Source organism: Nuphar pumila, chromosome 3, assembly GCF_984573655.1.
Source record: "Nuphar pumila chromosome 3, dmNupPumi1.hap1.1, whole genome shotgun sequence".
NCBI lineage: Eukaryota > Viridiplantae > Streptophyta > Magnoliopsida > Nymphaeales > Nymphaeaceae > Nuphar > Nuphar pumila.
This window is the reverse complement of record NC_143251.1, coordinates 12,110,515-12,182,603: the sequence shown is the minus strand read 5'-3', so window position 1 is coordinate 12,182,603 and position 72,089 is coordinate 12,110,515. Positions and strand designations below refer to the sequence as shown.

General features: G+C 36.9%; 1 protein-coding gene and 2 long non-coding RNA genes across 3 annotated transcripts; all 3 read left to right on the top strand.

Annotated features, from left to right (window-relative positions):
- Nucleotides 1-24,568: 24,568 nt before the first annotated feature.
- On the top strand, nt 24,569-59,326 carry LOC149841981 (uncharacterized). The gene is made up of 11 exons (XM_089998817.1): nt 24,569-24,843; nt 26,061-26,560; nt 27,102-27,293; nt 27,382-27,535; nt 27,671-27,780; nt 28,316-28,491; nt 28,722-28,785; nt 28,891-29,009; nt 41,608-41,697; nt 58,668-58,782; nt 58,857-59,326. Exons 1-11 carry the CDS (start codon nt 24,603-24,605, stop codon nt 59,028-59,030), a joined length of 1,935 nt encoding a protein of 644 aa, XP_089854943.1. The 5' UTR covers nt 24,569-24,602; the 3' UTR covers nt 59,031-59,326.
- Nucleotides 34,506-36,187, top strand: LOC149841983 (uncharacterized). Its single transcript, XR_016430747.1, has 2 exons — nt 34,506-34,549; nt 35,953-36,187. It is a non-coding gene; the product is annotated as an uncharacterized LOC149841983 (long non-coding RNA).
- Nucleotides 37,251-38,671, top strand: LOC149841982 (uncharacterized). Its single transcript, XR_016430746.1, has 2 exons — nt 37,251-38,264; nt 38,357-38,671. It is a non-coding gene; the product is annotated as an uncharacterized LOC149841982 (long non-coding RNA).
- Nucleotides 59,327-72,089: the final 12,763 nt, after the last annotated feature.

The following is a 72,089-nucleotide window of genomic DNA, read 5'->3' as shown; positions in this document are numbered from 1 at the left end:
CCATCCTTAGTTGGGACCAAAAAAATCAGGCAGAATAATGGCACTAAAAGACATGGGTTTTTACCAAGGGGGCTCCGCATGGTTGGTAGGGTCTGTCAGTGCACGTCTCCTTATGGTGGGACGTTGCAGGTTCAAACCCCTACGTTGAATGGTAACTGGTGGGGTGTCTGCCTAACCCCAGCTTGCCTTTAAAAAAAAAAAGACATGGGTTTTTGGCATTAAATAGACAATTATGTTTCTGGCACAATATGTTTCTCTTTTCGCGTCTTACGTCCAAAAGTTTTTCTAAGGAATTACCAAATCCTAATTTTTTGAGGAAAATCACCTTATGTTAAGTTTTTTTTCTAGATAACTGGGGAAAACCCTTACTCACAAACCCATTTGTGTGAAAAGCTCAATGTCCTTGTCGTCTCACTGCAAGGGACGCGCATTTGTGGCGACACATAATGGAGGGATAACCCCCATGAGATTCGAACCCAAGATCCCTCCATTATGATAGTGACACATAAGGATCCAGCTATCTCATTCGACAATTTGGATAGATCCAGTAGATTCTTCTATTGGGCATATTTTGAACAGATCCAAACACATTAGAACATCATCCAAGTTGGCAAGGCTAAGCTGGTCACATCTCAAATAGGTCTTCCCCCAATATTTTCACATTTGAGTCATATTCAGGTTGATTTATGATAGATGCATGTCCAGATTCACATCAAATTAATCTGGTCCATTTTGTATTTTTCACACGTAAAAAAACTTGTTCTATATCAGATTCAGATTCAGCCATATATGCATCATTGGATCTCATTGGGAGCTAGTCTTGGACTCATATTGCAATTTGGATTTGGGTTTCGATCAAGCATGATCTAGCCCGTATCTGATTTGTTTGCACTGAAAAAACATAATTTCTATGAAGTATCCTTGTCAGATAAATTGGATATGTGTATGGATTAAATATGCCCTAACTGGATTTTAGTAACAACACCTGGGTCCAATCTGTTCAGACCCAGCTAAGACAGATCTACATCTGGGTCAGTGCTTGCCTCACAAATCCAAGAAAAAACAGCGGTCTAGACCCACTTGCACCCAATCCACCCAGACTTCTTGCTTGACGCTTGTCACCTGGGAGTATTTGGATGCATCCACCTGTCCAGAGAAACTTGGTAAAGCAGGGATATCCCAACTTTTCCCAACATTCCTAGATAAGTGGGACCGCTCAAGCATATACTTATTTTGTCATTATCTAGGGTTGCAAACGGATCTGTTATGATAAGATATCTGACACAAATCTTTTTCCATGTTTAGATTCTTTAAGTTCAAATCTGAATGCACATTTAGATGAGATTCAGATCAGTACATTATGTAGAATATATAATGCCTCGAAAATTCAGAGACTTAAAATTTCACTAAATTTTTTTGCTTTTTAAAACACAACGAAAGTTGTTTTAAAACATAAACTTGATCTGATCTTAAGACCCGTTACAAGTAAAAGAAAAAAGACAACCATTATTTAAAAAATATTTTATTCTATTGAATGAATATCATAATTCATACAAGCCAAAAACACAAAAACTCATATACAATTTAAATTAACCTATTATATACCAAAATATCAATTCAGTCATCGTCTACTTTTGCATCTGTTCATTCATTTATGTGAACCTAAATTTTTTTAATTAAAATAAGGGAAACAATTTAATGTCAAAGTACATAATAGTAGACTTCTACCGAGTATCTAATATGTACAAAATCACATACAAAAATATACCACACCTCTTATATGTGACATCACATAATACACATCAACAAAGACACATCTCAATTATGTGTCATTTTATAATTGCAAAGAACTATGAATTCATTAATGCATATTCACATTTCACTTCACATAACCATCACCTAAACTGAATTGGATCTATAGGAACTGCATCTACATAATTTAATGTATCATATTATGTGTTTTCAATCATTCAATCACGAATGGATCTCTGAGCAATTTCGGAGTCTTGAGTTAGTGCCCATAGTTTAACCAAATCATGCAACACAAGATTTAACTTTTAAAAAATAAAATTTATTCATTTAAAATCAATTTGAGCTCTTTAAGCTCAAACATGACAAAATTTCTTATTTTGTCTCACTTTTTATGATTACAAAAATTTAAGAATAATTCATACTAATCATTCTAAGAATTTCTTTCACTATTTTGAGATTTTTTGAAATAACAGGCGGCATCTACCTCATTTTTGGGATGCCAAAAATTTGAGGTTTTCTAAAAGTTTGGTTAAAGCCTGTTCTTAATTCAAATTGATTTTTTCAGAAATTTTGGGATAGTACCTGCTTTATTTCTTAGCAGCAATGTCTATAAATCTTCTTCTGAATTTTAAATCTTCTGAATTTAAAATTTGAAATTTTAAATCATACATGTTCTGTATTAATTTGAAATTCTAATAATCATTTTGATAAAACTTTATCTATATAAATTTGAAATTTCAAGGATCTTTTTTTATAGTAATTCAAAAATCCAAAAATCCAAAAATCATTTTGACATAACTTCCTCTATATCAATTTGAAACTTCAGAAAACTTCATCTATATAAATTAAAAAATTTAAAGATCCTTATAAAATTTTTACTAGAGCCACCTCAGTGCCAGCTCGAAAGTCTAAGGATTTTTACAAATTTTTTTTATAGAACCTTCTCTGTGTTCTAAGAATCATTATAAAATTTTTGACAGATCTTCCTTTGTAACAACTCAAATATCCGAAAGGGGTTCTAAATTTTTTGACAAAACTCCCTCTATAGCAGCTCAAAATTATTAAAATATTTATAAAATTTTTGACAGAACCTCCACTATAGTAGTTCAAAAATAAAGAAATATTATAAAAATTTAAACAAAACCTCCCCTATAATAGTTCAAAATTCCAAAAATTGTTTGCTATAATTTTAACAAAACCTTCCATATACGGGAGCATAATGGGACCAAATTTTTTACATAATTGTTGAATGTAATGCGTAAAAGAGATCCTAAAGGTTCAAGAAAGAATTAGAAGGTCCTACAAGTGCATCAAGTACATATATGTTTTTGCAGAAATTTTGGTATCGCTTCCGCAGTGCTACCTCAAAATAGCTAATGAATTGAACAGAACTTCTGTTGGCTAAGCTTCAATTGGCAATTTTGAACTGCCAAAACTCCTAATTTTTCTGAAACCATAGATAGGTAGCAGAGGGAACCTAATAAGGTTTCTATGGTTTAGAACTAAAAATAATTAGGTCTAAATCTAAAACTTCTAGAGAGAGGATGAGGATTTTTAGAGAGAGAAAGGGGAAAATGAGAGAGGAGAGAGAAGAAGAGAGGGGCGAGTTAGGTGAGAGAGAAAAGAGGTCGGGGTATTTATAGGCCAAAGGAGAAATCGCCCTTTGGGTGCCTTCATTCTAGAAGGGGGAGAGGGTAACTCATCCTTTCCTCATTAAACTTATGTCCTTGCCAATGGTTTTTGGGACTTAGTTTTGTAAAATAACTAACAAAAAACTATTAAATTTTACTGTTTTTACAAAAATATGTAAGATTTTTTTATTTTTTTATTTATAATTTCTATTTATTTTTATTATTTTAACCCTTGTCAGTTTCATAAATAACCATTTTAATTAATATTGTAATGCCTTAATAAATTTACTACTTTACCCTCTTACAATTTAATTATTTCCAAAAATATGTCTTTGGGCCATAAAATTATCATATTGCCCTTAGACAATTTAATGAATTTCGATAATATACCTTTTAAGTTATGAAATTACTATTTTACCCCTGAACAATTTAAATATTTTTCAGCATATATCCTTGAAATATGAATTCAAGTTAAAAATATTCATTTGATTAATATTCAGATTCGTTAACAAGATCCATTTGGATAATATGCATATATACTTAAAAGATCTGGTCACTATTTGAGCATGGACCTAGATCAGTATCTAGGACCAACAAAGGATTCATGTCCTTATCTCACTTTGATCGAGCTTCTGGACCTCAAATCTTATTCAGATTCGACTTGAATTCGATGGACTTTATCTCACTTCAAAAATCACACATCAAAATAAAAGAATTTATTAGACCTTTAAAAAATTTAGGTATTAGAGAATCTAATCCAGATTTGGATTAAAATCTGGCCCAATTTCATTTTTTTACACATGAAAGCTTGTTTTAATCTTTTTCACCAGATAAAGTATTACTACATATATTTTGAATTCAAATTCAATCCAACCTCACCATATAGGCTCTCAGATTCAGACCTATTGTTTACATTTCAGACTCAAATGTGGATCTGTCATGATGCTGCCCATATCCGATCCGTTTGCACCCCCTAAGTTTTTACTTTATTAGGGATGTCAACATATTGGATTTTATTCAAATTTGATTATGTTGAGGTTGGGTTTGGGAGGAGGTATTTGAAGGGTTATGAATGGAGTTGAGGATTTGGTTTTGAAGGAAAATGTGGATTCTGTTTTTCTTTTAGAAGCATTAGAAACTAAATTAAGGGAGTTGGGGCATTTTGTGTTCATGTGGCACCTTTTTCATAAAGACACACCGAAACAATGCTGGAATCCTTTTTGAAGGAGTTGTAAATACCTCATCATGCAAAAAGGAGTTGAAACTAATGAAACCAGGGATTTGGGAGCTCCTGATTCCTAGCCAATTCTTATGACTTCATCAAATCCATTCTCCCAAATAGCAGGCAAATAAGTTGTGAATGCTTAATTGCTTCTTCTGACGCCCTCTCATTCCCTCTGATGTAGAGATGGCAGTGGACCGGGGGGCAACGGGGCCCCGCCCGCCCCGCCCCATTTGGACTGGGGATGAAGGGCATGAAACGTGGATGGAGGCGGGGATGAAGGTTAAAATCTATCCCCATGCGGGGATGGAGGCAGAAATGGACTTACGCTTTCCTCTGCCCTGCCCCGTCCCCGTCTCAATCCCTGCCCCGTCCCCAATCCTTCAAGGGATGACTATAGACCAAGGAGAAACGGGACCCCGCCCCGCCTTGCCCCTGTTTGGACCGGGGATAGAGGACATGAAACGGGGATGGAGGCGGGGGTGGAGATTAAAATCCATCCCCGTGCGGGGATGAAGGCAGGGATGGAGGTTCGAATTTTGAAACAGGGTGGGGGTGGAGACCTTGTCCCCCGCCCCCACCCCGGTACACGGCCATCCTGAGTCCGATGCCATCCTCCCAAACACAGCCTTAGTCGGATTCAAGAAGCCAAAACCATATCCAATTATAATCAGCCTCGGTCACAGTTTTGAATTTCACTACTGAATGCTTATCCATATCTGGTTAGATGTAAAATTTCTTATTCGGTATGACCTCTTCTCCATCCAAATCCGTATCCGACTCCGATTAGCCAATATCTAAGCTATTAACCCATATCCAACCCAACTCCGAACCATTTACATCCCTAAAGCCCAATGATTATTTGGCAAGTTTTTGTTCAAGTGTATGACACCCATATTTTCATTCTTGATGGATCATGGTGCAACAATCTTACTGCTGGAAGGTCTTCATTGCCTTTATGTGGGCATTTTGGAGCAAAGTATGGGATCCATTTGCCCATGTAGTACCGGCATGTGCACGCATGTGTCTGTGTAAATGAGAGGGAGCACATGAGACCACGATCTCGTGTCTCATTTACGTAGGGAAGGGAACCAACAATCAACACATAAATGTCTCAAACCCATCAGACCATTGGCATCATTCACTCGAATTTACTTGAATTCTAACAAGGACACAACATAACTTCTACATGAACTATTGTATTATGCTTTTCTTGACTAAGTATAAAAAAAAATCACTCTTTTTGCATGGTAGCTACAGACAATTTGAGGATTTGAAAGTCATATGCTAACATTAATATCTGTTTTTTTTTTCTTTGGAACTGAGTGATTTTATAGTGGTACAGTTGCTTTCGGCTCTTATTTGAAAACTATATATAGGTGGGGAGGTAGAGAACAAGGAATGCATCAATACCAACTTCCTCTTCTTCTTCAAAGACTTCTTGTTGTTCTCTTCTCTTCTTATTCTTCTTGTTCTGTTTGGTATGGCGGCGAGTGTACAACTCAAGTTTGAAATTTTCTTGGTAGCACTTTTGCTAATAAGTGCAACAACAATTCAAGGTGAGAAAGTAGTGGTTGTTCAGTTGTGAATTTTATATATAGTTTGAAATTGTGAAGTTTAGTAGATATGTATATATAATGATACAAATGAGTAACAGTTTTTGTGGTTTGCTGTAGGGATAAGAGTACCTCTGGCCCTGAATGAAGGCAAGGATGGGGAACAATGGGGTGAAAGAAAGGGGTTGGAGGAGTTGCGGACCAAAGAGGAAAAAGCAAAAGAAGACCACATAGAACCGGTTGACTTCACATCGATGGACTATTCCCCTGCAGCAAAAAATGCTCCAATTCATAACTAAAGTTTTTGTTCAACATATGTAATCATTAGGACTGCTTTGTGTAAACATAGTTTTTTTTTATGTGAATTAGAATGTCAAAAGAAATACCCACAAACTCTGTTCAACAGATGCAATAATTAGGCCTTGGCCTAGCTACTGTGTAAACTAGTCTTTTTATGTGAATTGGAATGTCAAAAGGAATACTCCCAAACTCCTTTGTTCAATAGCTGTAATCATTAGGACCACCTTGTGTAAACTTGGGTTTTATATGAATTAGAATGTCAAAAACAATACTCTCAAGCTCCTTTAAATTAAAAAAAGTCGTTGCATTGTTCTTGACATCTTGCTGTATGTGCTTTAGAGAGAGAGATATCAATGGTTTTTAGTAGAAGGTACCATGAAGCTAAGAGGGAGGGTGGGGAAACGCCTGTCGATTGCTGACTGGCTAAGTGCCTTTCAGGGTACTCAGTTCGATAACTAAATTTCATCTCCGAGGTGGTGGTGATAATAGTGATTGCTTGGTAAAATGGCTGCTTGGGGATTCTTTTAATTTCTTTCAAAGACAAATCTGAAGGCAGGTGAATGACAAACTTGGCTTAATGGATGGAGCACTCCTCGCTCTTACAGGGACGTGGAAAGGTTTCAACCCCGAGGAACATGTTCTTTGATTGTCAGGTTCAGATAAGCGCAAGATGACAGTTGCACAAGAGAATTTACCATTTTTTAATGCCAATATTACATCAGAGATCATTAACTGTCTTTTAGGATCACCAAGCAGCGAAAAATACAATTGCTAGTGTTTATTAAAATGTTAGCTGACGAAATTATCAGCCAGTACAACATAAGGACTCCTACAAAGTTTACTGTTTCACTGTATTTACATCAATACATTATTATCAATTGTATTTGTGCATGAGGCCTGGAAATATGCCAGGTCTAACTTGGTCCAATTAAACGAACAGGCCTCCTGAATTACAAAAGCTAATAAAAAGAATTATGGATACAACTAACTTGGACATTGCTCATCTTCGTAGACTCCTTATTTCAGTGTACTATCTTCTACATAGGCTTGTATATCGTGGACAATTTAATTAGAATTCAGATAACTTCTGTTAGCAGTTGTTTTTTTTATCTGCAACTTCAATCCAGTGTTAAAGAATGAAGATGACAAATTCTTTAATTTTGGTTTGTATATATGAAAGCTCTCTCTCTCTCTCTCTCAATAGTGGGAATGGTAAAATAGGCTGCTATTGAACAAGTGATTGTTCAAATTTACTTGATATCGTTTTCTCCGTTTATTACGTGTGGGAAACCGATATTGGTCATAAGACAAGACGCAGAGATGGTTAACCACATGGCACCTCCTACCGTGCCAATTTACTTGTATCATTCAACATTCAACCATGAACCTATTGATTTCTCATCGAAAAAAGACCTATATTGACTTGAGAATTTAGGTGAATCCCAATGTCGGACATGATATTTTGCCTTGTTTGTTTGTTTGTTACAGAGAGAGAGAGAGAGAGAGAGGTGCTTCTCCCCAACAACACAAAACTTGGTGATTGATGTGCCAAATTTGTTCTCATCGACAGAGTCCACCTGCTCCTGCTCTAGCAGTTTCTTCTAGAGCAGATCAGGTGATCCGTCAAATCACTTTAAGAAAATGTCTTCACCATCCATTCCGTCATCCCACCAGATCCCACGGCCTTTATGCAATTTTCGGACGGTGAGCACCTGATCTGCTCTTTTTTCTTCTGCCCAACACCTCAACATAACTTGGACCCTTGTCTAGCCTGATTGAATCATTGAACCGAATAGGTTAAGGATTAAGCAGACATGACAATGTGCAGTTGTGCACCCTGGTTCCTCTTGTCTACAAGTCCCTACTCGAGTGGGTTCGAGCCCACAAGGAGCCTCCATGATACAATGAACTCGGTTCATGTTGAATTTACTCACCAAAATCAAGCCTAGCGCATTAAAATCCAGGGGGGGGGGGCACAAGCATGTGAATTTTGGACCACCATGTTCCTCATTATAAAGAAACAAGAAAGGGATGTGAATGGAGGTGTTGGGTCACATAAGAGCAGTCGTGCTTGACATTGACCTCAACGCTTGATTCAGGGGACAAAGACCAATTTGAGTAAGTTAGGCAATGAATAGTTTCTGAGTTCCATGTGGTGGGAAAACTTCATATATCAAATCGTTGCTAGTTACTATGAGCTATTAAGGATGAACAGAACGTCCACGGCTTTGCATTTCCATTTGAAAGTAAACTTCAACTCGTGGCCAAGAAGGGTTCATGATATGATGCCAACATTAGAATGGGGAAGACCCTTTGGCGTAGTGGGATGGGGCCTAGACAGTCTAGGTTCAAATCCCATGGGAGTTGGGGTCTAAAGGTGGTAAGCCCTCGGAGTTTTACGTCGATATGGACTGTAACCATAAGTACAACAGGCTGAGCCAGCGCTGATATGTCTTTGCATCAAGCTTGGGCTGGTAAAGAAGCAAACAAGCTTGGGCTGTTTAGACTTGGCTCATTAAGTGTGAACCCTTGTTTGGGGTTGGCATAGGGGCTTGTCACGAGCTGATCCAATCTCTACAAGCTGATCAAGAAGTTTTCTTTAAAACACACACACACACACACACACACACACACACACACACACACACATATATATATATATATATATATATATATAGAGAGAGAGAGAGAGAGACCGTCCAAGCCAAGAAAGGTCCAAACCACTTTCAAAAATCAATTCTAAATGTGTTTTATTGCAAATCGGTATGCACCAAAGTGATCTACATGATCAAAATTCTAAGAATCAGCACTTGGATCAAATTTTTTTATGTGTAAATAGGATTTATATGTGCTAAAAATCAATGGTTGGAATTTTTGAACAAAAATTTAGAATATAGAAAATCTTATTTATGCAATAAAACAACTTGATTCAAGTGCTAGTTATGAGGTTTTTGACTATGTAGATCACATTCATGTACTTAGATTTGCAAAAACACACATCTATAATTGATTTTTGAAAGTGATTTGGACGGTTTGGACCTTTCTTGGCTTGGACACCCCCTCCCCACTCTCTCTCAATAAATAAATAGATTTTATATATATATATATATATAACACCCTTTGTTCGTGCTCAGTTCATATATACTTTATGAGCTGCTCATGGCTCAGCTCTCGGAGCTCACTTTACGAGTCCAAATGGGTTTTCGGTGAACCAACCGAGCCGAGCACACGGCAGCTTGTCTTGTCTGCCAGCCCTAGATTCAACTACTGGGTCCGCCAGGTGATCAAATCCAAGGCACCATAATCCATGTGTTCCATCAAATTTGCCTAAAGCAGCTGCATTCATAGCTACCAAAATGGGATCATTAATTCATTATCACGTTTCACTAATAGGGAAGAACCTGGCCCAAGGGATGTCTGGTTGCTGCAATCTTGGGTTACCAAACTGTGGGTTGTGGGCCCATTCCCACTAGCCGACCGAGCTCTTCTGGTGAGACACTAGTTATGGCTCCAAATAACCATTGATAGTGTTGTCAGAATGTTTTGTAATTAAAGATTTACACAATGTTGTCAGTATAGGTATTGGCCCTGAAATCAATAAAAAACGTGACACGTGTTAAATTTATTTAAATAATATTAAAAAATAATTATAAGCGTTTTTTATATTTATTAAAAAAATAACCTATTCAGGGGTGATGTGTATAAATTTTCTGCCCGATACGATACGATATGTATCGGCCCCATACATATCGATAAGCACTAGACTGACAACATTGGATTTATGAGCTACGGCCTATGGGTCTCCTCTCCCATATTGGGTACCTTACAAAGTTACAATGACAGTCAGGGTTCCCTTGCACCACAGCTTGGAAGAACAAGCACTCAAATTCTTAGAGCCTATGCCTCAAAAGAGGGTCTTGACCGACCTAACTTACATTGGAACCTCAACCTAGGCATGGGCTGGACTCACTCTGTCACAAAAAAATCAGGGATATTTTGAAAATACCACAATATTTCAACATGGTCCCATTCTTTTCCAGCATTTAAAATTGAGATTTAATTAAATAGTCCAGATAAAGTGTGGGTATTTTCAAAATACCACCCTTCTTTCGTAACATCATGATATTAACATATTTTTAAATTTTATATGATTATATATCTCATTTTTTTCAAATTTTATATATTCCAAGTTTTTTAATTTTTCTTTCTTAAAATTAAATTTAGCCCCTATTTTTCCTGAATATAATCTTGATAACAAGATTTGTGGCATATCAATTGGTCCAGTCTCAGGTTGGACCACAGAGGCGTAGGGAAATCAAGCTTAGGCTCAAATCTTAGGCCAAATTCAATGATATATTTGGCTGTGTATATCATGCAACATGGCTTGGTGCCCACCATACATAGAAGGTTCTAAGTCATGGTGGGGCGACCCACCTGGTGCATGGACTGCACAAGTGAAAGTCTATAGGGTTGATGGGCTTTGCTGTAAGTACACTAACTAGGGCTATCAACGGGTAGGGTACCGGACCCATCATGGTGTACTAGAACCCGCCAAAATATATAACAAAGTGTCGGGTTTGGGTTTCGTCCTGTCACCAAAATGAAATCTCAAACCCAGAACCATATAATTTCATAAGTTTACTTTTACTTAAAATACGTATAAAGCACTCGGGGTCAAGTCAGGTACCCCACCAAAAAATGGGGTCAGAACCGCACATTCCTCAAGTTGGGTTCAGGTTGACCCAAATATTATTTGGCTCAACAATTTTTATGCCCATACTTGGTAAATTTGGGTTTGGGTTGGATCAGATCCTTGATACAAACCCAACCCGTTGACAGCCCTAACACTAGCTCTACTTTGTAATTTAGTCTTTACTTTAATTTGTCATATTGCATTCAAATAAGATTTAGAACCTCATGCAAATGAGAGAATGGATCTCATTTTTGCAGCTAACCAAACATGTGATTTAGAATCTCATGCAAATGAGATTCACCAACATATGATTTGGAATCTTGTACAAGTAAGAATTGGAATGTGATTTTGAAATCACATGAGTGAATCTAGTGTTATTCCAAATCACATGGTGAAATATGTGATTTAAAATCATGTGATTTCAAATCACATTTGATTAAATTGTTGAACATTTCATATCAAGTTCAACCTTAAGTGTGACATGATTTGACACATGGCTTGGACATAAGTGAAGAATTAGTAGGGGAGGAAGGTGCGTGAATGTGAAGGATCCATGCACCTGAGTCAAACGCTTGTCTCATCCATAGCGTATACCGATATGTATTTTTACTTTTAAGTTCCGATTATGGTTTCTATGAACACATACATAAATCTCATATGACTTCAAATCACATGAGATGCAACCAAGACAATAAAAAATAAATATAACTCTAAGAAACTTGAACATGAGTAGATTCAACCATAGTGACAAATATCACGAGATTTATGAAAATCTCGCGATAATATTGTGAGAAATTGTTAGAAAGTTTAAAACAACAATTTCTCGCAAGATTTTCAAAATATAGTGAGATTTATGAAAAAACATAAATACCACAATTTAAATGTGATATTTATGTTTTAAATGCGATAATAATAAATTTTATTAATATTTTCTTATAAAATTTCATTTTTAGTTTTTAAATTTATTTTTTATTGCCGAGAATTTGCAGAAAAAATGTGAGATTTATGGATTTTTTCCAATTTCTCACGAGTTTTTGAAAAACGAGAAATTGCTGATAAAAACGTTTGTCACTATGGATTCAACCATTAATATATAGAGAAATTACTTCTCTTATGATGCAATGCATCGTTATACTGTTAACTGCACACTCCTAATATTGCTTGGTTAGTCTTCCCAAAAATACTGTCTATTTTGCATCTTAAACAAAATAAAAAATAAATTTTTTATTGGCAAAAAATATTTATTGAATATTTTTTACGACAGTATCTCAAATGTTATGAGAGTGCATGCAAAAACAGTACTATTTGCCACTGCTCTACGTGTGGCATGACTAAATTGTCTTGTCTTACACATTTATTGAGGCTTTTCCTTATAATTTCATCAATCTGAGGTATAACAGTACTGAAATAATAATGACTCTTTTGAAGCAACTTCCTACTTAATATTCACTTACTGAAATTTAATTATCATTTTTCATTTTTTTCTCAACTGTTCTTGAAGAGCACGTACCAACAGGTTCAAAGTTCCTTTCCCCTAGGATGTAAATGGGTCGGATCCAGAAAGAGGAATTTGTTAAATTTGGCTGTTTACGATCCAACTTCCCAATATATTTTGAGATCCAAAACCCGATCCGTCAAGTAGTTAGAGCATTCAAAATGTTGACAAAGGGAAAGTTGTCCTCCTTGATAACCAATAGTTTTTAGGGGTGGCAATCGGGCTGGGCTGATCTGAATAGTGCTTGACAGGCCCAACTTGAACCCAGGTCCAACATGAGCTCAACCCAACTATTATCAGGTTCGGACCGAGCTTAGGATGGGCTAGGGCTACCCAACTCATGCGGGCCAGGCCTGCTCATTTTTTGAATGGGCCGGGCCTGGTTAAAGACTCAATTACTAGTTGGGCCGGGTCTGCAAACTGCAGTCCGGCAGTGTACCTTGTTGCAAAATGGAGCACCCAGCCAGATGGCCATTCCTAGTTGCAGTTGTGCCATATATGGGGTCTAATTCAATATATATCCAGATCCAGTTTGATGCTAGACATATTGGTTTAAGAAAACTATGTAGGTGAATCCTGTAAAACAAACATTGACAGGAAGCGTACCTGAATTCGCCATAGTGCGTGTAGGAAATTTGGCGTTCTCCTCAGCCGATCGACGCCCACAATGAGCCCAGGCCTTAGGTCGACGGTAAGCAAGACCCTGTTCCGCTGTATCCGAATGCGGAACTGAATTTGGCAGGGTAAATGCTATGAATGTCTCATCATCCTCGTAGCCCTTAACCCCTTATATAATGGGAGATTAGACAGTTACGTGAATGTGGTTACTCCACATTCACGTAACTCCCACCCACTATCCCCATTACGTGGCCACTAACGTGACCCACTAATGGGTGTCAATCCGGGTCACACTGTGGGTTGGACCCATAACCCGTAATGTCCAACATTCTCTTACTTGACCTATTGACGCCAAAAGTGTACTAAATCGAGGTGTATACTGTTATCTCGATTTAATTCTTTATGTGGGTTCACATGCCACCATTTATCATAAGGATGAATCGTATGAGTCATGGATATGAACACCCCTTTATGAAATGTCATATTTTCATGTATTACGCTACAATTCACCTTCAGTGCTTAGGCATATAAAAATTATCTTTATGAATAGGTTGGTCTCTCACCTATTCTATTGGTCCTTTAATATTGTTATTCTGTTATTATCTCTAACCCATATGAGAGATTCTTTATGTAAAATTTACAATAACACAAAACCTTAGAGAATCAAAACATAAACACAATTGTGATCACATAATGTATTGTCATACATCAGAAGGAATAAAAAAAAGACACATCCCCTTTACATGTTGGGAATACGATCCTGGTGCTAGCCCTTTAGTAAGGGGATCCACAGTCATTTACTTCGTCCCAATTGTATCAATACATATCAGATGATTCTCAGTCATTTCTTTAACAACAAAATATTTTAACTTCATATGTCGACACAATGTTGAGCTCTTTTTGTTATTTGAAAAGGACACGGCTACTTCATTGTCACAAAAAAAATTTAGTGGTCTCTCAATAGAGTCCACTATACCAAGACCCATAATGAAGTTTCTTATCCAAATGGTCTGTGACGAAGTCTCGTATAGAACAATAAATTTTGCCTTCATGGTATGAGCAGCAGTGGTAGACTACTTTTCACTTCTCCATGAGACAACACCACCCGCTAGAAGGAAAATGTATCCATTAGTGGATTTTCTACTGTCAATACACTCTCCTAAGTTCGCATCAGATTATCCAATGACCTCTAGGTGGTCAGCTTTCCTATAGGTCAACATATAGTCTTTCGTTCCTTGTAAATAGTGCATGACCTTCTTTGTTGCCTTCCAGTACGCAATGTCTGAATTTGACTGATATCTACCAAGCATTCCCACAGCAAATGCTATATCAGGTCGAGTGCAGGTCTGCGCGTACTGTAAACTCTCAACTGCCGAAACATATGGGACAACATCCATCTGAGCCTTCACAATATCATCCTAAGGACAGTCCTTTAAACTTAATTTATCCCCTTTCACTATAGGTGCTGAACAAGGAGAACAATTCTCCATCCCATATCTTTTAAGAACCTTAAGGATATAGGATTTCTGAGATAGGCCAATGACACCCTTAGTTCTGTTACGACCGATCTCGATTCCAAGGACATAAGTGGCCTCACCCATGTCTTTCATATCGAAATTAGAAAAAAGAAAATCTTTTGTTTCATGTAAAAGACTCAAATCATTAGTTGCAAGAAGAATATCGTCAACATATAAAACCAAAATTATGAACTTACTCCCACTAGTCTTAATGTAAATACACTGATCAACAATGTTTTCAGTGAATCCAAAGTTCATTATTACCTTATTAAACTTCTTATACCACTGGTGGGAGACCTGTTTAAGTCCATAAATTGACTTATTCAATTTGCAAACTAAGTTATTCGAGTCATCTATACTGAAACCAGAAGGTTGTTGCATGTATACCTTCTCATCCAGATCCCCATTCAGGAAAGCAGTTTTCACATCCATCTGATGCAACTATAAATCAAAATGAGCCACGAGGGCCATGATTATCCTCAATGATTCCTTTGTTGAGACAGGAGAAAAAGTCTCATTATAATCAATGCCCTCTATCTGTGTGAAACATTTTGCAACAAGTCTAGCCTTGTACCTCTCCACATGACCTTTAAAGTCAGTTTTGGTTTTATAAACCCATTTACAGCCAACAGGTCCAACTCCATCAGGTCGAGGTACAAGATCCCACATTTGGTTCTTTGCCATAGAGTCAAGCTCTTCTTTCATGACATTAATCCAATGTGTTGATCTTTCACTTTCAATGGCTTCTGCAAATGTGAAAGGATCTTCATCAATGTCTATGAAATCATTTGACTCTTGTAAATACACCACATAGTCCGGATGGATAGCAGATTTTCTAATTCTGATGGACCTCCATACATGTGCTACAGGTGGTTAAAAATGAGCTTTTGTATCTTCTTGTTGTTGTATATCCTTATCAACAACCGGATCTAGTTGGAATTGATATTCATTGACTGGACTTTCTCTTACATTACTCGAAGGAACAATGATAGAGAAAATCGGGTCTTTATCTTCAGCATGTGTGATACCTGAATCCTGCATTTCCTTAAAATCAATATTTTGAGATGCATTTATCTCAACAGAACCCTTATCAAGAAATCTTGCTTTATTTGTTTTCACTATCTGTGGTGTATGAGATGAACAATAAAACCTAAAGCCTTTTGATCTTTCTGGATAACCAATAAAGAAACCACTAGTTGTCCTAGGATCAAAAGCTTTTATATGTGGGTTATACAATTTAGCTTCTGCTGGACATCCCCATATGTGCATATATGATAAAAAAGGTTTTCTACCTTTTCATAACTTGTAAGAAGTCTTTTAAACAGCCTTCGTAGGAACCTTATTCAGAATATGCACTGTTGTCCTAAGAGCTTTACCCCACAAGGTTAAAGAAAGGTTTGAGTGATTTAACATTGCTCGAACCATTTCTTTAAGCGTACGATTTCTCCTTTCAGCTACACCATTCTGGTAAGCACTACCAGACATGGTATACTAAGGTACAATGCCTTCCTCTTTTAGAAACCGCACTAATGGATCTTTCTTTTGTCCCATCTCAGTGAAACAACCATATTATTCGCCACCTCTATCAGACATGACAACCTTAATAACTTCACCAATTTATTTCTCTACTTCTTTCTTGAAGTCCTTAAAAACCTAAAAAACTTCTGATTTTTCAGATAATAAATAGAGATACATATACCATGAGTAATCGTCTATAAAGGTGAGAAAATATTTTCCACCCGTATAACATGGTGAAAAAGGGCCACAGACATTCGTATGCACTATTTCTAACTTTTCATTGTTGCGTTTGACATCTTTCTTATATGTATTAGACTGCTTAGCCTTTATACAGTCAACACATGACTCTACATTCGTAAAATCAAGGGATCTAAGGATTCCCTCTTTCACGAGTCTTTGGACTCTCTCTTTTGAGATATGTCCTAACATCCAATGCCAAAGCAAATAGGATTGATCATCCTTTAGGCTATATTTATTGTCAATCATTGTGTTCTCAATGAAGTGAGATTCTCGAATTTGGAATTTGGTTCTTAATCGATACAAACCATCATACATATATGCAGAACCTATATTCATTGAATTTTTCATAATAATAAGTTCAGATTTTTCAAATTTAAATACAAAGTCAAACTTATCAAGTTTTGAAATTGAAATTAGATTTCGACTATAAGATGACACATAAAATGCATTGACCAAATCCAATATAAATCCTGACTCCAACACAATTCTGCAGGTCCCAACGCTCTTGACATGTGAACGCATCTTATTTTCAGAAAAGATGCTTCTTTCATGCTCTGTTGGTTCCCTTTTGTTCAGAAATGCCTGCAAAGAGTTGATAATGTGCACCATGGCACCAGAATCAATTTACCAACTATGCAATGGAACATGAATTAGATTGCACTTATGAAAAATGAATGACCTATTACCTTTATTTTCGAGCCACTTCTTGTACTTCAAACAATCCACCTTCTTATGCCCCTCCTTTTTGCAGAAGAAACACTTCATAGAAGGGCCTTCTAACTGAGATTTAGCTTTCGCCTGAGAGTTTGAACTCTCCCCAGTGGCTCTCTTCTAATTCTTTCTTTTGAATGGGCTTTTTTTTGACCTCGACCTCTGTTTATCTTTATGAGAGGTCATATGTGCACTTGACACCCTCTCACCCTTCAATCTCTCATCTTCCTCAACACACTTGGCCAAAAGGTCATTAAAGGACCACTCATCATTATGTGTGTTGTAGGAGATTTTAAAGGGTCCATACTCAGTAGGTAACGAGGTTAAGATCAGATGGACTAGGAAGGAGTCAGAGATGGCGAACTTCATGTCATTCAGCTGAGTTGCAATATTCCTCATTTCCAAAATATGCTGTCGGATGTGACTGTCACCAACATATTTCATAGACACTAATTTGGACATGAGCGTACTGGCCCTTGTCTTATTAGAAGTGACGAACTGAGCCTCAATGGCTCAGAAATTTCTTAACAGTCCTACAATGAGGAATGTCGTCTCGAATATTCTTAGCCACTCGACATTGCAAAAGCAACAGGCTAAGTCTGTTCGAGCGCTCCCACTTCTCAGAGGCAGCCTTCTGATCGGCTGTACTCTGCTTTATAAGAGCGGAAGGTTCGTCAATTCTAAGGGCCAAATCTAAATCTATATAGCCCAAAATAAATAACATGATTTCTTTCTAATAAGAAAAATTTGATCCGTCTAAGATAAAGATATTACTTGAACTGTAGATATGGAATGAACCTGATAAAACAAGGAAAGAAAATGGAAAAACATTACTATTATTGCTCAGACGAGACTCATGTTGAAAAGGTAAAAGTGAGACCCTTTATTTTCACCTTTTCTGAGACAAGCATAGTTGAGCCATTATCGTTTCACTTTGGTGAAAACGACAATACTCATAATTGCTCTGTCTTTTCAATTCTCAAAGAATTGACTTCAGTCGGTGAAACTAGTAGATCATGAATCCAGAGGCAATTTAGCATTGTACCTTTGGTACAAACATGCTTTATGGGCTGAAATACACATCTACTATCACACCTTGTGTAAATTTGGAACACAACGACCTACCTTTGGATAAAATTGATGTTTCATAAATTTATACACAATCATAATAATGAATCTTAATACGGTTCAAAGAATCATTAATTAACACGACTTAGATCACTTTGGTGATTACATGAATCGGCCAATCAAGATCTTTTACCGAAAAATCTATTCGTATTATGGAGCACGCCCATGCACACAGTTTAATGCATGTATATTCATGACATAATATAAGTTCATACTTCAACAAATATGCATAAACTAATTTTCATGAATTTAGTTATAATTCATGCTTAAAATCATCATGCACAACTTAACCAATACAAAATACATGAATTAACATGCATAAGTCATGCATTGTTTAAAATAAATTCTTTATAAAGCATAAAAAATAACAAAAGCATGCTCATATGGGTAAAACCCAGAGTCCTCAAATAGGAGCCGATCTAAAAACACTCTGAACCGGTCTGAAAGCGCCCCGAACCGGTCATCAAAGGGTTCGAACCGGTTCTAAACCTTATAAACCGATACTTAATATGAACAAAACTTCATAAAACCCTATAACTGTATGCCAAAATCCCCGTATCTCTTTATATCTATGAAAACAGGGTCTCAGCATCTCGGAACCGGTGAAAAATTAGAAAAAATTGGTCAAAAATGACTCCGAACCGATTTTGGAAGGGGTCAGATCAGGTTCCTGATCCGATTCAGTCTTAATAGTGTTCGGATCCTGCTTAACATGGATCCGACCCAGTTCGAATGAGATCCGTGTCTGACCCGACCCATACTTGATATGGGTCGGACCCGACCCGAACAAAACCCGAGTTAGACTCGGTCCGAAACAAACCCTGGGTTAGACTCGGTCCGAAATAGACCCGGGTTAGACCCGGTCCAAAACGGACCCCGGGTTAGACCCGGTCTGAAACAGAAGCGGGTTAGACCCGGTCCAAAACGGACCCCGGGTTAGACCCGGTATGAAACAGAACCGGGTTAGACCCGGTATGAAACAGAACCGGGTTAGACCCGGTCCAAAATGGACCCCGGGTTAGACCCGGTCCAAAATGGACCCCGGGTTAGACCCGGTTCGAAACATAACCGGGTTAGACCCGGTCCAAAACGGAGCTCAGGTTAGACCCGGTCCGAAACAGAACTGGGTTAGACCCGGTCCAAAACAGACCCGGGGCGAACCTGACTCTTAATGGATCTAGATCAGACCCGATCCTAAATAGACCCGTGTCAAACCCGATCCGAGAGAGACCCGATTCTTTTCGGATCAGACCCAGACCTGGTACCATTATGGATCCGGGTCATATCCAAAAATAAATAGCAAACCCGATCCACCCAAAATGGGTTTGGATCGGGTCTGTCATCGGGTCTTCACATCGGACCCGATCCGGTCCCCTGATAAAATGAAACAGAAACACGATCATGGGTTTCTGTTTGCATTTTCAGGGAATTCGAAAGGGTTTCCACCCTTTTCGGTTCCACGACGACCTACGTCGCCGAACGGCAACCGATGCCGGTTGCCGGCGACCTGCATCACCCCACTGTGACGTCTATCCGGCGACAGCCCCCCGACTTTGATAGATCCAGGCGACGACTGCCATTTTCGAATGCCCTAAAATCCCCCAACGATGACAGCAAGGCCGTCAGCGACGAACGGCTACCCATGCCGGCAAATCGCCCCACGACGATCAACCCCGACGAACCCACCCCCTCGGCGACAGGTAAGGGTTACAAATTTTTTTTTTGTCGCCGGAGTAACCTGTAAACCGGCTATGAGGTTGGGCAACCCGTGGCGCCAGCAAGGCCACCGCTGCCACCTGCAGCTCTCCAGCAAAAGCCCCCAGATTCGATGCGTCGCCAGACGGACGCCAGCAATCCAACAACCTTCCCTCCGGCGTGTCTTCGACGACGCTCCAGGTATAAAACATATATACCTTATGTCGTCGATGATCAAAGTGAGGCAATCCCGACGCTGGCAAAAGCCCCTGCAGCCCGACAGCTACAGGGGATTTGAGGCGATGGCTCCAGCGACCATCCCAGCGATGACAGATCCCCCCTACAGCTCGACAACCACAGGTATACTACGATCTATTTTTTTTAATGAGGTTCGCCTGAGTCGACTGCAACCGGGAAATAGATGTCACCCCTACGGCGACAGTTGCCGATGAAGACTGTCGCCCCACAACGACAATTTGCCGAAAATAAAATTTCCATCCTCTGTCGCAAACAGTGATGTTTGCATTTGCCAGGATGTCACCCCATGACGACATGCTGTCGCAGAATTCAGACAATGGGGCGAAACGCCGAAAGGGCCTACACGGCCACGCACAGCGGAAATGCGTGGTTGTGGGCCCATAACCCAATGTAGGCGAATCCTGTAAAACAAACATTGACAGGAAGCGTACCTGAATTCGCTATAGTGCGTGTAGGAAATTCAACGTTCTCCTCATCCGGTCGACGCCCACAATGAGCCCAGGCCTTAGGTCGATGGTGAGCAGGACCTTGTTCCGCTATATCCGAATGCGGAACTGAATTTGGCAGGGTAAATGCTATGAATGTCTCATCATCCTCGTAGCCCCTAACCCCTTATGTAATGTGAGATTGGGCAGTTACGTGAATCTGGTTACTCCACATTCACGTAACTCCCACCCACTATCCCCATTACGTGGCCACTAACGTGACCGACTAATGGGTGTCAATCCGGGTCACACTGTGGGTTGGACCCATAACCCATAATGTCCAACAAACTATACTCATTCTAATTAGGGTTTGCTCATCTAAAAATAGATGAGTAGATGTGTAGGGCAGCTTGAGTAGAGACAATTTCTAGATATTTTCTTTCTTATGTTTCTTTTTTAGTTTTATAGAAAATTTTTATCCGTGTTATTCCTACTTAATTCAACTGTTTTGGGTTAATCTTAGATGAATTCATAGCTTAGCACAATTCCTGTTACACCAATCTGGCGATTGCATCAATGAGCAACCATCACAGCCTGGAAAAGTAATCACATTTTGATAGGGGCACTTATATTCACTCTGTTGTAGGAAAGAGGCTCATTTTCGCATGAAAAAGAAATGGACCTTTTCCTCATGGGTAGGGATGTAAACGTTTTGGATTATGGTAGGATGTAACCTATACCAGATCTGACTATAGTATATTGGCTGATCGGGCTTGATCCGAATTCGGATTCAGATATAAAGAAAAAACTGATATCAAGTCTGAAAAAACATGTAATCAGATTCACCATGAAATCCTTGAACCGAATTACTTATTGGATTTGGTTTTCTTAACCGAATCCAACTAATCGGATTTATAATCTGGTTGGGTATTGTATATATCCGATCTGCTGACATCTCTACACATAGAGTGTTGAAACGAACATGCCTGTGGAAAAGATGTGTACGTTTCTCATGCAAAACTAACATTTTCATATGGAAATTCAGACTCCTCCATTGAAACGTTTTCCTACAGGAAAGTGTGTCTCGCACAAAACATTATTAATTCCCGAGAGTGCGTGTATGACAAACAAAACCTAGGTGAAAATTTTTTCACAAGGGTTGAGACTTGCAAACATATAATAATTTTTCGTGTAGGAAAAATAATTCACAATGCCAAATTTTCGTAGGCAAAAAATATCCTCGTTATCCCCACTTCTGCCCCTAGAGTAAGGATGCAAACGAGCTGGATTCATGTTATCACATCCAAACAACATGTATCCAAATCTGGGATGGATCAGGGTTGGAATTGGATATGCACATAAGAGTCAGATCTGGGTTGTTATCGAGTCTGACCTGGCCCTTTTTTGCTTGAAACCAATTGACTTTACATATAGATCCAGTGCCACAGGGTCTCATCTCCTAATTAAATCTAGAACTTCAATGTGATGTCTCAGTAGGGTTGAATCTGGACCCACATTTCAGATATCGGATCTAGCATCGGCTCAAGCCTGACCCGACCCATATTCGACTTGTTTGCATCCCTCGTGTAAACCAGATAGTCGGATTTATAAAAGAAAAAAAAAATCTACTCAACTATGAATTTCTAAAATTATCTAAGAAAACTGAAAATAATTGAAAAATACAGAAAATTACTGAATACAATGAAAAATAATTGATATCAAAACTCCATTGAACAGTCTAACTACAAAGACGTCTCATAGATTTTTCTAATTCTAAATAAAAAAAACTACCTATTCTGATAACCTTTTGAGAAGATTAAACTTATTTTAAAGTTATGGATCAAATAAAATGATCCAATATTCAAATACCAAATACCCAAATATCCAAATAATTGAAAAATCCAAAATCTAAAATGGATCCAAATGAACTCTGCTCCTGCATCAATCCCTAAGCTAAGAAACAATTCGCTCAAGGACAGTACGGACTTTCTCAGTAGCAAATGAGCCCTTGATGGTTTATCATCCATGGTCCATGATATAAAAAATTTGAATGTCAACTGGTTGGATATCCGACCCACTAAGAGGCACATGAACCCATTCAGATAACATCTAGTTAGGTTCAGACCAAGTTTGAAGTATGTTTTATCCAAATTTTCAAGTATGGTTATTAGATATCTGAATCTGGGTTGGATGTTTGACCAAATTCAAATCAAGTTTGATCCACAGTTTTGGATATGGTTATTATATATTTGAATCTCAATCGGATCCAAAACATGCACAACCAAGATCTGTGGACCCCGGTACGAAATCAAGTAAAAAACACGGCAGGGTTTTAACACCACACCTTTTATAGTTACCATAAAAACTAAGGGTGTGCTTAGATACTTCAGTTCATGCACACCTTTAAACATCGGATCTAGTGCGGAGCAATGTCAGTATCCGAATCGGACCTGTACCGTTGGCCAACCATTCGGCGATACCGATTCTCAAGTGAATTGTTTTGAATCAGCCAAAAAACAATTAAAAAATATTACGTGTCAATCAGAATGTGACACATGTTAAAGCCATTAAAATAATATAAAAAATTAATTTTAAGTTATCTTTTTATATTTATTAAAAAATAGCCGATTCATGTTAGTATCGTATTGATCTTCTGGTGATACGTATAGTATCGGCCAAGTCAGGCTGATAAGCACCGATACTGACAACTTTGGGGCCCACGCCAGTTCCAAGATGAATACCCAAGAATCTTTTTGGACCTTGAATCGATTCTCAGAAGTCAGAACGATTTAGGGAATTGTCCTGTTCCAATTTTGAATCAGACAATTTTTAACTAGCAAATGAGACATGTCACAAAAGTATTAAAATAATATTAAAAAATAATTTTAAGTATTTTTAAAAAACATTTAAAAATAAGCTGAACAAGCTTGGTTTTATATAGATTTTTGGCTCCATCATCCTCATCTCGTACTCGGCATAAACACCCAAAAAAGTGCTCTCATTTCGGTGAAATCCAGAATCTGCAACTTGGTCCACCTGATAATTGGATCTAACTTCCTCCAACGATTTTGGATCAAGCATACTTAGATCGGGGTAACCTAGGTGATTTTGGACCCGCCTTGCCCCTGAATCAGTGCTAGAGGATACGGCTTTGCATGCTTGATTTTACACCTAAAAGCCTATTAGCACCGATTCCTAAATGGAAGTATTCGGTAGGAACTATTGCCTCTTTAGGGGATCCAAAAATCTCTAGTCCAACCCTTCACTATCAAACTTAAAATCTATGGATTTGAAGTGTTTCCGATCTAAAATGAGGATCTCAGAGATCCTCAACTTGAACGGAGGACAAATCAATGTGTGGGCATGTGTCTCAATTCTTGTGTCAGTGGATCTCCTCAAAGATATGAGGCAATGAAACACACCCTCAAGATCTGGTTTGCACGGTAGTGTTAGATTTCTGGCCCGACGAAGGGAGGGGTCGATGGTTGGGCCAAATATCTTAGGTATATGAGATCGGAGGCAATCGAATGGATCCGAATTAAGTAGCACAAAGGTACCCAATGCCATATCCGGAACTGAAGTTAAATCAAGTGACCGAATTGGATCCGAACCAATAACCAAATCCAACTTTCAACGTCGAATAACAGTTCCAGGTCAAGTATAAACCGATCAATATCCGAACCGTTTACTTATTTGCCAGCTGGCTCGTGTAGCGGGGGTGTTTTAGTCATTTCAAAGCATAAAGAACGCATGGCGCGGAATTTCCTGCCATTTTAAACCAGCGCGCGCTCTTCTTCCCAAACGGTTAGGGCGAGAAAAGAAAAAGAAAAAAAATCCAAGAAAATGAACCCGCCGGTGACTGTCGATATCCCATCGGACGGCGAGGAGGGCGACGGCTTGATCGACAGTCCCGCCATTCAGTTCGTCAAGTGGAGGAGAGACGACGCTGTCCCTCTCCTCGTCGTCGACACTCCTCAGAAGGAGGTCGTGCCGGAAACCCCATTTTCCGGCCGGTCGGACGTCCTCATCGTCAAATGCACCCAATCCCGATATCCCGCCCGTCTTCCGGCCGATAAATCTTCCGGTGAGTCGTCGATCACTTCCGAGGAGCTTCACGTTGAATTTACGCCGCTAGGTTTGGTAGAATTTGATGCACGAGGGTTAGGGATTGTCTTTCTTTTAGGGTTTTCGCATCTGAGAAGTTTCGAAGCAATTAGGTTGAGATAGCATTAGTAATATGATCTGGAGCCTTCGATTCAATGTATGAAGACCGAGTTTCATTCAAATGAATTTTATGAGTTATGGAACCTGAAAGGGAAATTGGTCGGTCAGGAAATTGTTTAGGTTTCTTGTGGGCTAAATTATTAACTTTAGTTTCTTATTGATGGCGTCTGCACTCTGCATTGATGGATCGCTGGAATTTTTATGTAATTTGCATGGATGAAGTCGAAAATTTGTAAATCTTCTGTGTGTATTTCTGGTTGATTCTCCTGTGCAGTGGGTCAACAGTAATTGTTGGACTGATAGAGTTGCACTCTCTTAACAAAGTGATCTTCGACTTGAATCCACCCCGGCGCCATTCCACAACCTCTGTATTCAAGGAAAAGAAAAATCTTCTATTGCGATAATTTTGTGGAAAGAGTTTTGAAAAGTCTTGTTGCAAACTTGCTGAACTTTTTTTTTTGTTCTTGCACGTCTGCTTCAGGAACAAGCTGCTGTATTGGTAGTCTTGAAAGGATAAACGATTTAGCCCACATTATCAGGTTTCATGATTCCTGTTCATAACAACCCAGCTGGATGACTTTGAATATCACTCGAGCATGATGAGTTATGGTGGGACTCTACTTGGATTCCTTAAGCTCAATTTTTTTGGAGTTTTGCCTATTGGTTTTTCATGCCTAGAATATGCACAGTCTACCATTTCATTTATTTATCAATGAGTCTTGTATCAACAATATTAGGTAGTATAGGTGTCATTATCGGAGAAGTTACTCCTTGAAATGAGAATAGGATAAGCACAAACTATCAATTCTTTTGAAAGATCGGAATCCTCAAAAGATGTGTATGAGCATTCACTCTGGTTATGATTTGCGCATATGAAGTTATTTCTATGATGTGGTAATTACCACTGTTAACATCTAGTTGGTTTTCACTAATATTCAGACTTCTACAGTTGGTTCCTATTTAATTTATACATCATTCTTCCATTAATTATATTCTAGATTGACAGGAATTGATGATTTGCAGAATATGCATTGCTCCTGATTTGGAGTCAATCTTAATGTTATTCTTTTTTAACAGGATTTTCTGGCGTGATTTGTTTAGACTCTGATAATGAATCTGATGAGATTTTTGTTAGTGAAAGTTCAAAGGTAGATCGATGCTCAGATCTATTTCCCTTGGTGAATGCTTCCCAGACAAGATCTGATCTCCCGATTGCTGGTTCATTTGATGGAACAACTAACAAAAATCATATTAGGCAGTGTTCTTCTGCTGAACAGGAGATTTTGGATGGTCCCGAAAAAGTTGTAGCTCAGTCATTTAATGAGAAGTACGTTATCGCTGATAATGTTGTGGACACTGCACTGGATTATGGGTGTGATGATGCAGAAATTTCTACAAGCCAGTTCATTCCAAAACTGAAGCCAAGTGAAGATAATCTTGAGGTTGAATCAACTATTATTAGTCCCCATGGCCTAGGTGCGTGTAATTCTTTGCAAGGAGATGCTGAATGTGTACAGATTTTGGAAGACTGCCCTACACATGGTTATGGATTTTCTAAAGCTTGTGTTCGACCTCAGGTAGAATCTTTTCATTCTTCATGGTTAGTATTCCTTTATTCATGTAAAAGATAAGGTCCTAGTAGCTCAGGTACATGTATTAAGTGGAGGTGGATAGACAACTATCCAGGTACTCAATTGCATGATTGCAACATTTTAAACATGGCTTAGGGTTTGTATTGTGTCTATCTTTCAGAATTGTATATCAACATGATGAGTTTCTTTGAATGCTGAATATAAATTTAGTAGTTTTATATATTTTGGTCTGAGCTTCCCAATCAATCAGAATGTTTAGAAGCACAATAAATTTGGTAGTTTTATATAATTTTGCCTGAGCTTGTGGCGAGCTGACCCCAAACAACAGGTTGATTGGGCATCTTCTTGCTCATCTTTGTATTTGATTTTAATCTTGGTGTTGATGTTCAAGTATCCTTTGAGTGTCTATTTACAACTTGATCTTTGGCGTTTATTTTTTGCACAATGTCTTTATAATACATTTTGTTTTTTTCATGTTTTGGTGAACCTCATTGTAGTCTAACTACCTTGCGAACATTATCTGTAGGTGCAGAGTGACATCATCAGTGAACAGGTTTTATCGAAGCAAGTGCTGAATGCTGGTCTTGAGCATAAAAAAGATGTACCTATGAATGCGGCCGATGCTGACTACCAGAATGGAAAAGTGGAGGTGTCTAGAAAAAGGCAAACAAAAGAAGACAAGATTCGTTTAAATGAGGAAAGGAAGCTAAAGCGAGAGGTAAAGTCATCTAGAAACAAATTGCAATTTAAATGCCTTGTCATTGAGCTTTTGGTTTGAAATGTCCCATGCACTTGTTGTTACCTAGCAAGCAAAGTTGCAAAAAGAAGCCTTGAAGGCTGAAGCTGCAAAAATGAAAAAGCTGCAGAAGGAGAAGGAGAGGTGGGAGAAAGGGAAGCTTGCAATAAAATCCATAGTAGTGGAGATTGATGCTAAAGTTGTTGAGATGGGCTTAATTGGTGGTATGCCCATCCTGTCATTATTCTAATAGAAGATAGTTTTATGTGAGTTAGCGTTTAGCATTGCCTAGTCCCTTCATTTTGGTTGCTTAAATATATTATCATAGTTGCAAATTCTGTGTGTCATTCTCCTGGCAGGTTCTCTGCTTAGTAGGCTGGCAGAGAAAGGACTGGACTTTCATATAATGTCAAATCTAATTGAGAACTCAATTTTGTGGAAGATGAATGTTCCTGATCAAATTGCTCAGGTATTTTGAAGGTTGGAATCCATAAAAAGTTTCTTTTATTTGGATTGTTATCATACTTTATTTTAGTAAATAATCCAGCCATGTTTCTTTTGTTGTTTTTTTGACATACTATGCTTCAGGTCTCCTTTTTTCTGCATCTTTAGGGCTTGAATCTTTTGATTGGTTCTGGTGGTTAAGTTTGTGAGGTTATTGTTGGAACCATATTCAATTGCGTTTATTTTCTCATGATATTATTTCATGATCATTTTTTTACTGTCTCTGAATCAATTGTTTCCTCGGTAATGCTGCATAGCATTAGAACCTTACTATATTCCATTTAGCACCATGATTTTGTATTTTGTGTTGATCGATTAATTAACGAAGAGGGACATTTTGTGGATGTTCCATTTCTACTCTTTCACTTGAGCTTATCCATTCTTCTCATGCTAAGGGCATCTTCAATCATGCCATTTTTTTCCTCTTTTCATCATTTTAAGGGACACAATTTGTTATCCGGTGCAATCTTACTTGTAATACTGACAATTTTTTTTTTCAGCTTTCTTCCAAGGGTTCTGCAGTTCCTTATATACTATTTGTGTATGAGGCTGAAGCTTTTTGCAACATGGTCACCAGTGAATCTGTTATTGATCATGTTCATAGAGTACAACTACTTTATCCAGAGTACACTATTTGTTACTGCACAAATAAGCTGGTGTCATACATCAGTAGAAGGTGAGGATGTGGAAATGTTCATAGAAACATGGTTACTTGGTTTCATAGCTTGGGTCATGACTCCTGACCCATGAACAATACCTTTCATCCTAGACATCAATATGCATATTCATTTGTGTTTATTTAGCATGAAACTTTTTTTGCTTGATTTGTTTTCCTTCAAATCATGTGGTTCTATTTTGATTTGGTGAACCTTCAACTTTTGGGTTTCCATCTGTGAAATTTTCCAGGGAACAGGAAAAGTATAAGAATCCATCAAATGCTAATTCTTGGAGGCGTCCCCCTGTTGAAGATGTATTCATATTCTGATACAATCTCTTTTTAGCTTTTCATCTATGAATAAGTGCATAAATTCTGGATGTTTGCTTTACGGGCATCTGAAAAGTGCAACTTTTTCAGGTTTTATCAATGCTCAGCACACATTTTTTCAGGGTGCATTCAAGACAATGTCTGGATGAAGCTGAAGTTGCTGAGCACATTGTTGGGTTAACATGCAGCTTAGCGTCTTGCCAGTTTCGGTGAGGCATTTTTGACGGTTCTGATTTTCTTTAGGCAATTTTACTTTTGTTTGATTTGGTTTTTGTTGTGTTTAAGTCTGGTTCTCTTTCACCATGTTTGTACAGATCTAGTAATTAAGTTCCAAAAAAAATATATGTTTACTTGCTATGTGTGATGTGTTAAACACACACACACACACACATATATATATATATATATATATATATGTGTGTGTGTGTGTGTGTGTGTGTGTGTGTGTGAGTTCCAAAAAAAATATATGTTTACTTGCTATGTGTGATGTGTTAATATATATATATATATATATATATATATATAATAGGGGTATTTATGTCTTTTCACATAGTTGTTTTAATAAACAACTATTTTATTAGATTAGGTTTTTCCTTATTTTTATTTTTCATTTTTTCTTTTTATTTTATTCTACACATGCCAAAAAGGGGCCCCACCATAGAGTCGTTGGGCCCCCCAACGACACTATGGGAGCCCCCTTTTTGGCCCTCCTTTTGGCTCTTCTTTTGAGGCTATTATTCTTGTATAAATAGGGGTGAACCCCTTTGTATCTTTTAAGCTTTAGTGCTCTCTCTCTCAATAAAGAGATTTTATATTTTAGTTCATGCTTTTCTTAAAGCTTGTGTGTATTGTCTCATAGTAGACTCGGCTATTATCTCTTTTATTTTTGTCCATTGTTGGACATTGTGAATGCTCTTAGCATTCTTTACTTTTTTGCATACTTCATTATATGGTATCAAAGCCACTCGGTTCTTAAAAGAAGAAGCGTGATGTTCATTTTTACATATATTGTCTGTATTCTTCACACCCTTTTTGGTGACATCATGGAATCCAAAATCTACCTATCCTTCAAGCTCAATGGAAAGAACTACATGATGTGGGCATCAACAATGGAGAACAACCTCAAAGGTAAGAAACTTTGGGGTTATGTTATGGGTTCTATTCCGAAACCCCCATTGGAGCTCACTAAGATTGAAGGAGGCTAAGAAAAAGCTTTTGAGGGAGATGCTCGCCTTAAAGCCATTGAAGACCACAAAAAGAAAGTTAAAGATTGGGAAAGCAATCACGCCAAAATCCTTGCTTGGTTCAGGAACAATGTTGAACTCAATGTATGTGTTAACATAGCTAAATTTCGTCGAGCCAATGAAACTTGGTTCTTTATGAAGGGTATGTATGCTAAAAAAAACCTTGCAAGAGCGTACTTTTTACAAGAAAAAATTAGAACCACCAAACATGGTGATTCAAGTATACAAGCTTACTATAATGCTTTAAATTCACTATGGGATGAGTTGGCTCTTTTAGAGCCAAAATGAGTAGCTATGGAAGATATTGAATTAAGACAAAAACAAATGAAACAAGATCGATTGTTTCAATTTTTGTTTGGACTACGTCTCGAATTTGAGCAAGTGTGGTAATCACTTCTCCATAAATCTATTTTTCCTCCAATAGAAGATGCTATAGCCGAAATCACACAAGAGGAAATTAGGCTTGGCATGTGTAAGAACATTGATGAAGTGCTTGCCGTATCCAAACCCGACAATAATGTCAAAACATATAAACCACCACACTTTGGAAAACAAGGAAACTATAATGGAGGAAGAAAGATGATTGTATGCTATCATTGTTATGAGCCGGGTCACATCAAACCCCCTTGCCCAAAGCTAAATGGAACATTCAAGCCTCAAGGTGACTTATCTTGAAGAATCTACCACCAACAAAGAAGATGGAGGCAAGAGTGGAGACCTCAAAGAAACACTTGGCCAAATATCTATGGCTCTACAACAAATTCTCAAAGCCACTTCCTCCACATCGGGTGCGGCCATTGCGCCTACTTAATCACCTAGTACGTATTCTTGGATCTTAGACTCCAGAGCATCCTTTCATATGACCCCTCATGAAAATGCTTTAACCGATGTATGCAGCAATTCAAAAGGTTTATGTGTTTCTACTGTCTACGGGGATTTTTTAAAAATTGCAAGTATTGGAACACTTAACTCTAAAAATTCTCAAAACCTTTTTCTTCCTAAAGTACGAGTTGTTCCAAAGCTAAATTTGAATCTTTTTTCGGTTTCCCAAATTGCCGACCATGGATGTGAAATATCTTTCTCATCTAATGGTTGCTTTGTGCAGGATCTCTAGTCCGGGAAGCGGATTGGACAAGGCCATAGAAAGGAGGATCTCTACTATATGGATCATCTAACCCTTCCTAGAAACCCTTTTTGTACTTATGTCCAAGATAAAAGCATTAAAACTTGGCATAAAAGACTTGGACATCCAAGTTATTCAAAAATGTATCCTTTTTCATTTGAAAACAATTTTTGTAAGGAAAAAGACATTAATTGCAAAGATTGCATTTTTGGAAAAATGTAGTCTATTCCATTTTCAACTAGAACTTTTCTTTCTACAAGACTTTTTGAATTGGTGCACTCGGATGTTTAGGGTCCATCTCCGGTTTGTTAGGAAAACCGCGAGCAAGAAACAACCAAAGAAAACAATGAACAAGAACGATCAAACAAAACACAGGAAGAACACACAGATTTACGTAAAAAAACCTCTCCTCAAATCCGAGAGAGAGTAAAAAACCACGACCGCCCAAAGAGAAATCTTATTGCTCTTTTACGATTGTTACAAGAGGAAAAAAAAGAGAATTTATACAAGGCAAGGGCGACAACCCTAACTCTAACCCTAACCAAATCAGGTCTGATCCATAAGAAACCGGGTCTCAAACATAAGCCCAAGAAAAAATTCCCCTCCCGGGACCCGCGCCAGGGGGAGGGACGGGGGGACCCCGGACCCCCCTTCTGAAAGAGTAAAAACTATGAATCAGGCTTCATAACTCATCACGGTTATGTCTAAAGGTGGTTACTCTTACTATGTCACTTTCATCGATGACTTCACTAGATATGTTTGGATCTATTTTTTTAGTCATAAATCGAAAGTGTTTTTCTTCTTTAAAGAGTTTCATATGAAAATACAAAATTAATTTCAAAGTAATATATCCATTCTTAGATCCGATTCCGGTGGAGAATATTTGTCTATCGAATTTTAAAATTATTTAAAATAAAATGGATTTTGACATAAAAAATCGTGTCCTAGAACTTCACAAAAAAATGGACTAGCGGAAAGAAAACATAGGCATATTATCGAAACCGCTAGAACATTGTTTATCTCTAAAAGTATTTCAAATTTTTTTTGGGCCGAAGCCGTCTTAACCTCAACGTATTTAATCAATAGAATGCCTTCTTCTAAATTAAAGAATGCCTCTCCTTATGAAAAACCTTTCAAATTTTCATCCGTCTTCAAGCGCCTTCGTATTTTTTGTTGTAAATGCTTTTTTCTTTTGTATAAGAGAGATAAGTTGTCACCAAAAGCAATTGAATGTGTTTTTTTAGGTTATGGAGAAAATAAAAAAAGCTATAGGTGTTTTGATTTAAAAAATAACAAACTTTATGTTTCAAAAGACGTGACCTTAGAAGATGAGAATGGATTTGAACAACTAGATAAAGAAAATGAAATCGACTATATGTTTTTGCATGATCTTATCGATGATATATGTGATGATTCTATGAATCATATTGAATGTATAAAGGATACTTGTGATGTATCCAATATTGATATACCACCACAAAATGATGATATTAATAATGAAAATATTAATGTTTACACTCAAAGAGATCAAGAAAGGCCTATTAGTGCTTTAGAGAAATTCTCTCAAATTACTGAATCTTTAGAAAAAACCCTCGTTAGGCGATCTTCTAGATAATCAATACCACCTAATCGGTTTGTGACTTGTGAGTCTCTAGCACCCAATTATCAGTCATGTTTAATAACCTTATATTCATATTATGAACCTGCTCATTATAATCAAGCCAAAACTCTGCCACATTGGGTTGAAGCAATGAAGATAGAATTAGATGCGTTAAAAAAGGATAATACTTGGGAAATAGTCAAACTCCCTCCACATAAAAAACCTATTGGATGCTATTGAGTCTTTAAGGTTAAAACCCATGTCACAGGGATTCGGCTAGCAGGGTGCCGCACCCGCGTCGACGCGACTCGACGCGGGTGCGGGTGTGGGTGCGGTCAACCCGATCCTGGGTGAGTTGACCGCACCCAGGATCATTTAGGTCCTTTTTTTTGGATTTTTTTTTTAAAATTTGCCCTCTAAAATGGGCTGTGAATTTTTTTTTTTAAAAAATCAGCTGACAACTGTTGATGGGCTGCGAATTTTTTTTTAAAAAAAAATCTGCTGACCGCTCCTGTCAGCTGCTGACAGGAGCTGTCAGCAGAGAAAATCGGATTTGAAAAGGCAGCTCCTGACAGCTCCTGTCAGCTGCTGACAGGAGCTGTCAGCAGAGAAAATCGGATTTGAAAAGGCAGCTCCTGTCAGTCCTGGCAGGAGCTGTCAGCAGCTGACAGCTCCTGGCAGGAGCTTTTCAATTCCTTTTTTGCGTAAAGGATTTTCTCTCTCCCCTTTATATATATATATATATATATATTACATTTTTGCCCCTGCCGCACCCCCGCACCCGGGTTTTTTGGAAGTGCCGAATCCCCGCACCCGCACCCGCGCCCGCACCCGCACCCATGTGACATAGGTTAAAACCAAAAGCGATGGATCCTTAGAAAAATATAAAGCCAGATTAGTGGCTAAAGGATATTCGCAAGAATATGAAATTAACTATGAGGAAACATTCGCCCCTGTAGCCAGAATGACTAGTGTTAGAACTTTAATAGCTGTCGCATCAACCAAAAAATGACCTATATATCAACTCGATGTGAAAAATACATTTCTAAATGGAAATCTAAATGAAGAAGCATATATGGATCCACCACTCAGAGTTAATATTAGACAAGGTCAAACCCTTAAACTTTTAAAAGCTTTATATGGGCTTAAACAAGCCTCCAAGGCTTGGTATGATCGATTTAGTGATATCATGATTAAATTCAGATTTCTTTCTTGTTATACTGACACTGCCCTCTTTGTTAAAAGTGCAGGTACCAGTATTGTTATCTTATTACCAGTGTTGTTAAAAGCGCGCCTCAAGGCGCAAAAAGCGCGCCTCGCCTCGAGACGAGGCCCTTTTCGCCTTGAGGCGCACGTAAAAAGCGCAACGGCCTCAAGGTGTACGCCTCATGCGCCTTGAGGCGTACGCCTTGAGGCGAGGCGCGCCTCAAAGTGAGGCGCACATTAAACATCGGATGGCCCGGACCCGAGTTCGACCCGGATCCAGGCCCGTATTCTCGAAAGATCGAGAACCTGTGTCTTTAAAAAAGACACAGGCGCTTCGGGGCGAGGGAAAGCCCTCGCCCCTTCTCTCTCCACTCCGTCCCCTTTCGTCCACCGCCACTGCTCGCCGCCGGCCACTGCTCGCTGCCGACCACCACTCACTGCCGGCCACCACTCGCCGCCGGCCACCACTCGCCGATCACCGCCTCTGCTGAGAAGGGATCACTTGCAGTGCGACCACTCGCCGCCGCCAATGCTGTCGCCGGCCACCACCCGTCGCCGATCATCGTTTTCCTTCAGGTATGGCTTTTTCGTTTTTTTTTTATTAACCAGGGGCGTAGCTAGGGGGGGGGGCAGGACTGGGCTGTAGCCCAGTCCTGCCTCCCGAAACAGTTATTTTTTTTTTTAAAAGCCCATTCTTACCCCAACCCTGATTCCATATGAAATAGATTTTTATCCATTTTTGTAGCTCAGCCCAGTCCTAGCCCAGCCCTGACTGCAGCAAATAGTTTGATTTGTCCATATGAAATAGATTTTTATTAATAATTGTAGCCATTTTTTGTCCATATGACTGCGGTCCCTTGTTTTCCTTTTTTGTCCATATAACTGTAGCGATGATGATTTCTTGGTGTGCAATCAAATATGCGATGTCCTGAATTGTTTAAGCATGCATTGATTTGGTTTTTAGTCAATAATGCTTGCTTACTTGAGGCATATGAGAGAGAGAGAGAGCCTGGACATCTTGTGCATAATACAGTCCAGAAATTAATTCCTTGCTGCTAAATTTGCATATTTTATTATTCTTTTGGAAAGCATCATTTGCTTTTCATGGTGGCGAATATCAATCTGCTTTGAAAAGAAAGGAACTGAAAAGGCTCTTATGGAACTTGTATCCCTTGTCATGTTGGTGGTCACTTCATCGCAACTTCTCTTGAAGATAAAAGTTGGACATAAAGGAGCAGTTGTATGGTTATTTCAATCAGTTTCTGATGTATAGGAGCCCACCCGACCTACATTTTGGAAATAAATTTGTTGAATGAAACAATAAAAAGCAACTTTTTCTTCAAACTGACTATTTAAGGATCTCTCAAGATGCTATTAGGTCTATCTAGATGTTGATCCATAGGATATTTTACACTATAACCCATTTTAATTGAATTAATTTGTGATTTTTATTGGCTCACATCTTTGAGTATGAAAACAGTCCCAGTTTTGAGTGCTTTTACAATAGGATAATGAAGCAAACTAAAACAGATTGTGGGGTTGTAGGTTTCTTTTCACTACTGTGTAAACTGAGATAGAACACACAATTGAAATATTCAAACATAATGGTGACCTCTGTTTAGCATATTCAATATATGTTTTTTTTTCGGCATTTTCACAATTTCTTGGGGTTGATCTCCGGAGTTGGTTGGTGTTTTCTTTTTGTTTTTGAGAAGAAATCTGGGATCCAAACCACCTCCACTCTATCTCTACTATGTGTGTGTGTGTGGCTATAAGTGTGCATTATTGAATGAACTTTGAGACCCAATTAAAAAACTGACCTAATTATATTTATTATTTTTTTCTCGTCAATTATGTTTTTTTCTAGGATTCGTATATAGCTTATACACCAAGATTGTCTATTTTGCATTTGTTTTCATGTAATGTGGTCAGCAGAATGCATGATGTTAATATATATTTTGTGTTATGTATTTTTGCAGTTGAAAAATGGCAAAAGATGTAGGATGGGATCATGGAGTTAAAGTTCCAAATCCTACTAAAGATCCCAAACTTGTAGGACATGTAATTTGCAATTACTGTCATAAACAGACTACAGGAGGCATCTATAGGCTAAAACATCACTTAGCTGGCACAAAGCATGGTGTAAGCATGTGCGAAGCGGTTCCACCTGACGTGAAAAGATTTTTTCAGAATCATCTAAAGGATCAGAGGCTAAAGAAAGAAGAGTTAGAGAAAACCAAGTTGGATATCGGGAGAAGTATTTATTTTGGATCATCAACCGGCGATAATGTGAATAAAGAAGCTAATGGATCAGGTAGTGATGCAAAAACAAGTGCAGCTGGTCCTATGGACCTTTTTGTGAACAAAGAAGCACGGCAAACCACAATAAACACTGCTTTCAAAAGGGATGAAAGAAAAAATGCATGTCGTGCCATTGGTAGATTTTTTATGCAAATGCCTTATCATTTAATCTTTGCAAGAGTCCATATTTTGGTGCAATGGTAGAAGCTATTGCAAATTATGGGCGAGGGTTCAAACCACCTTCTTATCATGAGATCAGAACGTGGATTTTGAAGGACGAGGTAGATTGTACTCATGAAATTTTGAAAGAGTTCAAAAAAGAGTGGCCAAAGGTTGGTTGCAGTATTATGACAGATGGTTGGACATATGAGAAAGGAAGAAACTTAATTAATTTTCTTGTGAACAGCTCATCTGGGACAGTATTTTTGAAGTCCGTTGACATCAGCGACATGGAAAAAACTGGTGCAAATTTGTGTCAGTTGTTTGAAGAAGTTGTTAAAGAAGTTGGTGAAAGTAATGTGGTGCAATTCATTACAGATAATGCACCAAATTATGTGGCAGCTGGAAATATGTTAACAGCAGGAAAAACATGTTTTTGGACACCATGTGCAACCCACTACTTGGATCTTATGTTAGAAGATATTGGAAAGATATCAATTTTTAAAGATACAGTGGAAAAGGCAAAAAAAATTACAAGATACATTTATAGTCATGCATTGGATCTTATGTCACAAAGAAGAAAGAACTTCTGCGTCCAGCCGTCACTCGTTTTGCCACAACATATCTTACACTTCATAGTATTGGATGTTATAAGAAAGAGTTAAAGTCGATGTTCTTATCTTCAAATTTTAGAACATCTAATTACTATAAGAAATCTGATGCTAAGAACATTTCTTGTATTGTTCTTAATGATCATAAGTTTTGGGCTGCCATATCATATGCAATTAAAGCTACACTACCTCTCGTTAAAGTGTTGCGACTCGTTGATGCAGACGAACCTGCTATGGGATTTTTGTATGAGGCAATGGATAGAGCGAAGGAGGAAATTGCTTCAAACCTTGACAATGTCCAAAGAAAATATAAACCTATTTGGGATATCATTGATAGACGATGGGACTTGCAACTTCATAAGCCTTTGCATGCAGCTGCCTATTATTTAAATCCACATTTTCATTATGCTGACAACTTTAACCCTGATGGAGAAGTTATGGGTGACTTTTATGATTGTGTTGAAAAATTAGTTTCTGATGCAAATATTCGGTTGAAAATTACAACACAAATCGATGCATTTAAAAAGGCAAATGGCTTGTTTGGCAGAGAGGCAACTGTTACAACAAGAAAATTAAAAAGTCCTGGTAAGTTTGCAATTATGTTGTTATTTGTCAATATTTTTTTATGTTTTTGTTAATTATGACATTCTTAATGTTTTTATCAATTTTTTATTATTTTATTTGAATGCAGCTGATTGGTGGAGTTCATTTGGGCACGAAAATCCTGAGTTGATGAATTTTGCAATTCAAATTTTAAGTTTGACATGCAGTGCATCGGGCTGTGAGAGGAATTGGAGTACTTTCTCATTGGTTTGTGACTTTGTATTTTATTTTTGAAATACATTTTTATATTTTAATTATCTTATATTTGATTATCAATGATTTGAAATTATAGGTGCATACAAAACGAAGGAATAGACTTGAACAAGAGAAGATGAATGCATTGGTTTTTGTAATGTACAATATGAAATTAAGAGAGAGAAATATGAAGAGGAGGGCTACCAAAGACCCTATATGTCTAGATCATATAAACTCAGACGATGAGTGGATTGTGGAGAAGGAAGATCCAGTGTTGCCAAGTGATCCCAATTGGTTGGATGATTCATGGTTGGATCCGAACTTCGACATAAATGCCATTGAGCATGTTCCTATTGAAAAAGTCACTTCACCTCATGTTTCACAAAGTGGTTCTAGGCAAGACATGTCTTCAAGGGATCGAGGTAAAGTTATATTCCTTTTACCTAGCTATGAATATAAATGTATTTTTTTAATTACATAACCTAAATATTTAATACATACTTTTTTATTGAAGGAAAAAGAAAAGCAAAAGAAGTAATTGAGGACGTGGATGAAGAAAGTGTAGATGATGAAGAGTCAGAGAATGAAGATGAAGAAGAACCTATTTATATGGATTCTTCAAATGATGATATTGAAGACTTAAATATTGATGATGACGAGACACAACAAGAGCCTAGGCCCTAATTCATATCATAGAGCTATTGGCCATTTATATGTTTTTTGGGACTTTCAGTTGTAATTGTGAATGTTAACACTCTCATTTTGAAGAATTCTGGACAAATACATTAACATTTGGTTGTTAATGTTAACATGCATTTTTTAATTATGACATGATGTTGTTAGTGCTAATATGCATTTTGTTGTTAATGTTAGTTTTTTATTGAATGAATGCTCATATTTATGCAATTAGATACTTATATAGATCAAGTTGTTGCATTAATGCTACTTTTACATGTTAATCTCATATTTTTTTCGTATTTATTTGAGATTTTTTATTTCGTGTTGGTTGGCGCTTCATCAATAAAGCATTTCTTATTTATTTATAATTTTAGATCATTTTTATAGTTTTTTTTAAGTTAATTTTTTTTTTTGAGGCTTACGCTTTGCGCCTCGAGGCTTACGCCTCGCCTCAGATTTTGGTGGAGCGCCTCGCTACGCCTCAACGCTTTTAACAACACTGCTTATTATTTTATATTGATGACATGATTATTATAGAAAATGATCAAAATAGTATTGTTAATGTTAAAAAATAACTTTGACATGTCTGATTTAGGCTCCCTTAGATATTTTCTTGGCATTGAAGTTGCATATTCTTCTCGAGGATATATTTTGTCACAGATGAAGCTTGCTGCAGATGTATGTACCAAATCTGACATTTTAGATGATAAAAATGTAGACTCCAGAGGTAATTAATGCAAAATTAAGGTTGAAGGATGGGGTTCTTCTAGAAGATCCCACACCCTACAGACAACTCACTGGATCTTTCACATATTTGACTATCACTAGACCAGACATCGCTCACGTTGTTCACTCTGTGAGCCAATTTCAACATGCTCTTACAACTGTGCATATGAGTGCCATGCTTCGGGTCATCCGATACGTCAAAAACACCATAACTAAAGGGCTATTTCTATCCTTATCTTCTTCGTTAAATTTGCTTGCTTATACTGATGAAGATTGGGAAGGTAACCCTAATGATAGAATCTCAACTACTGGATTTTGTGTCTTTTTAGGAGATTCCTTAATTGCTTGGAGGTGCAAGAAGCAAGAGAATGTTTAGCTATCTTCTACTGAAGCTGAATGTCGGGCTATGACGACTACTACAATGAAACTTGTTTGGCTTCGAAGCCTTCTCAAAAATACGAGGGTTGACATTACTGGAGCTTTAAAGCTATGTTGTGACAACAAAAATGTCATCTATATTGCCAGCAATCACACCTTTCGTGAGCGCTCCAAACATATAGAGATAGACTGTCATTATGTTGTGATGAATACATATGCTCTATCATATGTCACTTCAGAATATCAGTTGGCGGACTTCTTTACTAAAGTCCTTCATGCTCCTTGCATCGTATTCTTTCTTGGCAAACTTTCGGTCATCTCCCCGTAAAGTTTGAGGGGAGGGGGTGTTAAAATATGTATCCATACATATATATATATATTTCTATATATATGTATGTATGTATAATAACTGATAGGGGTATTTATGTCTTTTCATATAATTGTTTTAATAAACAACTATTTTATTAGATTAGGTTTTTCCTTATTTTTATTTTTCATTTTTTTCTTTTTATTTTATTCCACACATGCCAAAAAGGGGTCCTCCTTTTGGCTCCTCTTTTGAGGCTATACTTCTTGTATAAATAGGGGTGAACCCCTTTGTATCTTTTAAGCTTTAGTGCTCTCTCTCTTAATAAAGAGATTTTATATTTTAATTTGTGCTTTTCTTAAAGCTTGTTTGCGTATTGTCCCATAGTGGACTCGGCTATTATCTCTTTTATTTTTGTCCATTGTTGGACATTGTGAATGCTCTTAGCATTCTTTACTTTTCCGCATACTTCATTACATGATGTACCTTTAAGGGGTCCACCACCAAAATATAGCTAACTGCATTCAAGTCTCTATCTTTTAGGGTATTTTGTGGAGCGGGCTTACAGGCTTTTCTCTCAGTGACATCTGTCAGTTTATTGTGCATATGCAACTTGTTATTATATTCATGTTGCTATTTTGGTTCTTATCTGCAGCTTGTATGTCTTGAAATTATGCCTTCTTTATGTTAATAGAATCGTATTTCTCCAATTCATGGATAATTAGTAAACATTCATAGTTACTGTTAAAGCCAAGTTTGCTTCCAAGCCGAAATTCTCGTCCGAGATGGAAAGTATGTGTGTGTATTCCTTAAAATTCATTTACAAATATATGTTATATATATATTTAGTTTTTTATTTTATAAAATCTTGACCAATTTTTGACTTGATCAGAGTTGACCAAGTCCAAAATTGGAAATGGGTTTACCGCACCCGACACCTAATCACGTTGGGTACTGCACACACACACCCGCCCATTTCACGCCATGCTGGCACAGGTGCTTTGAGGGTGCAGAAGCTCCTATGTTATCATTACATAGGTGGGAGCCATGTACTCCAAAAGTTCCCTCATGGAATTGTCTTACCCCATATATCTGAAAGTCATTCACAAACATATTTGACGTTTCAGTAGATTGGAACAGAGTTTCTCAAATTCTTTGAGGACATGGATAGCTTCCTGAAAATGAGGTAATGGTGAATTGCTATAAGGTTGCCAATATATATGATCTATAGTTAAATCTGCCCTCTTAAAAATTTCAAGGAATATGAGCTATGTCACAGGGATACACCAGTGGCCGCATGTCCCCTTGTGCCATGCTGATACTTACACTGATACATGCTATCATTATTTCAATATATTTTAATAATTTTATAATATTATTTAAAAATGCATTGTTATTATTAAAAGATCAAAAATTAGTCTTTTATTTAAAATTTAAAACTGTCATATCTTATTTATCAAAAAATTTAAACTTGTGAGTCGAAACTGCATCACACATCCTCGTATCCACGCATTGCAAAACCAAAAGTGAAATGGGATAAAAGAAGAAATAAGGAGGGAAATATTATGACTCTGCATTTCGAACTTGTCTGTAGTTGCATTAGGTATTTCTAACTGCTTTTCAGACATCACTCTATAAAAGTGTTTACTCATTTCATAAACCTCTTGCATGTGCAGGAAAGGGCTGACTCGGCTATCTATAAGTGCTAATGGATCCCATATTCCAAAAGATTTTTTTGACAAGAACCTTATTAAAACTAATGTGTGGTGAGTACTTTTTCATGCTTATTCTGTTATTATTTGTGGTGGCATTATTTCTATTCTGTCTGAAAGTGTCCATTCTTTCCAGTGTAATGAAATATGCAAAAAAACAAATACAGAGTGCATAAGCACTATTAAAAGTCCAATAAAGAACAAAACAAAGCACTAACGCACTACACATATACAAGACTTCAAAGAGCCAAAACAATAATACAAAAACATAAAAAATATCATGTTTATTGAGTAGAATGCTAAGGAAAAACATTAAGATTACAAAGGGGAAGTGCCCTATGTCACATGGGTGCGGGTGCGGGGGTGCGGCACTTTCAAAAAAACTTGGGTGCGGGGGTGTGGCAAAAATATAAAAAATTATATATATATATATATTTTATATATATAAAGTCCAAAAGTTGGACATAAATGACCCTGGGTGCGTTGACTGCACCCAGGGTCAGGTTGACCGCATGGGGTGCGGGTGCGGGTACGACGCGGATGCGGCACCTAGTTGAAGAGTCCCTGTGACATAGGAAGTGCCCTATATATAAGCACAAAAGAGAGAGGAAGGGACACAAAAGAGAGGTCATGGGAAGCAGTCCAGCTAGCTGTTGTACTGCCCCCAACAATGCTTTGACTAAAAAAAAATAGTAGAATAAAAAAATAAAAAAGAAAGTGCAGTCCCTACTAGACTGCACCTTTTACATCAAAGGAAAAATACTGAAATACTCCTTATAGGTATTTAAGTTTACGTAAAAAATGAATATATATTCACATATATATATATATATATATATATATATATATATATATATATATATATATAAAATATATATATATAAAATACAATATGAATCAATACATTTTAACACCCCCCCTCAAACTTATTGTGTGAAATACCAAACGTTTGAAAATACAAAAAGAACTGTCACACATGTGTGTGTGTGTGGGGGGGGCTGCGGCAAAAAAATAAAAATATAATATATATATATATATATATATATATATATAGAGAGAGAGAGAGAGAGAGAGAGAGAGAGAGAGAGAGAGAGAGAAGGGGGGTTGGGGGTTCCCCTCGGCGCGGGTCCATATATATATAATATCATACACATGTATTAGAAAAATAAAATAATAAATAATATAACAATAAAATATATTTGGATCCATAGTTGGACCCATATGGATCCAACCTGCATACCCAAACAACCGTTGAGTCGTGGATCCAAACCGTGGATGGATCACGGGTCACAGACCCGGTCGATCCACGCCTTGCACACCCCGTGCGTTAAGTAATCGAAAAAAAAAGAACCCATACTCGATAGAACTGCGTTAGGGCTCATTTCTGAACCCTAACGCAACAAGCGAAAAAGGCTGGGGGCGGGGGATTGCGCAGCCGCCGGGGGAAGGGGGGAAGGTAACCGATTCCCTTCCTTTCTGGGAGCCACCCTCCTCATATTACTCCCCTCTCCTCACCCTCTTCCTCCCGAGCTCTCTCTTTCCCCAACTTCCTACCATCTCTCTCTCTCTCTCTGTCTTCTCCTACCCTTTGTCTCTCGCTCCTCTCTCTATTTCTCGCTCGACGGTGGAGCAATCGACACCGACGACCTCCCCAACTGCGACAATCTCTCCTCTTTGCCCGAACAGGTAGGATCTCTGTAAATTTTTTTGTTGGGTATTGAATGTGTTCGGTCATGTTGAGGTGGGTTACGGGGGAAGCCCTAACCCGAACGACACCGAGTTTTTTTTTCGGGTTCTCGGCTGCCAGAAAACCCAAACTTGTGAGCTGGGGGTTTCTGTCAACCCTAATCCGAAAACCCCAAATCTATGATTTGGGGGTTTCAGATGTCTATTGTAAAGGTATGATCGAAGGGGGGGGGGTGTAGTTCTTTAAGTTGACATGGTCTCGATGGATTTCACATACGGTCGAACCTGTTTTATGGGTATAAGCAGGGTCTGTATGTGGAAAAGAGACTTTTATGCACTTTAGAGAATTCATGATCTGATTCTGTCCTCAATTTTCTTGAAATTCACGGGTTATACCTGTGTATGTCTCTTTGGATTTCACGATTTAGTTTTGATCTACTTTATTTAAATTCCGCAGCCCATTTCATAGGGAAAAATTTTAAAAAAAAAATTCAAAAATGGACCAAAATGACCCTGGGTGCATTGACCGCACCCAGGGTCGGGTTGACCGCACTGGGTGCCGAACCTGCACCCACGTCGTGTCGACGCGGGTGCAAGACCTGTCTGGCCGAATGCCTGTGACATAGAAAAAGAAAGAACGGGAAGGATCCAAGTCTTTATTGATAGTCTTCACCAAATGCCTGCATCATCTATCTTCATCTTCATGATTCGTCAAAAATAAAATTTCTTTCTCAACCTATAGTATTTTTAAGAACCTGCCGAGAGAACAAAAACAAAGATTCCAACTACACAAAAGAAGACATCCTAACCAAATAGTTATATAATTTCAAAATAAATAAATATATATTTTGAACAAGAATAACACTTTAGTAGAATTTTCAAACAAAGTAGCTATAATTTTAAGATTTTAGAAACATTAGTAACAATTCAAGAAAGGTGCAATAGCTATTAAAGAAAACACAAGGAATATACTTCAAAATAAATTTTTAAGAATTTCTTATTTAGGCAATTATAACCATAAAAACAACATATTTTTCATAAATTCTGAACATAGTAGAATTTTGATTACTAAAATTCAAAAAAAGAAGCATATATTAGGAACTCAAGAGTGTCTTAAAGGCTACAATGAGATACAAAGCAAAGTGGTCACTTATGAACCAACGACACTCTCACAATGAAGATATACAACTCACTAAGAGACTAAGAGTCACAAACAAAAAATATAATGTTTTCATTAATAAAATGCATAGAAAGATACATTTTAGACATAAAATATCAATAAGATAAACAATTTTGCAATAATTGTTAAAATATTATGTCTCTTTTAACTGTAAACTGAAATACCCATCAGGGGTATTTCGGTCTTTTTACTCAATAGGTGTCAGCCACCCTAATGGGCACATTTTTACTTTTTCTTTTTTTATTTACTTTTGCCTTTTACACCTTTTTCTTTTTACACTTTTTCTTTTTGACCCTTATGAAAGGGACAACTCCATATAGCTGTTGGAGCTGCCTCAACAGTCATATTGAGCTGTACCCTGTGGCTTCTTTTTGCATTATAAATAGGCCTTAGTGGCCCTTGTAAACATATCTTTTTTTGTGATAGTATATGCAATATTAATGCTTTTGTAAAGCCCCTCTTGGGAACTTATGAATTGAAGTTCATTTTGTTTCATGCTTTTGTGCATGTGTATCCGTGCACTTGTGAGTGTTCTCCTTTGTGCCTTTGTGCACTCTTTGTATTTCTTGTATTGTGGTGTTACACACAATCTCTTTTTTTAGAGATTTTCACATGGTATCAGAGCAAGGTTGTTTGGAGAAAGAAATTGGTGTGATTCTTCTCAATATCAAGTGCCTCAGAAAACTTGCCTTCAACTTTTTGGTGATTGGAGTGGAAACTCTTCTTCATTCAATATTTTAGAAGATTACTACAACAAGAAAGATTTAAAATCTTATTGTGGTATGTATTCTTTTCTTTCTTCTTTCCTCTCTAATGGGTGAGAAAGACTCCCATTTTTCTCTTGGTTTCAAGCTAAATGGCTCAAATTATCACGTGTGGGCCGGAAATATGGAAGCTCACATCAAAGGGAAAGGGCTTTGGGTTTACATTCAAGGCTCGATTCCGGAACCAGAGCCTAAAATTACTTTGGTTAAAGAAGGGGAAATCAAAATCCTTGAGGGAGATGAAAGAACTAATGCTCTTGAGGAATATAGTAGGAAACATGAGGAATGAGAAATGAAGAATTTCAAGATCTTGTTTTGGATTTTCTCTTCCGTTGAGACAAGGATTAATGCCAACATTATAAAGTTTAAAAAGGCTTCTCAAGCGTGAGAGTATCTTGAGAAGATGTATACTTCTAGGGACTTGTCCCATAAGTATTATCTTCAAAAGAGAGTGTTAACTCTCGTTCAAGGTGATATGTCTATAAGAGAGTATTTTGCAGAACTCTCTTCAATTTGGGATGAGCTTGACATGCTTGAACCCAAGTGGAGTGGAGAAGCCATAGAGCTTCGTCATAAGCAATTAGAAGAAGACCGATTCTTCAATTTTTTGAATGGGCTAAGGCCCGAGTTTAAGCAAATAAGATCTTCTCTCCTGTCCTCTTTTACCTCTCCCTCTCTTGAAGATGTCTTAACTAAATTAAGTGGAGAGGAAACCCGTATGAGCATTAGCAAGCAAAATCCTAGTGTGCTTGCAATGTCCACAAATCAAGAAGAATGTGATGGTGTTAATGCCGTTTCTAGACCCGGTAACAATTTAAGAACATATAGACCCCCTCATTTTAAGAATCAAAATCAAGGTAATCAAGGAGGAAGAAGAGATTATAGCAAAATCTCGTGTCACTTTTGCAAAGAACCGGGTCATATCAAACCGGTTTGCCCAAAATGGAAGAAACTTCTAGCAATGGCAACTACATACCATCCAAAGATGAATCTTCAAAAGAAGCTCTATCTCTCAATCAAATTGTGGAGGCTCTTCAACCTCTTCTAAAGGGAGCTATTTCCGGTGCCGCCGTATCCACCTCTTCTCCTCCAGGTAAAACTTCTTGGCTCTTAGATTCGGGTGCATCCTTTCATATGACCCCAAACATTTCATCTCTTTCTGAGTATTCTAAAAATGTGTCACCTTCTTTTGTTTCGACCGCGGATGATACTTCTCTAGAAATTAAGAGAATTGAAAATTTTAAAATCCAAAACTTCTTTATTCCAAAAATTAGACTTATACCAAAATTAAATTTAAACTTGCTTTCCGTTTCTCAACTCACGGACCTTGGGTGTAACATTCAATTCTTATCTAATAAATGTTTAATACAGGATCACCGATTCGGGAGATTGATTGAGGAAGACTCTAGGAAATGAGACTTGTACTATGTGGACTTTCTTCAAATTCCTAAAAACACCTTTTGTAATGTGGCCCAATATAAAGACATAAATGTTTGGCACAAGAGACTTGGTCATCCTAACATTACCAAGTTATCCTATCTACATTTTGTTAAAGATCTTTGTAAAAATACTTTCTCTTGTAATGATTGTATTCTTGGAAAAATGAGAAGTATACCTTTTGAACCAAGAACTATGTTTAGTACTAAACCTTTTGAAATTATTCACTCGGATGTTTGGGGGCCAACACCTGTCATATCCAAAGGTGGTTTTGCTTACTATGTGATTTTTGTGGATGATTTCTCACGATATTGTTGGATATATTTTCTCAAACATAAGCATGAAGTTTTTTCATGTTTTAAAACATATCATATGATGATCAAAAATCAATTTAATAGTAATTTAAAGATATTTAGGACCGATTTCGGAGGTGAATATCTCTCTAATGAGTTTAAGAAATATCTTGAGGATTGTGACATTGTCCATCAAAGATCGTCTCCTAAGACCCCACAACAAAATGGTTTGGCCGAAAGAAAGCATAGGCATATCATTGAAACCACTAGAACCCTTCTCATTTCCCAAAATATTCCTAAAAATTTTTGGGCCGAAGCGGCTCTTGCTTCCGTCTATCTTATCAACCGACTTCCATCCAAAAATTTAGATAAAATTTCTCCCTTTGAGATTCTATATGAAAAAGAACCCGATTATAATAGGTTGAGAGTGTTTGGTTGTAAGTGCTTTGTTCTTACCGATAAAAATGATAAACTCTCATCAAAAGCCATTCCTTGTGCTTTCCTTGGCTATTCGGAAACTCAAAAAGGTTTTCGATGTTATGACTCTAAGAATGATAAATTATATGTTTCAAGGAATGTAACTTTTTTGGAAAATGATAGTGGTTTTGAAAAAAATGAATCTCATTTAGAAAATGCTGATTACTCCTTTCTTTTTTACCTTTTATCTAAGGATGATGATATCTCTAGTGATGATGAATCAACATATAATAGTGAAAATGAAATGGTTGTGATCAACAATAACTCTAACTCTTCTACCCCTCAAGAAGAAAATGTATCTAGAGAACCCATCACTTATTCTCATAGAGATAGAAGCACCTTTAGGAGTGCTATTGAACTATATAGTGAACCTAGTGCGACTATTTCCACTCATGATTCTCATCCTAGGAGAACTGAAAGAACTAGAAGGACTCCCTCTAGATTCGTATCTTTTGATTCTTTCTCTCCTAAATATCGAGCTTGTTTGAGTGCCATTCACTCTTATTTTGAACCAAAAATTTTTGGAGAAGCCAAAAATGTACTGAACGGAGAGAAGCCATGAAGAGTGAACTCAAAGCTCTTAAGAAAGCTAACACTTGGGAATTTCAATCTCTTCCCAATGGCAAGAAAACTATAGGATGTCGATGGGTGTTCAAGGTCAAGACTAAGAGTGATGGTTCTCTTGAAAGGTATAAGGCTCGTCTTGTAGGTAAAGGGTACAGTCAAGAATATGAGATTGACTATGAAGAGACATTTGCTCCAGTAGTTCGTATGGTTACTGTCAGATGTCTTATCACCATTGCTTCAATTCGAAAATGGAATATTTACCAAATGGATGTCAAAAATGCCTTTTTAAATAGAGATCTTAATGAAGAAGTTTACATGGATGCTCCACCTGGTATGGAAATCCCTAAAAATAAAGGTCTTCGTTCTCGTAAAGCTCTTTATGGACTGAAACAAACACTCAAGGCTTGGCACGATAGGTTTAACAATGTAATGACTGAAAATGGTTTCACTTCATGCTATACTGACACTGCATTGTTTGTTAAGAAATCTGATGTAGGGATTGTTATATTATTGTTATATGTTGATGATATGTTAATAACAGGTGATGATATCAAAGGAATCAAGAGCATTAAATCTATTTTGACTTCAAGATTTGAAATGCCAGACTTAGGATTTCTGACATATTTTTTTGGAATTGAGGTTGCCTATTCTCAGAGAGGCTATTTTTTGTCTCAAACTAAATTTGCTTGTGAGATTCTTGATAGATCAGGAATCACAGATGACAAGGTCTGCGAAACTCTTGAATTAGTAGATTCAAAGATGAAGATTGATGATGGGATTCTCCTAAAAAATCCCATACCTTACCGGCAACTGGTTGGATCCCTAACGTATCTCAGCATTACCAGGCCTGATATTTCTCGTGCAATACATGTTGCTAGTCAATTTCAACATGCACCTACTATAGTCCATATGAGCGCCATCCTTCGTATCATCAGATACATAAAGGGTACAGTAAACAAGGGAGTATTTCTATCTTCTACGTTTGAATTAAGTTTAATTGTTTATACTGACTTTGATTGGGGAGGTGACACAAATAACCGTCACTCCACCACTGGTTTATGTATTTTTTTAGGTGAATCATTAATCTCTTGGAGATGCAAGAAGCAACAAAAAGTATCGCTTTCATCCACCGAAGCTGAGTATAGAGCCATGACATCTACTACCATGGAGATTGTTTGGATTCGCAACTTGTTGGAAGATATGAATATTCAAGTTCAAGGGCCCACAAAATTATGTTGTGATAATAAAAGTGCAATCTACATTGCCAAAAATCACACATTTCATGAGCGCACGAAGCATATCGAGATGGACTGCCACTATGTCCGTGAAGAATATTTAAGAAAAACCATTGACCTTCCTTATGTTACATCAGAATATCAACTGACAGACTTCTTCACCAAGACACTTTCGGTCGTGACACCTTAAGTTTGAGGGGGAGTGTTAAAATATTATGTCTCTTTTAACTGTAAACTGAAATACCCATCAGGGGTATTTCAGTCTTTTTACTCAATAGGTGTCAGCCACCCTAATGGGCACATTTTTACTTTTTCTTTTTTTTATTTACTTTTGCCTTTTACACCTTTTTCTTTTTACACTTTTTCTTTTTGACTGTTGTGAAAGGGACAACTCCATATAGCTGTTGGAGCTGCCCCAACAGTCACAAATGTGACCGTTGGGTGCAGCTCCAACAGTCATATTGAGCTGCACCTTGTGGCTTCTTTTTGCATTATAAATAGGCCTTAGTGGCCCTTGTAAACATATCTTTTTTTGTGAGAGCATATGCAATATCAATGCTTTTGTAAAGCCCCTCTTGGGAACTTATGAATTGAAGTTCATTTTGTTTCATGCTTTTGTGCATGTGTATCCGTGCACTTGTGAGTGTTCTCCTTTGTGCACTCTTTGTATTTCTTGTATTGTGGTGTTACACACAATATCTTTTTGTAGAGATTTTCACAATAATGTCTCAAAAGCTTGGGTAAACATTTCAAATAAGACACCACTCATGACAACATGTACATTAAATGTAAGCACTCAAAGGACTTTACAATAATCGAGGAATTAAATAATTCATGCAAAATGCGCAAGGCAACTAACATGGAACAAATCTAAATATCCTCAACATATATATCCAACTTGCAATTAAAGCATATTCAATGCACATAACAATGAATGTAATTTTTTTAATGAATAAACATTTTTCATACAAGGGCAAACGAGTAGTCAACAACAACAACTACGCTTTCATCCCAAAACAATTGGGGTCGGCGATATGAACCAAAAAAAAAAATCATTCTGGGTCTTCCACATGAATCCTTCTCCTCCAATCATTTCTATCCAATGCCATGTCCTCGGTGAGGTTCAAAACATTCATATCCTTTCATATCATCTCCATCCAAGTCTTCTTAGGCCTACCCTGACCTCTTTTAACTAATATATTTTCCCATTTCTCCATCCTTCTAACTGGAGCATCATTAGGCCTTCGCCGAATATGTTCCAACCACTGCAAACGATTCTCTCTCATATTATTTTCAATGGATGCAACACCTACCTTCTTACGTATCTCCTCGTTTCGAATCTTATCTTTTATTGTATTTCCACACATCCATCTAAGCATACGCATCTCGGCTACACTCATTTTTTGAATATGATGTCTCTTGGCAGCCCAACCTTTCGTACCATACAGTAAAGCGGGCCTAATTGTCGTCTTATAAAACTTTTCCTTCAACCGCAATGGCATTCTACGATCGCACAACACTCCAGTTGCACTTTTCCATTTCATCCACCCAATCTTTATCCTATGATTTACATCTCCATCAATTTCTCCATACTTTTGAATGATAGATCCCAAATATTTGAAACAGTCATCCACCGGTATTTCTTGCTCACCAAGCTTCACTACACTCCCATCACTACTTCGTTGCTTACTAAACCGACATTTCATATATTTTGTCTTACTCTTACTAAACTTAAAACCTCTTGCTTCCAATGTCTGTCTCCATAATTCTAACTTAGCATTAATCCCAGCTCTAGACTCATCAATCAAAACAATATCATCAGCAAACAACATACACCACAACACATTTTCTTGAATTGATTTCGTAAGCTCATCCATCACTATAGCAAATAAGAAAGGGCTTAATGCAGATCCTTGATGTAATCCAACTGTTATAGGAAAATTGGTTGTCACCCCTCTACAAGTGCGGACATTGGTTACTATTCCTTCATACATATCTTTAATTATACTAATGTACTTGAGAGAAACACCTTTCTTCATCGTTGTCCACCAGAGAACATCCCTAGGTACTTTATCATATGTCTTCTCCAAATCAATAAAAACCATATGCAAATCTTTGTTCCTCTCTCTATATCTCTTAATAAGTTGTCTAAGAAGATGTATAGCTTCCATAGTTGATCTTTCAGGCATAAAACTAAATTGATTCTCCGATATCATGACAACCTTCTTCAACCTATACTCAATCACCCTCTCCCAAAGTTTCATAGTATGACTCATGAGTTTTATGCCACGATAGTTTGTGCAATCTTGTATATCACCCTTATTCTTATATAGAGGCACCAAAGTACTCTTCCTCCACTCATTAGGCATCTTCTTTGTCCGCCAAAATTTTGTTAAAAAGATTTGTCAACCATTTTAAACCTTTCTCCCCCAAGCATTTCCAAGCCTCGATAGGTATACCATCTGTGCCAACTGCCTTTCTTGATTTCATTTTCTTTAAAGCCTCTGCAATTTCTTTCTTTTGAATCTTACGCATGAAGTCACAATTCATCTCATGAAAAGGAATGAAGAAGTCTCCAAGATCCTGAGCATGACTTCAATTAAATAGCTTATCAAAATAATCTTTCCATCTCTCCTTAATCTCCTCATCTTTGACTAAAACCTTTTGCGTTTCATCTTTGATACATCTAACCATACCCAGATCCTTCGATTTCCTATCTCTCATCTTTGCAAGCCTATACATATCCTTCTCGCCCTCTTTGGTATCCAACTTGTCATAAACCTCCTTATATACCTTATTCCTCGCGTTTCGAACTACTTTTTTAGCTTCCTTCTTTGCTATCATATACTTCTCCAAATTTTCGTTATCACGACTCTTAGATTTCTATAACACTCTCTTTTAACCTTAATAGCTAATTTGACATACCCGTTCCATCATGATGTATCCTTACCTAGCGGTGCATCACCTTTAGACTCACCCAATACCTCCTTAGCAACCTTTCGCTTGCCACCCGCTATCTTATTCCACATTGATTCTGAATCATGGTTGCCAGTTGAGGAAGCGGGAGCGGGAAGCGATACGGGAAGCGGGAGCGGGAAGCGAGGCACTTTCAAAATTTTAGGAAGCGGGGAAGCGTGGGACCACTTAGGAGCGATTCGGGAAGTGTCTCGGAAGCGACCTAGGAAGCGTCTCGGAAGCGACCTAGGAAGCGTCTCGGAAGCGAGGGGGAAGCGAAAAAAATAAAAATAAAAAATAAAAAATACAAAAAATTTAAAAAAAAACAGGGGAAGCGTGGGGGAAGCGTGATGGGAAGCGCGCTTCCCATTAAAGGGAAGCGCGTCCCCCATTAAAGGGAAACGCGTCCCCCATTAAAGGGAAACACGCTTCCCAAAAAAGGGGGACGCTTCCCCCCACGCTTCGGAAGCGCGACGTTCCGCGCTTCCGAAGCGCGCTTCGGGGAAGCGCGCTTCCCCTTTTAGCTAGGCGCTTCCGGTAACCCTGTTCTGAATCCTCTTCGAGACACCAATCAACTTCCTTAACTACCTGCTCTACAAACATTCCTTGTTTAGCTCCTTTCAGTGCCCACCACTTAACTCTAGGATCTATCCTACGTCTATTCCTTTTTGCGCCATTTTCTAATTCTAAAATCTAAAATTAAGACTCTATGTTGTGTAGCTATACTTTCTTCCGGTATAACCTTATAATCGATGCACCAACCCCTATCTCTCTTTCTAAGTAGGAAAAAATCTATCTGACTCGTATTAACCCTACTTTTAAATGTTACTAGGTGAGACTCCCTCTTCCTAAACCAAGTGTTTGATAAGATCATATCATAGGACAAACCAAAATCTAAAATCCTTTCTCCACTTTCGTTTCTTTCTCCTATACCATAGCCTCCATGGATACTCTCAAATCCATCACTATTAATGCCTACATGTCCATTAAGGTCACCATCGATGAAAAGCTTTTCTCCATAAGATATCCCTTGTACTACTCTATCTAAATCCTCCCAAAATTGACGCTTAATGGAATCATCTAAACCTACTTGAGGTGTATAAATACTAATAATATCCGTACCTAACACTAATTTAATAAGTAAAATCCTATCACCCTTCCTACAGACCTCAACTACATTATCTATAAATTCATGACTAATAACAATCCCTACTTCATTCCTATTCTTATTTATTCCTGTATACCAAATCTTATATCCCCAAGGTTCTATCATTTTTGCTTTCTCACCTACCCATTTGGTCTCTTGTAGTCAAACGAGTAGTCAAAGTTTAGAAATTTTATGGAGAGATTTTAAAATCTCACGTAACAAAATGAATGATATTTGCAAATCTCAACACCAATTTGCTCACTACAAGCAATCACCTCTTTGACCTTCAACTCAAAATCCTTAAAATTCAAGTGTAGCAATGCATAGGACAAGAGATCAAACACAAGTGTCAACAATAATCATACCAGTGACCATGCACCAACAATATTGGTTATCTGACAATGCAAATTAGCTACAACCGCAAGAGGTGCATATCCCCCACTTCACAAATGATAGAAAAACTGCAAACAGTAACATCAACTACAATTGGTGCACATAACTCACCACAACCATTGTTGTAAAACTGAGAAATAAAAATCTCTTATCCAACAAAAAAATTACTTAAACAAGAGGGAAGAGTGGAAAAAGAAAGAAAGACAAATGTACTGTAATGAAGAGAAACTGATGTCAATAAGTAAGAAGATTTGAAAACAATATTCAAATAAAAGCAATAAATTTTTCAATAATATAAGATTTAATCCATAAGGATCAAAAAATGGTCCCAAGCAAATAACAATAGAGCCATCACTAAAAAAAATTGATACGAGTATCTAATAAACAATAAAGGCCAAATAAACAATTGAGTAATACAACTCATGCATAGAACCAGAGGTCAATCAATTGTCAGTCAGAGCTAAGACAAGTGCCAATGCGACATCCATACACTTGGCAATCTAAACTGACAAGAAGATAAAGGTATACACATAACTCACATCAACATCTAACTTTGTCTCCACAACATCGAGGTGTACAAAAAAATAATACACTCATAGAACTAGAGGTTAGTCCGACAGAGCAAGAAAACATTGACAACAAAGATGCCCACACAACTCACTTCAACAACTAACTCTGGTTCCACAATACATAAGTGCATACAACTCACCTTGATAAGGCCAAACAAATAATAATGGATGTATTGAAAGAAGAGTGATGAATTAACAAAGCCATGTAAAGAGGCAAATAGGAAATCCTTGAAAGACACATTCCAAGAACAAAAACCGATTTGACAAAACGTTTTCAATCAAGTGGAATTCTCAAACAAGTTTAATAAAACATGCAATAAATGCAATCATACGACAAGATAAAATGTTCATCAATGAGAGTCTAACATGAAGGTCCACCAATATAAAATGGACAAGCACAAGAGTGAACCACGAAGGGTACACTTATAAAACCCACAAAGGGCAAACACAAGGAAGGTTTTCAAAAACCACAAATTTTATTAATACCAAGTATGCAAAAAAAGCATAATACTTAAAACTCATGTGAGGTAACACAATGTAAAAACACGTAAGATAACGTTCACTAAGGAACCGTGAGTAAGAAATATCACAATCACAAGGCATAAACCATTCAAGTGCAATAAAACTACCTCACAAATGGGCACAATCCCAAGGGCGAATAAGAGAACACAGAATAACATAAATATTTTTAATAAATTTAAAAAATATACTTAAAAAGCCTCCACACACCTCATACGAGAGGCACAAAGCAAATCCTCAAAGAGGTCTAAACACAAAAGCCACTTAAGGGTTAATCAAGAACACTCAAAACATAAAAAATATATTCTTTATTGATGAAAAAATGCACACAAAATGCATTTACATAAAATATTCTAGGTTTCACATCAAAGTGCATCAAAGAGAAAAAAAAACAGAAATTCAAACACAAGTTAAGCAAAAACTCATAAAATTATACTTGTAAATGACATATAAAGCCATTTAAAAAAATATTTCAAATCATTTAAAAATATTTAGCAATATTAAAAAAACAAAATAAAGTCCAATATAACAAAAAACACAATTAATTTGAAGTCATACATAAGAACATGTTTTGACATTTATAACCATGAAGTGCTCAAATAATGCATCTATGTGCCAAAAACGCATGCACAAGAATACTAGGTCATACACGTACACGTTAAGTAAAAGAGTTCCAAAACCTAAGATTCAAACTAGATCTTATAAAAACATACATATATTCATAAGACCTAATAAATATTATGAACCTTATAAAATATTTAAAAAATAAATCCAAAAATAAATTTGAAAAGCATTTAAAAATTTAGTTTTGAAAAAAATAATAAATAAATTTTCAAAGATAAGAAAAATGAGTGCTTTCTCATGCATAATGAATGAGATAGACAACTCAAGTGAAAATAAAGATTTAAGATACATGTCGGGTCAAGATCTCCTTGGAATCCAAGTCATATATCAATCACGATTCTTTCACGAAGCACGAACTCGAACCAAAGAATCTCAAGACCCCAAAAAGGCAAAAAATACTGAGAAAAATTTATTGGCTCTGATACCATGTAATAAAATATGCGTTAAAACAAATACAAAGTATTCAAGCACTATTACAAGTCCAATAAAGAACAAAACAAAAGCACTAAGGTGCATATACAAGACTTCAAAAAGTCAAAACAGTAACACAAGAACATAAAAAATATCATCTTTATTGAGTAGAATGCTTAAGAAAAGCATTAAGATTACAAAGGGGAAGTCCCCTATATATAAGCACAAAAGAGAGAAGAAGGGGCACAAAAGAGAGGTCATGGGAGGCAGTCCAGCTAGCTGTTGGACTGCCCCAACAATCCTTTGACTAAAAAAAAAAAAGAATAAAAAGATAAAAAAGAAAGTGCAGTCCATACTAGACTGCGCCTATTACATCAAAGAAAAAAGACTGAAATACCCCTGATAGGTATTTCAGTTTACATACAAAATGAATATATCTATCTATCTATCTATCTATCTATATATACATTTTAGCATCTAGAAGGAACCTGGTTTCCTTTGGGGTCCCTTATTTCGTTTGATCTATTCAGGCTCATGCTTATTATGAGATGGCAATGGTCTTAGTTTTTGGTTCCTAGCTTTTGAGTTTTAGTTGGTTCATGTGTAGATTTTAACTAGGTGCATACGTGTTTTAGTGGTGTTTAATCCCTAATTTGTACTGTTTATGTCACTGGGACAGTCAATTGACTAGTTTTCTTCACAAAACAATGTAAGTTTTATAAGACCATGATATTTTGCTTCAATATCAACTTATTGAATTTAATGACCATATGCGTGATGTTTGATGTCAAGATGGGAGTGGGAAATGCAGGGTCACTAATGGTGAAAAAGCAGTTGAAGTTTTTCCTAGGGATCCTATATTCCATGTTCAAGTCTCACTTTACACACATTTTATATAAGTCACTGCCTTTTAAGAAATGAGGATTGAGGAAAGTTGTAACGCAAGATCTTACTCCAGGTCTGACTGTGGGACTGGCAGTCCGAATTTCAATCATTCTTTGGCTATTGGGATGATATTTGACCTTGAGCAACTGTATCTGTATCATAAACATTCCACAGCTGCAGCCTTGGTTCAAATCGTTTTAAAAAAGATGCCATGTTTTTTGGTCCTTATGCACCATAAACCGGTTTAGTTGTTGGGTTGGATATCTGACTTTGATCCAGCCTATTGTTGTCCTGGAAATATACTTTGGCATGGTTAAACTCTTGTTTTTAATTAATCTAGTGTATATTGCATTTTCCATTTACTTCTATAGAAGACTGCATGCTTACATTTTCTCCCAACTCATCTGCTATTAAAGACTATGAGGCGTGGTTTCTTCAGAAATCCATGTTGGATTTCTTATTGATACTTGATACTTCCATGATTGTATGTCGGTATCTTGGGTGGAGCTCTAAAAGAGTTCTAAAGAAAATATTGCATTCCTTCTCTGAAAAACTTCTATTGTTGACTGCTTCAGACGTGATATTTATCACATGTTTCTTTATTATTTTTTTTGCCTTGTAGAACAAACAACAGCTCTGGACCACCTTTAATCAGGTCTTCTACTGTTTGACAATATTTTTCACCAATTGCAAACTGTACCCATTCCCCAAAGTTTTAATCATCTTCTGCCAGCTTCTCTGATACTTTGGAACTTTTGATAAACCTTAGCTCGAACGATAGAAATTATGTGAATTTGTTCCGGAACAAGACTAAACATGGTACTAAGCAAGAGGAACAATGAATGCTGGCTCAAGGAGGATAAATTTTTGTTATTCAAACTTGAGCTGCTTGGCATTTATTGACAGCTCATCCATCCTTTGTTCCTTTTGACTTCTCTGAGTTTTCTATTGTCTGATGGCCGCCAGCATTATAGCATGTGTCTTGAGGATCTTCCCACTGCTGTAAATAGATTGTGGTTGGAAAACTTGTTACTTTTAAGGTCAACAGTAGTTTATCTTAGTCAACTGAGATATATAAATCAATGTTTATGCATCTTAAAATTGAGTTAGTGTTTTCCACTACTGGTAACTTCTTATGGATTGCATGGAAGATTATATCTGTCACCTGTTTTCTAGGTTGTGCACCAGAAGGCAAATGCGGGGCTCTGTTTCTCTTATTTCTGACGACTTTGGATTTCCTTGATTCCAGTGCAACTGACTAGTTAACCCTTTATTATTACACCGCACATGGTTCCATAAAGATGTGCAAAAGACTCGGATGCATGCGATTCTTGTGATTTGTTTCCTTTTTTAGTTCTTCTATCAAACCTGGTTTCTCTTAAGCTTGTTGATAAGCTTCAAATTTGTGCTGTCATTGTTTCAATACCAGTAATCTGTTAAAGCGACATTTATCAGAGAAATTGCAATCCTTTGGCTCCCCTTGATTGTCAACTTTAATAGGGCTCCTTCCTTTGTCTGTTTTCATCATGTGCGTTGCATACACGTGCCTGCCCTGTGCAAAAGTATCTTGGTTAGTGCATTCAAATTTGATGTTATCCGTGAATTCATTTGTTTATTTCTATATTTGATGATTGAGTTTATGTTTTCTTTGAAGAATGAGTTCAATATCGGTTTGGAAAATCTGTCTATCCATTTGGTATTTTCGTTGATCTTGTGTCTAATGCTCTAGCTACATTTGTGAACACAGAAAGCGATGCATTTTCTTGGGTGCATGTTTCTTCTTGCTAGTGGTACTCGATAATTCTAACGTTGTTATTGCATGCTGAATACCTTAGATAAGTGGAGAGCACAAAATATGCTTTGACAATATTCATACTTTCAGGTTAAAGGCCCTGACTGCCATCCCAAAAGTTCAACCAAGGTTTGCTGTTGCAATATGGAAGAAGTACCCGACGATGAGGTCTCTCCTCAATGTGTACATGGATCCTTGTAAATCAGTGAGTGTCTGACCAGATAAATGCTTTATTAGATTCGATTATAAATTTGTTTTCTGATTGTGCGCTATGGGCAGGTACATGAGAAAGAGTACTTGCTTAAAGACTTGATGACTGAGGGTTTTCTGGGCAATGAAGATAGGAGGGTTGGCGAGATGTGCTCAAAGAGGGTGTACAGAATTCTCATGGCTCAATCTGGAAGCATCAAAACTGATGACGTAGAGGATGGGGCAGACTTTTTTGAACAATAAAATCTCTTGGCCAAGGTAACGCTCATCTGTATCCATGATCAAGCCGTGCTCTTCTATGTGATTGCCCATCTCTAATGTAATTATAAATATGCACTAGAAACGTAGACAGCTATATAATTTAGCAAACTATGGCATTCAAATGGCATGTAGTGCATCAAACCATCTTGATTTGCCGTAACAGGATGTGAATACTACATCTTTAATGCAAAAAGTCTGTAAAACTATGGAAAATTTTCACCAGTAAGCTGACAGTGAGCCGAAATATACTATTGATAAAATCTTGATATTTTTAAAAATTCGCCAATATTTGATATGTAGGTCCTAAGATAAATCTTAACGTCATCAGATGATCGGAGCTATCATTCAGTCAATGGAGATGTAAAGAAAAATTAAGAATCAGAATCTGCCGATTGGCTAAAAGGACGTAGACATGAGATATGATTTAAACTCTTGCACCATCTTCCTAATTTAAGGGATCTTGATTGGGTGCATGTAGCTTGACTGGGTTACCTTTCCCAGTCTAGATTATAAAGTAGCACTCATCCATTGAGAGTTAGGGTGCCGTTCCTTTCTCAAAAGTTTCTCACACAGGTATTTTGCGGTTCAAAATTTCTGCTAATAACAATGCTGAAAATCCCCAAGATCGTGATTTCACCTCAACTTTTTGTTTTGACAAACAGATGCCGAATTCAAGGAGCCGGGGCCCCACCTATTTCCACCCATTAAAAACACATCAGATCGAATCTGTTTACAGACGGTGGCTGGGTGTTGATGCTCGTTTGTATGGAGCCTAGAGCTCCTCTCCTTCCAAACGGCCCACCAAGTGGACTAAGAGAAACCTCAACTTCTTTCTAAGATCCAACATTTTGGTTTCTAGTCATACAGGGATTTAGGTTAGGTGAGCCTTGAATCAGAGGTTGTGTTGTGGTTTTTCTTTATTTTGATCGAGAAAGCTGGGGTTAGGTAGACCCTTACCAGTAATACAACCATACCATTTGGGCTTGGAACTTGCAACTTCCAACACAAGGTGACACAAGGTTATGTGCACTTACTGCTCCTTCCAGACAAGCAGAGCCCCCTTTGGTGCATGCTTGCTTGTTGTTTGGGGGTAGGGGTGGTAGAGGACCAGGGGGAAATGGGGCTCCGCCCCGCCTTCCCCCGTTTGGATCGGGGATGGAGGACACGAAATGGGGATGGAGGTGGGGATTGACTTATGCTTTTCCCTACCCTGCCTTTTCCCGCCCCGCACTGTCCCCAATCCTTTAGGGATGACAATGGACCGAGGGGAAATGGGGCCCCACCCTGCCTCACCTCCTTTGGACCGGGGATGGAGGACATGAAATGGGGATGGAGGTTAAAATCAAAACCTGCTGGGATAGAGAGCAAGATTTTGAGATGGGGTAAGAGTGGAGACCTTGTCCTCCCCTCTCTCCCCAGCCCCCCCCCCCCCCCCCCCCCCCCCCCCCAATTTGGGAGCAGTGGTGGTGCTGAAACAATGCATTGGGACTGGTGTTGGCAGGCCCAATTCCACATTTCAATAGCTGTCATGGGAGGATGCGCTTGGCAACTCCAACTCTCAACATTACACATTGGCAAAATGATATTTTGGCAACACAGTGAAACTGTGTTTTCATCCCATTTCAAGGCTCTCATACATAGTCTTTAAAGGCCCCATAGAGCACACAATATTTTGGTTAGATTGGTTTTAAGTGTTTGAAGTAAACTAAATGCTAGAGCGGGAATACCCTGTTCAATGTCTTTAAATTCGACTGCAACAGTCGGCCGTGAACAAGGGCAATATCAGGCCCTATTGACCTGTATTTTGCTTGTGGTTTCAAATTTGAATAGGTTATATAAAGATTAAATGCATTCTTTTTGGAGTTCAAGTATATCTGTTTAAACTGGATGACCCGAATCATTTAAAATCGAACCTGCAACCTGAACTTGTTCATTTTGCATGCCTGTTTTTAGAACATTGAACTCCCATCCTGTTAAAGGCATTGATTAGACTGGATTTTATTGAGAATCTCAGAGTGCACAAGCAATTATTCATTTTAAAACACCACTTAATTCTTGTTAGGGATGCAAACGGTTTCGATTTCGGATTGCCAAATACATAGGGGAGTGTGATCAAATCCGATCCAGAATAGCCAAAATTTGCAAAAGTCCCATCCTGAATCCGACCTGTTTGCAACACTAGTTCCATTCAACGTTTGTTAGAACTACCTTTCATTAGAAACCATCATTAAGAAGCTCAATCATAGTGAAAAGTAGTGGGATCTAGGCTAAATTTGATAACAGGATCTTGGAGTTGCACTGTCTTGCCTGAAAGGTCTTAGGTCTGAGGCTAACCACCAAATGTGAGTGACCCATCTGGCTCCTTTCTTGGATAGTGATGTAGATTTCATGTTTTAAGTTGGATACTTTTATAGATCTATATATATTTGATCCATGTTCAGAACTAGGAAGCTTATCATAATTAGGAAGCTTACTATATTTACGCTTAAATCTGTTGGAATTAGGAGCCCGCAAATGGATGAGATGAGGAAACTAGAGATTTTTTTTTTAAAGGCAACAAAAAAAACCCATCTGGAGTGATTTTGTTTTTTGCTAGACGTTATGGGATGATTTCTGGTTTTTGCTATTTCTTGTTACTTCTCATCTTTCTAGATAATACGAGTTTCAGTTATTTCTAGACATTATAATTTCCTAATTGGGTTTTAGTATCTGATTTGTGAGCTTCAGAAGTGATCTTCTTGGCATCTGTTTCAAATATTCACGTTTCTTCATGTAACATATCAAACAACCATTGGTCTCTGGTAGGTGAGGTGAGACTTGAGAGTTTATGCGTTTAGTGAAGACATGGACAAACGATCTTGGTCGTGACCGTGGTGGTTTGCAAACTAGTGGCTTAGATGGGAGTTTGTGTTTGATAAAGGAAATGAGGCCATCTCCTTTTGTATTTGCACCAAATCCTGGATTTGGTAACTACCATTTCCTCGAGGTGGTAGCTGTCAAATCCAGGATTTGGCAGCTGCCATTGACTGCCAGTTTCCAGACAACTTAAAATTCGGTAAAATCACAAAATGAGCCCTTAGATTTTCCCATCCATAATGTCATAGAAATGAAGGAAAGAATTTGCAGGTGTCAGTTCCTGTTAAAATGTATTGTGGATATGACACACACACACACACACACACACACACATATATATATATATATATATATATAGTTCACTATGTATGTAAAATGAAATACCCATCTAGGGTATTTCAATCATTTCAGCTTGTAATAGGTATCAGTCCAATAAGGACTAACGAGTTTCTTTTTTCTGTTTTTATTTTTATTTAGTTTGACTGATGTAACAGATGGTGTTGGGAGCTGTTAGACCGGCCCCTTAAGCATGGGAGTGTTTATCCCTCTCTTGTATTTGTTATGCTTGTTGCCAAGCATATTTGAATAAAGGCTTTTATTATTTTTATGTGTTCTTGCTCTCTTTTGAGAGATTGTATGTTGACCCTTAATGATTCTTTGTATTTGACTTATTAGAGGCTTTTGTACTTATGAGGTTGTACCTTTGTATTTGTGCACATTTTATGGTATTAGAGCTTTTGGTGCTCTTGGGCAAAGGCTTTAAGAGGGGATTCATGGGACTGGTGGAACATTGTTTTGTTACCTCGAGTAGCGCAGCATCAAACTTCTTCAATACTTTTTTCTTGCTTTTTTTTTCTCTTCTTTCTTCTCATTCTTTGCTCTACTATAGTCGATAAAGAAATTGTAACAATTGTTTCAATTAAATTTTATGAAAAAAATTACATGTGGGACGCGACAGTGAAAAGAATCCTCATAGGTAAAGATTTATGGCATTTTGTTAATGAATCCGTATTAGAACTGCAAGCAATTTTCATAAAATTGGTTATTGGAGCTGACAATGAATTCAAAGAAAAAAGCTACAAGGAGATTGAAAAAAAAAGACTGATAAAAAAAATGCCTATAAAGAGTGAAAAGTAGGTCATATCAAGGTTCTTTCCCTCTTTATGGGTAGTATGCATGATGAGTCTTGTTATGATATTCTTGAATTTGAAAGAATCGATAGAGCTTGAGAAAATGTTAGACAAACATATGCCCAAAAAGATGTAGCACACAAATGAGATCTCAAAAACAAGGTACATAATTGCAAGCAAGGTGATAAGACCGTGAGAGAATACTATAGTACCCTCAAGAGACCTAGAGATAAATTGGCTAAACTTGAGCCTATATGAGAGACTGCAAATGATGCTCAAGAATGGAAGAAATACAAGCATGGAGAATAATTATTCTATTTTTTTAGAGAACTTAGACCCGAATTTAAACAAGTTTGGGTCAATATTATTCATAAAAAAAATCCTTTTTTCTTACATAAAGTCTTGACTAAAGTACGCATGAAGGAGACATGACTAAAATCTAAGTCTAAATATAAGGAGATAAAGGATAATGTGTTGGTCGTCTCATGACCGGGTGCCGATACAAATATTTATAAACCACCTCATTTTTCAAAGCCTTTCAATGGCAAGCTTAGATACGATAACAAAAAAAAAAAGCATATTGACTTGTCATAATAGTGGAGAACCAGGTCATATTAAGCATTTTGCCCCAAGTTCAATAAAAGAGAAGACAAAAGGTCGCACCTGTAGGAGCATTTCACAAAGAAAAAAGTGAAACCAATAAAGATTCAAAATATATTTGAACCATGTTCTTTCAAATCATGGAGGCCTTTCATCCACTAATAAAAAACTCTTCTCTCTTCGATACTGTGATCTTTACATCATCGCCTCCCGGTAACGTTTTGTGGCTTTTGAATTCTGGAGCCTTATTTTATATGACTCCACATTCTTATTTATTTTTTTAATGTTGTACTAATTCAACACAAAAAAAATATTTTTACTATTGACGGATCCTCTCTTAGCATAAAAAGCATTGAAAATTTTGAAAATACTTTGAAATTCTCTATTTCAAAAGTTAGATTTGTCTCAAAATTAAATTTAAATCTTTTGTTTGTTTCACAAATTACATACCATGGGTATAATGTCTCCTCGTTCAAAAAGTATTTTATGCAAGATTTTTAGTCCGCGAAGTAGATTGAAGAAGACCATAGAGAATGAAACCTTTATTACATGAATCGTCTTCTCTTCCAAAAAACAAATTTTTTTATAATATTCAAAATATAAATTTAGCTTTATGATATAAAAAATTAGGACATCCTAGTTTGTAAAAATTATCTCATGTATCTTATTGAAACAAATTTTGTAATAATTTTTTTTTTGTGAGGATTGTGTTGTTGGCAAAATGAAGACTCGTTTCTTTAAAAAAAGAACCTTCTTTTCTTCTAAACTATTTGAATTAGTGTACTGAGAAGTATAGAGACCTTCTCTTATTTTATCTAAAGGTGGTTTATCTTATTATGTAATATTTGTTGATGACTATCGATGATACTCATTGATATACTTTCTTAGGCACAAAAATGAGGTTTTTGAGAACTTTAAAAAATATCATAACTTTAGCAAAAACCAATTTGAGACCAAAATTTCTATCTTCTGCTTTGACTTTAAGAGAAAATTTATATCAAATGATTTCAAAACTTATTTTGAAAATAATGAAATTATTCATTAAAGATCATGTGCCTGTACTCCTCAACAAAACAAATTAACTGAGAGAAAACATATACACATAATTGAAACTACTCAAACTCTTTTAATTGAAAAAAATGTTTCAAAACATTTTTGGGTTGAAACATGTTTGACGATTGTATAACTCATTAACCAATTTTCATCATTTAAGCTTCAAAACGTTTCTCCTTATAAAAAACTTTTTAAAGTTTCTTTCGATTATCGTAGATTAAAATCTTTTGGATGCAAATGCTTTGTTCTTACTGAAAAAAATGCTAAACTCTCTCCCAAAGCTATATCGTGTGCTTTCTTTGGATATGGAGCTTGAGAAAGACTCTGAGTATTCTTTTTTGTTTGAATTATTTGCCTCAAAGTAAAACTATTCTTCATATGAGAATGATAAAGATGAAGAGCCTCAATCAGTTCATGATGGTGAAAACATTAAAATTGGATGACCTAACATAATTCAATATAGAAGACGTGACAATGATAGTCAACCAAATACCTTAGAAAGGTACTCTACCTTAGAAAATCAACAAACTAAAGGAGTGATAAGATCAAATAGGACTTCTAGACCCTCTAATAGATTTGTTTTATATAAATCATTTTCATCTTAATATAAGACATGTCTAGCTAGAATTTTGGCATATTTTGAACCTACGACATATAAACAAACAAAAGAATATCCAGAATGGGTGAAAATTATGAATGAAGAATTAAGAGCACTCAAAAAATCTATGACTTAAAAAGTCTATGATTTTTCTAAAGGTATAAACACTGTAGGTTATATATGAGTATATAAAGTCAAAACTAAGAGTGATGTGACCTTATAAAGAAACAAGACCTGGTTAGTTGTCAAGTATATGAGGTAGACTATGATAAGACATTTGCTCCAGTAGTTAGGATAACTTTAGTTAGGATCCTTACTGTTGTTGCTGCTATTAAAGATTGACTTATATACCAAACAGATGTAAAAAATGCATTTTTAAATAGAGATCTAAAAGAAAAAGTTTATATGAATTCACCTCTTTGATATGAAGTCCTCTCTGGTAAGGTATTTTGATTGAGAAAAACTTTTTATGGTTTGAAACTAACACCCAAAGCCTGATATGATCATTTTAGTTTAGTTATGCTAAAGCTTAGTTTTAAATCTTATTACACTGATACTATTATGTTTACTAAGAAATCTGATGCATGGATTGTCATACTTTTTTTTATGTTGATGATATGATCATTACAAGTGTAGACAAGCATGGAGTAAAGTGCACTAAATGTATCCTTAAAAAATATTTTGAAATGATTGATCTTGAATTTCTTAGATTTTTCTTCAAATTGAGATTGCTTACTCTCCTAGGAGATAATTTCTCAAACCAAGTTTGCTAATGATTTATTGACATGTCAGTCATTACTGATGAAAAGGGGTGGACACACCTGAAGTTATTAATGTCAAGATGAAGATTGATGATGAGACACCTCTAAATGATCTTACTCCATATCGCCAAATGATTAACGCCTTGACTTATTTAACTATTATTAGGTTCAATATTGCACATGCAGTTCATACTATTAGCCAATTTAAATATTCTTCTATCACAGTTCACATGAATGTTGTGATGAGAATTGTTAGATACTTATAGACCTTTGCTTCTAGAGGTATTTTGTTATCCTCCTCTTCTTTTCTTGAGTTAATTATTTATTTTGACTTAGATTGAAAAGTACATCCAAATGATTGATGCTTAATTACTGACTTTTGTATTTTTATAAGTGATTCTTTTGTATCGTGAAAGTGCAAAAGACAACATAAAGTATTTTTTATCATCCACTGAAATTGAGTGTTGTGCAATGATTACGATTACATTAGAGATCGTTTTGTTGCGAAGATTACTTGGAGACATGAGATTTATCTTCAGACAGACACCTTCCATACTGTGTTGCGATAATAATAGCACAATATATATAGCTGACAATCATACATTTCATTAACGAATCAAGCATATTGAAATGAACTATCATTATGTGCATGAAGAATTTTTGAGGTATATCATCACTCTACCTCATGTTACCTTCGAGTATCAACTAGTAGACTTATTCACTAAAGCACTTTCGTCACCTAAAATTTACTTTATTCTTGACAAACTTTCAGTGATCACGCCATAAGTTTGAGAGAGAGTGTTAAAATGTATTGTATATATGATATATGATATTTGTTATATATATATATAGTTCACTGTATATGTAAACTAAAATACCCATCAAGCATATTTTAATAATTTTAGTTTATAATAGATGTAAGGACTGCTAAGTTTTTTTTTGTTATTTTTATTTATTTATATTTAGTTTAACTGATGTAACATGTGGTGTTGGGAGCCGGTCCAACTAAGCCAACTCCCTCTTTTGTTATTTGTGCTTGTTGCCAAGCATATTTGAATAAAGGCTTTTATTATTTTTATGTGTTCTTGCTGTTTTTTGAGAGATTGTGTTGGCCCTTGGTGGCTCTCATTAAAGGCATTTGTACTTGTAAATGTGCACCTTTATATTGGCATTATATTTGTGCACTTTTCATTTTAGGAAGCCCCTTATTTGTGTCGATGCGGGATGACACCCTGAGGTCAAGGAAAAACAACTTCAAGTAGCATGACTAGGCCTTTGATCGTGGGGTGGTTTTCGCGTTTCTCATGAAAAAAATCCAGAGAAATAAAAGTTGAGAAGGTGAATCTTAAACCAACATCACGATAGCATTTGAATAATGTAAGAGAAAAATCTTTGTGCATATATCAATTGCTTCTCTTAAGAGAGGCTGATGGCTCAGTTTGTCTAGCTTATCAGACCATCAGTATATGTCCAAATTCAGTGAGCCCCTTGTTTTCACATTGAAATCCAAACAACATTAGAAATCCTATTACAAAAGTGAATCTCTCTGCCTCATTCATGTTTGGATCTGATTATGGCATTCAACAATCCAGCACGGTACCAAATCTGACCACTTTATATCTCCACTTTTTCTTTTGTCCCTATAATGATGATAACATATTAGATTTAAGCCCAGCAGGTCCACAATAAGAGAAGTTTGAATCCGTTTTCAACCTTGTATATATGATGATGACCATCTTCTTTTTCAGATATCTACAGGGGAAAATTTCATTTAGAGACTACGTTTTGCCTGATATTTCCAAAAAAAACTCCTGTTTTCTGAAAAGATGTATGGGTTCCCATTTTTTTTTTGGATTCGCAAGCTGGGGTTAAGCAGAAACACGAACTTAATTTCATTGTTAAGATCTATGTAAATATCATTTTTAACCTGTGGTTTGAAAGTGTGCTTTGCATAATTTTATTAACAAATAGTGGCAATTCAATAAAGATGAGATTCTTTTTAAGAATTTCAGGTAAAAGAGGGGATTCTAAAATGATATTTTAAAAAAACGCATGATTACTTTTTAAACATTTTAAGTTTTTTGAATTTAAAGAAAAATAAAAAATCAAATACCGTTTAAAAAAAGAAAACTTTATGAATCTATCAAATTTATATTTTTAAAATAAAAACGTAATCATGCATTTTTTAAAATGTTATTCTTAAAAACATATTTTAGTCATTTTATTAATGTTGAATATATCTGATATTAAATACAACTAATTATACTATATATATAAAGAGAGCTGCTTACCCTCAAATTTAACCTACGTGGGCTATCATGTGCGCGATGCACCAAAGCCGCCCGTTGCGTGTGATGGATGGCCATAGGGAGTAGGTTGGGTAGGCAGCTACTGGTTTTCATATATATATATATATATATATATATATATATATATATATATATATATATATATATATATATATATATATATATCTTAAATAAGCGTGATTTTCAAGTCCCCACAGAATATTTAATACTAATTAATAAATCACAATAGCAATAGCAGTTTCTTCATGTAATAAAAAAAATCCAATATGCAAACACACACAGATATGTTAACTTTATTTAACAGTATTTTCATTAGGTAAGTCCCATGAACTTGTATATTAAAATGATTATTTTACCCTTAAAAAAGTAACTAAAGCTCATTTTGGTTTCAACCTTTTTAACGCAACCCTGTCTTGAATTCGTCTTTACAAACAACAAAACAATTGAGATATAAAATTTGGCTTGGTCTGATGATGTCCTAAACTGACCAACCACCAACATTTGGTGCGTCTTGCATACGAATGAATAAAATTATATGGGTTACAAGAGAGAGCATCTTAGGTCGTATTGTGTATAATGATCATCGGTTATATCCAATTCTCTGCGGCATATCTTACCTAGGAGTTCTAATGTAGAATACATGGCTTGAAATTTAAAAAAAAATCAAGATAAGTCTAAGATGAAGTCAAAATCCGAGTATCAGAGTTATAGATTACGTAGAAAAGTATAAAAAATCTTTTAACCTAAGAGAGTAAGTATGATTAATTACTTTCTAGAAAAGTCTTTGATAAGGGTCTTAAGGCACTTTTGGAAGCAAGAAAAACTCTAGTAGGATTTTTTTTTTGCTTATGAGAAGTTTTGATATGATAATTTTTTAAAATAAAAAAATTTCAATTGTTTGAGTAGCATGATAAAAATAAAATGAAAAATCCTAAAAAATGAGAGAGAGAGAGAGAGAGAGGAGGAGGGGGGTGGCGGTGGTGGAGCTTCTCATACACTGTTTTTTGGGAGGTGGGTGATGGTGGTGGTGAGATGGATGGTGGTGATGGTAATGGTTGAGCTTCTCCAGCGTGGTTTTTTAGAGGTGGGTGATAGTGGATGGTGGGAAGGACGGCGAGAGGTGAGGTGAGGAGGACATTTTTTTGAGAGGTAGGTGATAGTGAGATGGATGGTGGTGGTAGTGGTGAGATGAGTGGTGTGGAGTGTAAATCACCATTTTCTCTTGTTTGTAAACATTCTTTCACCTTTCCATAAAAGAATGTTTTCTATAAAAAGTTTGCTTTTAAGAAAAACTCCTTGAAAGAGAAATTGTCTCTTGTTTGTAAGGGTAAAAAAAAACCATACATATTTTTTTTACTTTGTATCACTTTTTCTACATCTTTCTCACTTCCAAACGTGCCTTTAGGGTCCTTAAAAAGTTTGAACTTTTAAGTAAGGGTTTTTGGGTCTATAAATAAGGAGGAGGATGTTCTTTGCTTTGTATTCATTTCTTTAACATAGTAGGTTTTCTTTTGGGTATTTGCTCTTTTCTCTTCCTTGTAGAATTAATATGCTCTTTTTCTTGTTCAAGTGGACCTAATAAAACCGTTGTGATTCACGACTAAGCTAGTTAACTCTCACTTAAAGACTTGTGAACTAGGTGATCGACCTGATAACTTATATAAAGTACTCAGCCTACACAAAATATAAAAGATCACTACACTATAGTGATTTTTTGAGTTTTGTGTGAATCAAGTATTTTGTAAAACACAATATATAAAATAGCTATGAATGCAACAATTTCCCGTGTAAAACACAACACAAAAAATAGCTAGTTATAGAGATGGCAGTGGACCAAGGATGAAGGACATTAAACGGGGAGGGAGGCGAAGATGAAGGTTAAAATCAAAACCCGTGCGGGATGGACTTATGCTTTCCCCCGGATCTCCGTTAGTAAAATAACTAAAATTCTTTTAGGGATGGCAGTGGATCGAGGAAAAACGGGGCCCCGCCATGTTTGGATTGGGGATGGAGGACATGAAACGGAGATGGAGGTGGGGATAAAGGTTAAACCCGTGTGAGGATGGAGGCAGTCCCCGGACCCTAACCCGGTCCACTACCATCCCTAGCTAGGTAGGCAGCAATTTTGTGGAATGTGTAGCCCAAAGTACTTAAGTACTCACATCATTGGATGCAGCTGTGCCTGTACAAGACGGTGGTGTCCGTGCACTCCATCAAGCGAGATGCACGGTGGGGATTAAATACAACCAAAGGATCAGTTGGGTATATGACCTCACATGCTCTCAGCATAAATAAATGATTATACTTACATTTTTATGGGGGTAACATGGTAATTTTGGCTCCATTAGCAACTCCAATTTGCCTGCCTTCTCAACTCTTAAGCCGTTCTTTTTTTTCAAGAGTTAGGCAAGATTGGGTTGCCTTTCATTGGAAGTAGGCCAAGCCCAATTTTCTCATTACCTGTAATAAAATCTCAAGAGAAACTATTGATAAGACCAATAGCCATAAATAGCAAAAGCTAAAACATGATTCACTTTTGCTTAATGCCTTCACACACTCAAATCTTGGTCATCTTGAAAGTGGGATCCCCACCATCTCCACTAGCAGATAGACTAGAGATAATGCTTGGTCTGTCCCAAGCATGATGAGAAAAAGGGGGGATGTGTCAGCTGCCAACTTTGGTTGCACATCTAGTGATGATGTTAACTAGCAACTATAACCAAGACTATATTGAAAAGACCACGGATTCTCTTATAGGTATGGCAAAATGTTCTGATGAGGCTGCTCAATATTGTTTGATAATGCCCTAACTTACATAGAATGGAATTCACACATAAACCCAACTCAGGTGTTTATTTTTTTGCTTAATTTGAAAATGTAGATTCGTTTATCACAGTTTATTGATCAGACAACGTATTAGATCAGGCATTTTTCATTTTTACATGTTTTTAGATAAAATAAAATTAATGACTCTTGTCGCATGAAAACTTTATAAAAAATATTCAAGCTTTTTCATTAGATCAATTTAACTTAAAAGCATTTTTCTGCAAAAAGCATATGCAACTATGATTTTTTTGAATGGACAAAGACAGTGGTAGGATTGCACTATATACAAGTGGGTCCCACCACCATGTGAACCCCACAGTTTTGCCTACATCCTTTCCCTGAACCTGGGCCGCAGATGATGATGGGGATCAGTGAAGGGGTCCCCAACATCACATGTGGGTCTCCATTGGTTGTCTCTCTTGGTGACGGTCATATTCCAAGCCCACATCTGCTTCATTTAAGAGCATGCTATACCCTGTATATAACTTCGTTTTTGTGCATCAGGCAAGGGGGGTTGTGGGTTGTCTTAAAACTTTCTTGGGAATCTGTAATGGAGAAGTGCAGATCATTTCCAGAGTACTCTTCTTTCTCAGAAAGCCTTGGGTATGATGAAGACAGATCAAAGGCTTACAGTTTCAATGGGCCCAGCAGCAGGGAGGATCCGGAACTGAAGAGGAAGAAGAGGGTGGCTGCCTACAATGTCTTTACCACGGAAGGTAAGATCAAGTCTTATGCGAAGAGCAGTTTCAGGTGGATCAAGGGCAAGTACACAGAGATCAGATATGGAATTTGAGTGTTCCAAGTCACAGCTGCAACACTAAAGGGCCCTCCATTCTGTGAACACTTTATTGGTTTGAAGAGGGAACTGTTACATATAAGTGTAGTCATCAAGCTTAGTTATAAATACT

Bases quoted from the DNA above. Each gene is read 5' to 3' on its own strand.
- LOC149841981 (XM_089998817.1), top strand. From the start codon at position 24,603: ATGAACCCGCCGGTGACTGTCGATATCCCATCGGACGGCGAGGAGGGC. The intron at 27,536-27,670 runs GTATGCCCATCC...TTCTCCTGGCAG, and splicing joins TGAGATGGGCTTAATTGGTG to GTTCTCTGCTTAGTAGGCTG. The intron at 41,698-58,667 runs GTGAGTACTTTT...TCATACTTTCAG, and splicing joins CTTATTAAAACTAATGTGTG to GTTAAAGGCCCTGACTGCCA.